Genomic DNA, 60,948 nt, shown 5'->3' on the forward strand with positions numbered 1-60,948 from the left:
AGAGCGGTGAACCGAGACCATGACCCAGGTCTAAACAGAACTAGAACCTCACATGGGACTTGACCTGTGCAGCAGACACAATGAAGTCCTCCAAAATGAAGGGATGAAGGGAATAGTTCAGAAATGAAGGAGACACGTCCGCAAGCTATCACACAGCTGACCCTTCACAGCCTCAGGGCCAGTGGAAGAAGCAGTCATAGAGGTTCCATATTTACGACCTCATTTCCTAGGAAGTGTCCAAACCAAGCAAATCTATAATGACAGAAATTGGTTGCTCCAGACCAAGGAAAGAATGAACAGTATCTGCTAATGTGCATGGAATTCTTTGGGGGTGATCAAAACACTTATGAAATTATAGGGGGCCTGAGGCAAGTATAGAGGATAATGCATTTTCCTAGCATGCTGTTGAACTGAGTTCAATTCCTGGTATCCCCTATGATTTCCCAAGCCCACCGGAACTGATCCCTGAGCACAGAGCCTGAAGAAAGCCCTGGACACGGCTGGGTGTGGCCTAAAAACATTTTTATTTTATTTTATTTTATTTTATTTTTTGTGGTTTTTGGGTCACACCCGGCAGTGCTCAGGGGTTACTCCTGGCTCCATGCTCAGAAATTGCTCCTGGCAGGCACAGGGGACCATATGGGACGCTGGGATTCGAACCGATGACCTCTTGCATGAAAGGCAAATGCTTTACCTCCATGCTATCTCTCCAGCCCCTAAAAACATTTTTAAAAAAATTTTTTGTGAAGCCAGAATGGTGGTGCAGCAGTAGGGCATTTGTCTTACATGCGGCTGACCTAGGATGAACCGCAGTTCAATCCCCCAGAGTCCCATATGGTCCTCCAAGCCAGGAGTGATTTCTGAGTACATAGCCAGGAGTGGCCTCAGAACATCACTGGTGTGGCCCCAAAACCAAAAAAGAAAAATTTTCTTTTTGGGTATTTTTTAAAATAAATAAATTGTTTATAGTCAGAGTGAATTAGGGCAATTCCCACCACCAGTGATGACCTCCCTCCACACTGATCGCAGCATGCATCCCATACCTACACCCTTAGCCTCCTGGACTGCTAATGAACAGGTCCCTTTTGTATATAGCTTGTTGTGGTTTGGGTCTCTTGATTTTATTGTCGTTGACTTTGGGCTAGGTATTTAAGTCTGATTTTTTATTTTTTTGCCCTTGGTACCATTCACTTTTTTTTTTCCAGTTTATAGGAATATATAGAAATATGAGGGAAAACAAAATAATTCATGCACTGTGGTTCTGATTAAAAAAAAAAAGAAGCCTACAAAATTAGATAATGGTGAAGTTTACACATCTTTTCAAAATGACTTATTTGTTCACTTACTTTAAGACAGTGCTTCTCAATTATTTTCTGTCATGTCCCCCTAGGAAGAAAACATTTTTCACCCCCTCGCCCCCCGCACTGCTGTAAATAGTATCTTTGTGTGTGTGTGTGTGTGTGTGTGTGTGTGTGTGTGTGTGTGTGTGTTTTGGGTCACACCCAGCAGTGCTCAGGGGTTATTCCTGGCTCCAGGCTCAGAAATTGCTCCTGGCAGGCACGGGGGACCATATGGGATGCTGGGATTTCAAACGATGACCTCCTGCATGAAAGGCAAACGTCTTACCTCCATGCTATCTCTCCAGCCCCTAAATAGTATCTTTATAAAAGAAAACTTTAACCTGCAAAACAAAAATATAAAATAATTTGAGCTGATTTTTTTTTTTACATTTTTTTGTTTTGTTTTTGGGTCACATCCAGCAGCACTCAGGGGTTACTCCTGGCTCTGTGCTCAGAAATCACCCCTGGCAGGCATGGGGGACCAATTGGGATGCCGGGATTCGAACCACTGTCCTTCTGGATATAAGGCAAACGCCCTTACCTCCATGCTATCTCTTCAGCCTCTTGAGCTGATTTTTTAATCAGAGGTGATGTCTGGATTAATGGCTACAATGAGCACGTTTAGCAATGCATAGCTTTTTGAAGCAGGGTTTGAAGCAGGACACAGCAACTCTCAGCTCCAGAGACATACAGAGACATAAACATGGGGCTTAGCTTGTTATGACAGTTTTTGCTGAGGTCAAACGCACCCCCCTTTATGGAGCCTCGTGCCCTCTTTGGGGGGTGCGCCCCACTATTTGAGAACCACTGTTTTAAGAGGTGAATGTTAGGGTCCAGAGTGGCGGTGCAGCGGTAGGGTACTCGCCTTGCACTCGGCTAACCTAGGACAGAGCACGGTTCGATCCCCAAGTGTCCCATATAGTTCCCCAAGCCAGGAGAGAGATTTTTGAGCACATAGCCAGGAGTAACCCCTGAGTGTCACCGGGTGTTGCCCCAAAACCAAAAAAGAAAAAAAAGGTGAATGTTATAGAATGAAAACGATGCCTTGGATAAAGAAATAGAACATCTATATCTTTTTTTTAATATATATTTTTTTTATTTAAACACCTTGATTACATACATGATTGTGTTTAGGTTTCAATCATGTAAAGAACACCACCCATCACCAGTGCAACATTCCCATCACCAATGTCCCAAATCTCCCTCCTCCCCACCCAACCCCCACCTTTTCTCTAGACAGGCTTTCTTTTCCCTCATACATTCTCATTATTAGGATAGTTCCAAATGTAGTTATTTCTCTAACTAAACTCATCCCTATTTGTGGTGAGCTTTATGAGGTGAGCTGTAACTTCCAGCCCTCCTCTCTTTAGAACATCTATATCTTGTGAACACTTATTTATAGCTAAAACTTCCTAGTAAGCAAACAAAAAATCCCAGGCCCCTATGGTTTCATTCACTGATGTGACAATTAGAGATGCTATATAATATCCATTTTATACAATCTTGTAGAAGATATTGAAGAGATGCTTTCAACTTTTGGAACCAGCATTGCTCTATTACCCAAAGCAGACAGACATAACTAGGGAAAATAAAAGAAATACAGACCAGGAATCAGCAAACCACGGCCTGCGACCAAAGCCAGACTACAATATGTTTCCATAAGCGCTGTTTTGTGAGAACAGAATCACACCCATCAATTTACATATTTCCTTGAGCTACTTATTTCTAGAACAGTGGAGCCACGTATGATGGCATAGATTCTAAGGCCAGCAAAGCCTCAAATATTTACCATCATCTTCTACCCTCCAAAAAGCTTGTTAACCCCAGTTACAGTCCAATAGTTCTCAAGAAGAAAAAGGTAATCTTTTTTTTTTAACAAAGATTATCATGTAGACCCAGAAATACAAAAACGGACCAAACATCACGATCAAGTAGAATTTATCCCAGAGATGTAATGTTGGCTTGAAAAAAAAAATTCATGTAACAGAGTTAACAATAAAAGGGATCATTGAATAGGCTGAAATCTGGGAGGCCTTGGTTTAATCCCTACTACTATGTGGTGTCGCAAATACCGTTAAGAGTGTCCCCTCAAAAAAAAAAGTGTCCCCTCCAATAGCAGAGGCAGGAGCATCACCAGATGTCACCCAATCCCTCCCCCAAACAAATAAAATGGCAAAAACCATCTAGATAACTGAAGTGAAAAGGGATAAGACTCAACAACATCTCAATACCTGGAACAGGGGTGCCGCTAGGGGTAGACTGTGAGCCCTGAGGATGTGATATTCTGAGCTGGATCTGCAGCACCAGGGAGGAGAATAACAACAACAAAACTGACCCTGCATGGACCTTGGGAAGACCTTTGTGCAAATTAACAGAGGAAGGAAAAGCCTGACAGGTAAAAGGGTTGGAGGTCACCACACTGTCCTAACAACAAAAATACCTCACCCATCCAGCATGAGGGCCCGGGGAAGATAGCAGTCAGGTCAGTCCCTTCGGGTCAATGTGCAGAGACCCACAGACCCTACCAGCAAGAACCCAGGAGCAGAAACTTCGTGGAACCAGTGTCAACTTAGTAAAACAGCTGTAAGAGAATTGTTGGGAGTGTCGAAAAGCTTGAGACATGAAAATATGGAGGGGACCCAGTCATAGGAAAACTCAATGCACACACACACACACACACACACACACACACACACACACACACACACACACACACACACACACACACGATTGTGAACTTTACCTCCTGGAGCTCAACCAATATTCTCACAACAAATTTTAGAAAGACACATTCCCTAGTCCTGGCAAGGGAGGATGTAACAGCCATTATAAATGTTCTGTTCTTAACAAATCCTGCCCTCAGGAGAAATTCTCTACTTTGGCCCGTGAAGCCCCTTCTCAGGAAAAGAAAGTCATGAGTGCTCCCTCTCTTTACCTTCTTTAAGCAAAGTACCCCCCAATTGTACCAGGCCCTCTTATAGTAGCCCCCCACCATTCCAGCGCCCCCTAGTGGGAAGCACCCTCCCCACTTTGGGAAATGCTGATGAACCCAAGTAGAATTTCTGAGGCTTTATTGGAGTCCAACTGACCTGGGGAAAAAGAAATCCCCAATTTCAACCCACTCTAGCCTCCAGTCCCACCGGAAAGGAGGGTGACCAACTGGCAGGCATTTGTGAAGTTCACAGGCCAAATCAATAAAAGGCAGACACATCCACGATGGGTCTCCTCTCCCAGGATTAGTACCATCTCAGTAAGGTCGTATTTGGTCCTCAAGGAAAAAAGTTCTAAGACAAACTGGAAGGCCAGAAAAAATCTGAAGAAACAGAGCCAGGCTCAGCCATGGCAGAAATGTTGAAATTATCAGAACTTGGAATGTAATAACATCTGTGATCAATATGCTTAAGAACACTTAAGGGGTAAAGTAGATAGCAAACAAGAATCGAAGGGCAATGCCAGCAGAGACGGGAGTTCTAAGAAAGAACCAGAAAAATCATGCGAGAGATCAAAGCACTCTAACAGAAATGAAGAAAGCCTTGGATGGGCCGATTAGTAGGCTGGACACAGTGGAGGAAAGAATTCTTGAGCTTGAGGGTATCTCAATAGAAATCTCCCAAACTGGAAAGCAAAGGCAGGGGTGAGAAGGGCTCCCTGGTCGAATGAGCTGCCTTGCAGGAATAAGGCCAACAGTTCCATCTCCTGCACTTGCTCATGCCAAGCAAGGTCCGTGCAACACAGCCCATTGTGATCACAGACACTGCCACGAAGTGTGTGAACCCCCAAAAGTAGCAGCATACAGGTGTGTGACTCCTGACCATCCATAGGAAGGAAGGAGAACAGGAAGGAAGGAAGGAAGGAGGGATGGAAGATAGGAATGAAGGAGAGAAGGAGGGAAGAAAGGAGAAAAAAGTAACAAAAATAAAGAGGAAAATGTCTACTGGAAAAAAACAGAACAGGCTTTTCAAGGAGAGTGGGACAGCTCCGAAAGGTATAACATATGCATGATGAGAATTCCAGATGGAGAAGACAGAAAGAGCATAAGAAGAAATGTTCGAACCAATAATGACTGAGAATTTCCCCCCAAATTAATGTCAGACACCAAACCACAGATCCAGGAAACTCCGAAAATACTGGGCCAGATAAATACCGAAAAAGTACATATCGTATTCCAACGACAAAAAATCAAAGATAAAGAAAAACAAAATCCTGCAGAAGTCAGAAGGAAAAAAAAAAAGACCTTATGTATAGAAAAATTACATCTGACTTCTCAGAATCTAGGTAAGCAGGAAGTGACGTAATGACAGCATACTAAGAAAAAGGCACCAATTTAGCTTTGTGAGGCCTATGAAATTGTCCGTTAAAGTGAAAGAAAAGTACTTAAAAAAAATGGACAGGATTTATTTCCTGGAAACCTGTTTTGTAGGAAGTGTTAAAAAAAATAGTTCCACAGAGAGAAACAAAATAATGGAGGTTACAGAGTTAGATTGCCTTAGGGAAATGAAGTGATTCTAAAAAATTATGTCAAGATAAATTTTATTTTATTTATTTATTTATTTTTAAATACTGGATCATACCCAGTGGTGCTCAGGGGTTACTCTTGGCTCTGTACTCAGAAATCGCTCCTGGCCTGGGGGACCATATGGGATGGCAGGATCGAATCCACATTAGTCAGCTGTGTGCAAGGCAAATGCCCTACCACTGTGCTACCACTCCGGGACCCGTCAAGGTAAATTTTAAAACTTTATTTTTTGTTTTGTTTTGTTTTGTTTTGTTTTAGGGCTATACGCCACAGTGCTCAGGGCTTACTCCTGGCTCTGCATGTAGGAATCACTCTTGGCAGTATGGCACACTGGGAATTGAACCTGTGTCAGCCATGCACAAGGCAAGCACTCTACCTACTGTCCTATCTCTCCAGCTCAAATTTTCATTCTTTTAGTCTTGATTGATCTAAAAAAAATAGCCTAACTACATGTATTTGATTCTGTATGTTTATGTACATATACATAAATGTACCTCTCATAAAGAACCACAGGAATATATAAGACAGGAGGGAGAAAATTGGAAGTATTCTTCTGTAAGGTACTTACACTACATGTGCAGGTTTAATGCCTTTTGCAAGGTAACTTGTATTCATTGTAAATATGTATTACAAACTCTAGAGCAACAAAAATTTTTCTGGTTTGTTTTTAGACACACTTGGTAATACTCAGGAGCTATTCCAGCTCTGTGCTTAGAAGACTCTAAGTGTTAGGGACTGAAATCAAGACTCCCACATGAAAAGAATGCACTAGAGCTATCCCTTTAGCCCCAAGATTTTTTTTTAAAAAAATTAAGAAAAAACGGAGTTGGAGTGATAGCACGTTTGTCTTGCATGCTGCTAATACAGGATGGACCCTGGTTCAAATCCTGGCATCCCATATGATCCCCCGAGCCTGCCAGGAGTGACTTCTGAGCGCTTAGCCAGGAGTAACCTCTGAGCGTCGCTGAGTGTGACCCAAAAACAAAAAACAAAAAACAAAAAACAAAAAAAAAAAAAGAAAGAAATTAAGAAAAGGGGACCAAAGTGATAGCAGAGTGGTTAGAACGTTTGCCTTGCAAATCTGGGTTTGATTTCAAGTTTCCCATGTGATCCCCTGTGCCCGCCAGGAGTGATTTCTGAGGGTAGAGCCAGGAGAAACCTCTGAGTGCCACCAGGTGTGGCCCTTCCCCAGAAAGAAGAAGCAAAAAAGAAAAGAAATTAAGAAAAAAATAGAATAACAAAGATGTGTTTCATTAAAACAAAAAGACCCAAAAAGTGAGTCTAAGACAAAAATAGGAACAGAGAAAAAGGGAACAAATAGAAAACAGAGGCTAACAAATAAGGTACATATTTTTCGATCTATTATCATTATGATCATTAATGTTCTAAGTAGAGGAATTAAAAAAGACAGATTGGACCCAACTATTATTGTCTTCAAGGAACTCACTTAGACATGAATACAGCTACTTCTCGCTTAACAATCTACTTGTTTTGTGACCGCTCGCACTTACAACCATCTCTTCACAGTTATTTTTTTTTTTTAGAATTTTTTTTTTTATTTTTGGGCCACACCCAGCGGTGCTCAGGTGTTACTCCTGGCTGTCTACTCAGGAATAGCTCCTGGCAGGCACGGGGGACCACATGGGACACCGGGATTCGAACCAACCACCTTAGGTCCTAGATCGACTGCTTGCAAGGCAAACACCACTGTGCTATCTCTCCGGGCCCAACACAGTTATTTTATTTTATTTTATTTTTAATTTTTATTTATTTATTTATTTATTTATTTATTTATTTATTTATTTATTTATTTTGGTTTTTGGGCCACACCTGGTAACGCTCAGGGGTTACTCCTGGCTATGCGCTCAGAAGTTGCTCCAGGCTTGGGGGACCATATGGGACACCGGGGGATCGAACCACGGTCCGTCCAAGGCTAGCGCAGGCAAGGCAGGCGCATCTTACCTTTAGCGCCACCGCCCGGCCCCTATTTTATTTTATTTTAAATATCCCTTTTCCGTCTTGTACACTCTACATACAGTACAGTCCTGTGGTTTTTGGTGCTTTCATGTACCTACTTTACTAACTTTATGTTCTGTACTACACTGCAGTACCGTGTGTAAATTACACAACCTATGCCAATTAAAACGAGTGGAAGTTTTCAATTTGATCTTTCTCGTTATTTTACTTATTCAGAATACTGTATTGTCAAGTACTATGCATATACTACACTACTGTATACAGTACATGCAGTTCCTCATTTAACAACCAATTCGCTTAACGACCAAGTGGTTGAAACGGAACTTGGTCGTTAAGCAAGGCGTATCTGTACTCATGGGGCAGAGTCCCCTCCCTATCAGAAGGCCCAGTGCTTCCCACCTGTACCCTACATTCTCCAGCATTTAAACAGCCCAGTTCCACAACTAATCTTGAAAAGACGCGATGCTACTGAACTGTCCCATGTAGACAAGTCTCTAGGCTTAGAACTCTGGGTCTTTCTCATCCTAATACCACAGCTCCTGGGGCCTGAAGCTGCATATGGGGGTTATGTGACACTTCCTAATTTCGCAGAACTAACAGCCTAGTAGTAAGACGGCAAATTTGATGAGAAAGTATGTAGAGTCCCACCAAGCTCAAAAAACACAAGTTCAATAGCACCAACTAGATCAGTAAATTCCCAATGACTGTAGTAACACCATTGTGAGATATAACAATGATCACAAATTGATTTTAATGACCTATTGTTTGGATAATTCCATTTTCCATGCTGTAACAAGCATTAAGAAGTGAATTTATTGTGTCTGCTAAGGGGGCAGGCTTGGGAGGGGTGGATGATGGGAAACTGGGGACATTGGTGGGTCATGTTGGTGGAGAGATTGCATGCCAGACACAACTGTATTAAAAACATTGTAAAGCACAATGTTTGAGAAAGAGAAGAAAAACAATAAACACATATGTAGACTAAAGTACTAGGTCAGGAAGATAGTAATTACAAAGCCTGTGTTTAATCCCAGTATTGATGCCCACCCTGTAATCCTTCTCCCCAGCACCCCCAAAACATCGCTGTGTATGACTTGGTGGGCGCTCAAGTACTGCTGGGCTAAGAACCAAACCATCTATGTAGGCTTCACCACTGGGCCAAACATTACTGGAAGAGGCCTCAGGGCTCCCTGTACCTCCAGAGAGTGACTTCTATAAAAAAGTATAAGAAGTGAAACAGGGAGAGTCTGGAGAGATAGTACAGTGCTTGCCTTGTATGCTGCAGACCAGAGTTCAATGTCCAGCATCATATATGGTCCCCAGTGCCCCACCAGGAATTACTCTTGAGCATAGAGCCAGCATTAAATCTTGAGTATTGCAGATGTGGACACTCCCTCAAGAAAAAAAAGAACACAGAAAAGTATAGCATGCTAACTTTGCTTAAAAGAAAGCAGGAGTAGCTATATTTGTTTCAGACCGAACACAATTCAGAGCAAGACCAGTTGACAGGATTTAGGAGAGGCAATACATAATGATAAAGGGCCCTAATAATCCTAAATTGTGTCAGTGCCCAATAAAAGAATGTCAAAGTTTAGGCATAGAAATTGATAGAAATGCATGGACCCATTATGATTTAGAGATTTTTACATCCATAGTGATATCAAAATAGGATAAACCCAGCACTTAGAAAACCAGTAAGGATGTGTTTTTCACAATCCCAATCAATAGGATATAATGAACTTTTATAGACTATTTCATGAAATAACCACAATTATACATCTCATATTCACAAGTGACTTCAATCAAGATAAAGTACATTCTCTGTGTATGTGTGTGTGTTATATTTTTTGGAGGGACACCACATCCAGCAATGCTCAGGGGTTATTCCTGGTTCTGCTCTCAGAAATCACTTCTGGCAGACTCGGGGGGACCATATGTGGGATGGTAGGGATCGAATTCAGATTTGTTCCAGGTCAGCAGTGTGCAAGGCAAACTCCCTACCACTGTGCTATCACTCTGGCCCTGTGTGTTTTGTTAAGGGGGTCCACACTTGGCTGTGCTCACAGGTTACTACTGGCTCTGCACTCAAAGATCACTCCTGGTGGGCTTGAAGAACCACATGGAATGTCAGTGATTGAACCCAGGTTGGCTGCATTCAAGGCAAGTGCCTTATCCACTGTACTATCTCTCCAATTTCAGATAAACTACATTCTGGACCATAAAACACACTTTCATAATTATAAAAGTCTCTAAGTTATGCATTGTTTACTCTCTGACCACAATAGAAACCACTAGAAATCAGTGATAGAAATAGAGTCAGCAAACCCCAAACACCTGCAGATGAAACAGCACACTTCTAAGTAGCACATTGACAAAAGGAGAAACCTTAGAAAAAAAATAAAGAAAATGTTTTAAATAAAATAACACAAAGTTCAACAACAAAAAATGAATAACCCCACCAAAAACATGAACAGAAAGAAACTTCCATGAAGAAGACATAGGAATAGCAAAAGGGCAGAACAATTTTTATCACTTAGTAATAGGGAAAATAAAAATGATGGTGAGAAACTGTCTTACACCAATGAAAATGGCATATATTATAAAAGACTTTTGCCTTGAACATGACCAACCCAGATTTGATTCACAGCACACTGAGCATCACCAGGGCTTATCCCTAAATGCAGAATCATGAGTAATCTCTGAGCATCACCAGATGTGGCCCCAAAACAAAACAAAACAAAAAACAAACAAAAAAAAGTGTTGACGGGAATGTGTTAAAAAAGGAACCCCTACTCACTCTTGGTGAAACTGTTGTCTTGTTCTGCCTCTATGAAGATTTCTCAAAACAACAACAATGCTTCCAAATAACACAACAATATTTTTGCATCTATCCTCAAATCAGAAAAATATTAATTAAAAATATAGGGCCCGGAGAGATAGCTCAGCGGTGTTTGCCTTGCAAGCAGCCGATCCAGGACCAAAGGTGGTTGGTTCGAATCCCGGTGTCCCATATAGTCCCCAGTGCCTGCCAGGAGCTATTTCTGAGCAGTCAGCCAGGAGTAACCCCTGAGCACCGCCCGGTGTGGCCCAAAAAACAAACAAACAAACAAAAAATATATATATAAACACCTATGTTCATTGCAGTGGTTACTACAATACCTGAGATATGAAAACATTGTAAATGTCCAACAACAAGCAAATTAAAAAGTTGTAATATACACACACACACACACACACACAAATATAATGTAGCCACAAGAAAAGGTTAAATCATTCTATTTGCGGCATCTTGGATGGAACTCAAAGGTCTCACGTTAAGCAGAATAAGTCAGAGAGATAAGCACAAATACCAAATGATCTCATTCATCTGGGTTACGTAAAGAAACAAAACAAGGGAATAGACAATATCAAATTGTAATAGACAACATCAAATGATAACAAACTCTTGACCCTGAATTATGAAAGTGAGAATACTATAAAGGGGAGAAAGGGTGGGAGGAAGGATGAGGTGGACTGGAAATAACAGGTCACTGATATTGAGCACTTCAGTGGTGGTGAGGTGGTGTCTGTGTCTAATAAAACCACAAATATTAACACCGTTATAAACATATGACCTGAACAGCATTATTTAAATATTTCCATTTACTGGGGCTAGAGTGATAGCACAGTAGTAGGACATTTGTCTTGCAAGTGACCGACCCGGGAAGGACCTGGGTTCGGTTCCCAGAACCTGTATGGTACCCCAAGCCTGCCAGGGATGATTTCTGAGCACAAAGCCAGGAGTAACCCCTGAGTACCACTGGGTATGGCAAAAAAAATCCAAAAAAAAATCCATTTACGTGATTATTTAAATTGCAACTAATCAAATAAAAATACAACTTATCAAAATATATGGAATGCAGCAAAAGCAATACTTGGGGAGGGGATGTATAGCTCAGAATATATATAATATATAATATAATATTATGTTATGTTATATATGTGTGTGTGTGTGTGTGTGTGTGTATGTATGTTTTTGGGCCACACCTGGTGATGTCCAGGGGTTACTCATGGCTATGGGATCAGAAATTGGTCCTGGCTTGGGGGACCATATGGGACTCCAGGGGATTGAACCGTGGTCCATCCTAGGCTAGTGCAGGCAAGGTAGACGCCTTACTGCTTGAGCCACTGCTCCAGCCCCTCAGAATATATTATTTATTTTGCTTCAGTTTTGTTTTTTGCGCCATACCTGGAGGTGCTCAGGAGTTACCACTGGCTCTGTGCTCAGGAATCACTCTTGGCAGTGCTCAGGGGACCATATGGGATGACAGGAATCAAACCTGGATCAGCTTCATGCAAGGCAAGCACCCCCTCCACTGTGCTATGGCTCCAGCCCCAAGCCTCTACCTTTAGAAACTAGAAAAACAAGAGTAAATTAAATGTGTAACAGGAAGAAAGAATAAAAATAAGAGCAGCCATCAATGAGCTTGAAAACAAGTCAGTAGAGAAAAAGTAATAAAACTAAAAGCCTGTTCTTTGAATAGATCGACAAAATTGATAAGCCTCTAACTGGGCTTATTAAGGAAAAGAGAGAGCTTGCTAGCCAACTGCAAAAAGGACCCTGACTTCCCAACTCATCACCTATTTATTCAGATCTGAACAGTGCTCCCTACCTGGAAGGTCGTAGGTGGGAAAGCAGGCAGGGAAACATATCGAAGAGAAATAGTATAAAAGCCTCTATGTACTTAACAGATCATCAGTGAGACATGAAGTCAAAGATGACCTTGGGGGTCCCCAGTACATTTAACCAGTAATAAAGGACCCACATCCCAAACAAAATGAGCCTGATCCTTGAAAGACACAATCTGGCAACGTTTACACATGAGAAATAAACCATCCAAACAGGCCTGTTTCTATCTATTCAATAAATTCAATCAGAAATTCATAGACGTCCAAGCCAGAAAACACCAGGTCCCAATGGGTTTTCTGGTCAATCTTGTTAATTCACTTTCTTTACTAGAGATGGAAACCTTTAGATTAGCTCTTGAATTCTTTTGGATGTCTGTGTTTTTTTTTTGAGAAATTGATCCCACGGGTCCCTTGGAGAGGCTCACAGCATGACCACAGAATGGCCTGGGCCTAGGGCCTGGGAGATTGAAGAGAACAGATTTCTATTCTCTTCTTTCTTGAATCCTCCTTTACTCTCAAGCCTGAGCAGGAAGTCACCTCCTGGCCTTTAGACCAGGGACTGAAATGGAGATTAGGTCACATGGAGTAGGATGTCCGTGTCCGTGCCAACTTTGGGTCTCGGGCTACATGGTGCTCTGGCATAGGGAGAGGGAGAGTCTCCCCCCAGCTCAGTGGAACTCAGAATTCTGGTCTGGCCTCTTTTACAGTGTTCCAGCTCACATGGGCTTTCAGAGTGCTTGGTTAGCTCTTCCAACTACTTGGTCCAGGCTCTGTGGCCATGTTCAGTGGGAGACATGGGGTGGAGAGCACTTTCTCCATTCTACCCAGAACCAGAGCCTAGAGATTTCTTTCGACATATAAAAGCTGAAAGAATTAATCACCCGCAGATCCTCAGTTCAGAAAATGTTCGAGGAAGTTCTTCAGACAGAAAAATGATCCCAGATGGAAATACAGAGGTACATAAAGGGATGGAGAACATCAGAAATGGTAAATATGTGGGTAAGTAGAATAGACCTTTTTTTCCTTATTTTTTAAACCTTTTCAAAAGATAATTGACCACTTCAAGCAAAAACAATGGCCATGTATTTTGGAGTTTATTACATGTAGAAGCAAACTATGACAACAAAAACACAAAAATCTGGAGTGGTGGGGGAGGGAGAGTGAAACAGAGTGTTGTGAAGTTTTTATATTATTTTAATGTGGTATAATTGTTAGTTGAAAGGAGACAAATAAGTTAAAGATGAGCTAATAAGGGCTGGAGCGATAGCATAGCAGGTTAAACATTTGCCTTGCGTGCAGCCAACCTGGGTTTGATCCCCGCACAGAGCCTGGAATAACCCCTGTACACCACTGGATGTAGCCCCCAATCCAAACAAAAGATGAACTAATAAACCACAGGTAGATACTATAAGCTTTATACTTTATTTTTACATCTATATACTTAATATGTTATGTTTTTCAGAGTAACAAAACAATTACTAAGCAATAAAAAAGTAATGCAAAACAAGTTATATTTAATATTCTAAAAGGAGGAAATAATACAGTATCAGAGCTGAAAGCTAGTACCAGGGGCCCGGAGAGATAGCACAGCAGTGTTTGCCTTGCAAGCAGCTGATCCAGGACCCAAGGTGGTTGGTTCGAATCCCGGTGTCCCATATGGTCCCCCGTGCCTGCCAGGAGCTATTTCTGAGCAGACAGCCAGGAGGAACCCCTGAGCATCGCCGGGTGTGTGGCCCAAAAACCAAAAAAAAAAACCAAAAAAAAAAAAAGAAAAAAAAAAAGAAAGCTAGTACCAGGGAATAAGGCACTTGCCTTGCACAATACTGCATATTACTAGTTCAGTCCTCAGCCTCACATCTGGCCTCCGGAGTATCACCAGGAGTGATACCTGAGCAGAGCTATGAGTAAACCCTGAGAAATTTCAGGTGTGGCCCCAAAAAAAACAAGACAAAGCAAATAGTCAATCTTGGTCCAAAGAGATAGTACAGATATTAAGGTGTTTGCCTTGTATGTGGTTGTCTTGGGTTTAATCTCCAGCACCTGAGAACCACCAGGAGTGATCCCTGAGCACAGAGCCAGGAGAAAGCACTGAGCAAAACTAGGTGTGGCCCAAAAACTAAAAAGAAGGGGGATGGGAGATAATCAATTAATTCACAGATATAAAGAAAGCAGGAAAAGGGAACAAACAGCAGACAGATTAAAGAGAAAATAAAACTCAAGATGGCAGGTTTAAGGGTGGAGTGAAAATCCAGCAGGAGGGGACTTACCTTGCATGTGGCCAACTTGCATGTGATCTCCGGCTTCCAATATGGTCCTCCAAGCTCACCAGAAGTGATTCCTGAGCTCAGAGCCACAAGTGCCCCCTGAGCACTGGAATGTGTGGCCCCAAAACAAAATTAAAATTAAACTAAAAGAAGACAGGTTCCAATCCCAACCATATCAATATCATACAAAATGCACATTTAGAGAAAGGAGGACATTGTGGTCTGGAGACCAAAGTCTGCCCACAACATGAGTCCACATTTCCACTGTGGTGTTAAACAGAAAGAGAAACAAAATACAGAGCAAAGACCATGTGGACCTCACAAGTCTTGTGCACAAATAGTTCTAGCTGTTCAAGAAGATTAGAATAAAATAATAGTATTAGGGATGAAATAATAAAAAATTTATATGTTGGCCTCTCTCTCTAGTCCCTGGAACAGTGCTCAAAGTACATGTCAAGTGCTCCAAGATAAGGGCAATGGGAGCATCTTTTGTTTCCATATTTAATCTCTGACATCAGCTACCCACGCAAGAGGATTTTCAAGGGAAAAAATCGCTTGGAATTTCCTGGGTGAAAGCAGGGCCTTCTGTTCTGACCAGCTGAATCTGGACTGCTCTTAGAGTTCTGAGCTCCACAGGGTCCAGGCTTTATTGGAAGTGGGAACTTGCCTTCTCCATCGCTCTTTCTCCAGAGAAAGAAGAAGGGCAGAGAAGAGAAGCTCCTCACTGAACAAGTCCACATGAGTGAGATGCTCAAAACATGCAAACAATGAGAGGTTTTGAGAGGACCCAGCTTGGTGAACACATGGGGATGCTGGAAGAAAAACATGGCAGCCATACAGCCCTTCCATTGATGGAGATGCATACCTTTGGCACATTCCTACAGAAGCTGCTTAAAGAAAGTAGCAGTCAGGGTCAGAGTGGTAGCAAGTGAAAGGGCATTTGCCTTGCACGCAGATGACCCAGGATGGACATGGTTTCGATCCCCAGCATCCCATATGGTCCCCTGAGCCTGCCAGGAGTGATTTCTGAGTGCAGAGCCAGCAGTAACCCCAGAGAACTGCTGGGTGTGTACCAAAAGCCAAGAGAGAGAGAAAGAGAGAGAGAGAGAGAGAGAGAGAGAGAGAGAGAGAGTAGCAGTCAGCATAAACCCTTGAGCATCACTGTGTATGAACTAAAAACAAAAAAGAGAAGATTTTTGCCTCCTCAGTGGGCCCAGCAGATGGTCCCTTTGGGTTCACAGTTAAAGGGACCCTTCCCCAACATATAGCCTATGTAACTTAGGTTTTAAGATGAGTGACCACCATAATTGAAGCTGACCTCTAAGTGATCATCATGATTGGGGCTGACCATTGTGGTTCATTGTGGATGCAAAATGTCATAACTGAGATAAGGGAGTAAGTGACTATTAAATCCATCATCTCCAAGCCTAAGAGGAAATGAACTGGATGCTTCTCCCAAATACTCATAAGCTTCTAAATCATCTTTGAGTCAACGAAGAAACAAAATGGGAAATTTGAATGCATTTGAAGTAAATGAACACGAAATGAAAGCATAGGAATTTGTAGGAAACAGGTTAAATAATGACTAGAGGGAAATAGATGGCATCAGATGCTTACATTACACAGGATGAAAGATCACAATCAGCTATTTTAACTTTATCCACTGAGAAACAAGATTTTAAAATGGCAGGCTTTAATTAATGAAGAAATATTACCAAATTCTCATAAACTTACAGAAAGTTGAAGAGGAAAGAGTACTTCCAAATTTATTCCATGAAGCCAGCTTTATTCTGATACCAAAGCCAAAGACATTATAAGAGAAGAAAATTATGTAAATAAATATCTAACAATATGTCAAAATAATAGCCCATCATGGACCAAATGAGGTTTATCCCAGGAATACAAGGATAGCTTAACATTTGAAAAGCATCCAGTGTAATTCATTATGAAATAACAGACTAAACACAAAAGAATAAAACCCAGTTGCAAAAGCAATTAGACAGACACCACAGAACACTGTGCAAAGAAATCTCTGAGATACTGAGGTCCGAAAGTTCAGTTCCTGTTGCTTTTTATTTTTTCTCTGTCCCCTTACATTTTGGCACAGAGAGATAATGCAATTATGAGTCATTTTGAGCAGAGCAGGAAACTGAAGCTAATCACAGAACTAGGAAGAGTTCTTGGGGACTAGAATGTATTTATGAAGTTGCTGAAGTCAGAGCCTAAAAAAAACCATTTGAAGGGCCAGAGAAGCAGCTCTAAGAGCTAAGTGCAGGCTTTCCCCACAGGAATTCAAGTATGGCATCCCATGGGTGCCTCACCAAGGAGTGATCCCTGAGCACAGAGCCAGGAGTAAACCATGATCACTGTTTAGTGTGGCCCCCTAAAAGAAATGAGAGGGAGAGAGAGAGAGAGAGAGAGAGAGAGAGAGAGAGAGAGAGAGAGAGATGGGTTTTGTCAAGAAGAAGGTGTCTAGGGCATAAATATTTGAATAAGTAATGGTTTAAAATATTTTTTTCTGGGGCCCGGAGAGATAGCACAGCGGCGTTTGCCTTGCAAGCAGCCAATCCAGGACCAAAGGTGGTTGGTTCAAATCCCGGTGTCCCATATGGTCCCCCGTGCCTGCCAGGAGCTATTTCTGAGCAGACTGCCAGGAGTAACCCCTGAGCACCGCCGGGTGTGACCCAAAAACCAAAAAATAAATAAATAAATAAATAAAATAAAATATTTTTTTCTAATTTACAATTTATGCAGTCGAATTTCCCACATTTGGGGAAATCACAGGGGTCAGCACATCCGGAGAGAAATGGATAAGGCTCACCCTGGGAAAACCACCTTCGTCATCTGGTAAGTATGTTTTAAAATCTTTGATACCAGGAATATAGATTTATAGAATCAAGAGAGCCAGGCCAGGAAGATGAACCAAAGGATTGTGTTGCCTGTGGAGTTGAGTTTGAACCCCAGTACTGTGTGGTCCTCAACACCAGCAGGAGAGAAAGTCAAATACCACTCCAGGAGCACTCCCTAAACACTGCTTGCTCAAAATTAAGCAAAGTAAAAAAGTAACAAGAGTTTAGGAAAAAATGCAAATAAAGATAAACTCGAAGAAAGGACACTTTGGGCCAGAGAGACAGTGCAAGGGTTAAGGCATTTGCCAGGTTCCAATCACTGGCTCTACATATGGCCACATGAGTACTGCCAGGAGAGACCACAAACAGAGACAAGTATAGCCCTTGATCATTGCCAGTTTGGCCCAATATGCACCCCCCCCAAATAAAGAAGAAAAGAAATCCACATTCAGGTTTATCATAATCAATAGACACACCCAGTGACACTCAAGGTTACTCCTGGTTATGTAATCAGAAATTGTTCCTAGCTTGGGGATCATATGTGACCCTGGGGGATCAAACCATGGTTCGTCCTAGGTCAGCCGTGTGCAAGGCAAACGCCCTACCACTGTGCCATTATTCCAGCCCCAAGAAAACATCTTTTAAAGTAATCATAGCAAAATGACCTACTTCATTTACTAGATATGAGCAATTTCAATGGCTGAGGGAGTTGTCACCTGTGATCATGAAGGTCAGAAGAAAATGACATAAATTCTGAATAATGCAACAGGGGATTGGCAGGATTGTTTGTCTACTAAAAGCATTCCTCTGGGGTGGGGAGGGAACTAAATTGAAGGCTGGTGATAAAGAAAAAGTCAAGAGAAATTATTGATAACATAACTGCACTCAAAGAAATGATTTTAGAGAAAATTCGATGTTTGCGGCAATGGTGTTCACAGTCGCTAAGATTTGGCAACAGCCTGTGAGCCTGATGACGAGTGAGAGGCTAGAGTGGCCCTGGCATCTATAAACACAATGGAGTACGACTCAGCTCCAAGCAAAGATGGAACCCTGCAGGACTGGAGGGGATCACGCTGAGCAAAATGAGTCAAAGGAGAACAAATAACAAATGATCTCACGCACATGTAGAGTCTAAAGAAACACGGTAATGGAAGAAATGATGGCCAACAAAAATAGACCCTCAGACTTCACCTATGGACTGAATCTGCTAGTGGGGGGTCATAGCAGAGGGGATTTAGAAGGAGAAAAAGAGAGAGAGAGAGAAAGAAAGAGTGTTGGAGGGACACAGATGCCCTGGTGCTGGGTATAGTAGAGCAGGGTATGGTGGGTATAGTGGTATTTCTCCAACAGGAATGCTAAAAGTCTTGTAAACCAGGCTACGTACAAGAAAAAGGAAACTAAGAACAGCAAAAGTCACACTAGAATGGCTTTCTTTTCCTGAAAAAAAAAAAAAATATATATATATATATACATTGGGGCTGGAGTGAGGAGGGTGAGCACAATGAGGAGAGTGTTTGTTTTGCATGCAGCTGAGCTCAGTTTAATCCCTGACCACCCATATGGTCCCCTAAACATCCCCAGGAGTGATCCCTGAGTTCAGAATCAGGATCATCACTGATGTGACCCCCAAACAACAATATATAGATATGTATATATCTATCAGAATTTTTTTCAGACAAGAGGGAAATAAAACTAGAAGAAATATTAGGCCCTTGGAAATGAAAGGAAAGGATAAATATTTGGGCAACTAATAGAACCAGAGAGACAGTATAAAGTTATAGCTCTTGCCTTCCTTTTTTTTTTTGTTTTTTTTTTTGTTTTTGTTTTTTTTGGGGGGGCCACACCCGTTTGATGCTCAGGAAATTGTCTCTGGCTTGGGGGGGACCATATGGGACGCCGGGGGATCGAACCGTGGTCCTTCCTTGGCTAGCGCTTGCAAGGCAGACACCTTACCCCTAGCACCACTTCACCGGCTCCAGGCTCTTGGCTTTCATGTGACCAACCCTGGTTCTATCCCCAGCACCACAAATTCCCCCCAAGCACCACCAGGGGTCACTTCTGAACACAGAGCCAGGAATTTGCCCTGAGCACCACCCACAGATGTGAGCCCCTAGCCTCAAAACTAAATGAATAAGTAAGATACCTTGTTGAATCCATCTGTTTGTAAAGCGATAATATGCTACACCAGACAAGTTTTATCCCAGTTATACAACAGTGGTTCAACATTTGAAAATAAATTAATGCAACACATGTTACTAACAGTTTAATGAAGAAAAATATAATCATATCAATATGGGTAGAAGAAGTGTTGGACAAGATTCAGCAGCTGCTCTGGATAAGAACTTTCTTCAAAGTAGGAATCGAGAATGTCCTCAATCTGATAAATGGCTTTCATGAGTGACCCAGAGCTAAAATCACACTTACTGCTAAAGACTACATGGTTTCCTTCTCTTTATGATTAACAAAAAAAAAAAAAAGAAAGAAAGAAAGAGAGAGAAATGTTCATTCTCACCATTTTATTTAATAATAAATTGAAAGATGAAATAAAGCAATGAAACAAGAAATGCAAAGGCATACAAATTGGCTTATTACAATTTTGTTTTATTCCAAGAACATATCTCTACAGAAAATTCCAAGAAATCTACCACAAAAGCTCCCCAAACACTAAATTTATCAAGTTTAAAGTATACAGACTATGCACTAGCACCAAACAATGGGAAAATAAGACTTAAAAATAGTACCATTTATAATAGCACCAAAATAAAAATTCATGGACATAAAACTATCTGAGGGGCTGGAGAGATAGCATGGAGGTAAGGCGTTTACCTTTCATGCAGGAGGTCATCGGTTCGAATCCCGGCATCCCATATGGTCCCCTGTGCCTGCCAGGAGCAATTTCTGAGCCTGGAGCCAGGAATAACCCCTGAGCACTGCCGGGTGTGACCCAAAAACCACAAAAAAAAATACTGTTAATCAATAAAACTATCTGAAATGGGGCTGAGTGATAGTATTGAGGAAACAGTGCTTGTCTTGCACATTGCTGATCTGGGTCCCATTCCTGGCACACCATATGGTCCCCAGAGCCCTCCAGGAGTGATTTTTGACCTAGAGCCAGGAGTAACCCCTGAGCATCATGGGATGTGGGCCAGCTCACCCCCCAAAACAAAACCCTCATAGAAATATATACAAGGTATCTATGTTAGAAATGGCAAAAAGGGGGGCCGGCGAGGTGGCGCTAGAGGTAAGGTGTCAGCCTTGCAAGCGCTAGCCAAGGAAGGACCGTGGTTCGATCCCTCAGTGTCCCATATGGTCCCCCCAAGCCAGGGGCAATTTCTGAGCACTAGCCAGGAGTAACCCCTGAGCATCAAATGGGTATGGCCTGAAAAAAAAAAAAAGAAATGGCAAAAAGGACCATTTAGAAAGAAAAGTCATAAATAAAGGCAGAATCATACTATACTTAAGGTGAGAAAATTTTGTGTTATTACAATGATACTAGTCCCCCAACCTATCCAGACTTAACAAAACCAATCAAAATACTAGCAGGGTTTATGTAAGTTATATAGACTGATTCTAAAAATTTTTGTATTAGCACAATTCTCATACAATAAATGCTAAAAGAAAGTTATCAATGTAAAATGAACAAACACCATCCAGTAGTTATAATCCACATTTAGATACATAGGATTATAATGGAAGATTATAGATTATAATTAAAATTACTGTAATTGCAGATAGGATACACAAGAAAGGAGCCATAGCAATAGCATAGCAGGTAGGACACTTGCCTTTCATGTGGCTGCCCCAGATTTAATTTCTGGCATCACACAGGGACTTCCCAGCCAACCAGGACCCACAAAGGGACTCCTCAGCCCACCTGAGCACAGAGCTGGGAGTAATCTCTGAGCACCATTGGGTGTAGCCCAAATAAACAAAACCAACAAACAAAAAATACACAAGAAATATTGACTTGGTATATAAAAACAGGTGACAATAGACATGTATTTGTTTGGAGACTTGGCAGCTAAAAATCACACCCACAAGTGCAATGGCCATGTCTGTATCTGACCAGCTGCATCGACTCACTGTGTTCTCAAAAGAGATGTCAAACGAGCAGTGAAAAATCACAGGTATACCAGCCACACATCTGAAAACTGGTAGTCTCGAGAGGAAAGGATGAACTAACTCTCCATTCTGCCAAAACCATGCCTGCTACAACCAACACTCACTATTGCCTTTCACCAATGGCTCTACTTCACCACTCCTCTATGGTTCTCTGCAGAGATACCAAACTGAGCAAAACTTTAGGTATTCCGGTATTTGGGCCGACATCACCAGGACTATTTCTTTAAGTGAGTACAGAACCCTCCTCCCCCAACCTTTTCTTGTTATTCCAGAAGACCTGGTAGCTAAAAACACATCCTAAAAAAGCTGCAGTATCAGCAATAGTGCTTGGAATTCCTAGGGCCTTGTGACAACCCCATTTTTGTTTAATACTGTCATCCTATAGGAACACTCTAATTTAGAAGCCAGTGTGTGTCGTAAGCCACCTAATGTTTGAAAACAAATGGAGGAACAGAATGGTCAACAACCATAGTAAGCAAAATAAGCAATAAGAGCTTACTTAATCTTCTGACAATGACTTAATGATCTTATTGGAGATATAATAATTTTCACAAATTTGCTTGTCATTGAATTTTTATTTTCTCTTCTTCTTCTTCTTCTTCTTTCTTTTTCTTTCTTTCTTTCTTTCTTTCTTTCTTTCTTCTTTTCTTTTCTTCTCTTTTTCTTCTTTCTTCTCTCTTCTTTCTCTCTCTCTTTCTTTCTCTCTCTTCTTTTCTCTTTCTTTCTTCTTTCTTTCTTTCTTTCTTTCTTTCTTTCTTTCTTCTTTCTTTCTTTCTTTCTCTTCTTTCTTTCTTTCTTTCTTTCTCTTTCTTTTTCTTTCTTTTTCTTTCTTCTTTTTTCTTTCTTCTTCTTTCTTTTCTTTTTCTTCTTTCTTTTCTTTCTTTCTTCTCTTTTCTTTCTTTCTTCTTTCTTTCTTTCTTTTCTTCTTTCTTTTCTTCTTTCTTTCTTTCTTTCTTCTTTCTTTTCTTCTTTCTTTCTTTCTTTCTTTCTTTCTTCTTTCTTTCTTTCTTTCTTTCTTCTTTCCTTTCTTCCTTTCTTCCTTTTCTTTCTTTCTTCCCTTCTTTTCTTTTCTTTATTTCTTTATTTGGTTTTTGGGTCACACTCGGCAATACTCAGGGGTTACTCCTGGCTCTGCACTCAGAAATTGGTTGTGGCAGGCTCCTGGGGACCATATGGGATGCCAGGAATCAAACCTAGGTTCAACCTAGGTCAGCCATATGCAAGGAAAATGCCCTACTGCTGTACTATTGCTCTGGCTCTTTTATTTCTTTCTTTAATAATTTCATCACCACTTGGGGCTGGAGAGATAGCATGGAAGTAAGGTGTTTGCCTTCCATGCAGAAGGTCGGTGGTTTGAATCCTGGCATCCCATATGGTCCCCTGTGCTTGCCAGGGGTGATTACTGAGCATAGAGCCAGGAGTAACCCCTGAGCTCTGCCAGGTGTGACCCCCCCAAAAAAAAAAAAACAAAAAAATTTTTATTGCCACTTATCTGGAAACACATGTATAATGATCAACTATGTCAACAACATGCTCTTTAAATAAAGTAAATTAAAAATAAATGTATTTGTTTGTAATATTTTTATTCTATTTAAGAGGTAGTTGTACAAATCAATAATTGTAAATTTATTTAGATTGTAGCCTATTGGAGAAAGAAAAATGTGAGTTGAACTAATACAGCATGGGTGACAGTAATAAAGTAATATAAAAGTAATAAATAATAAAGTAGTAATAATAAATAATACAAAAGTAATAGAGTAATAAATTAAAAAGGTAACATATTTATCTTATGTGATTATTAAGTTATCATTAAATTCAGGCCGGAGAGATAGCATGAAGGTAAAGAGTTTGCCTTGCATGCAGAAGGTTAATGGTTCGAATCCTGGCATCACATATGGTCCCCCAAGCCTGCTAGGAGCGATTTCTGAGTGTAGAGCCAGGAGTAACCCCTGAGCGCTGCTGGGTGTGACCCAAAAAACCAAAAAAATTAAAAAGTTATCATTAAATTAAAACTAGATTACTTTAAATTAATATGTTAATTAAAATATCTAGGACTACCCCAAATTACTACTTATGACTATTGCTATCCATATTAATTTTTATATCTAGCAATGATAAATGATCATAATAAAATAATTTATGTAAAAATACTAAAGATAGAAAATAGTGGAATGGAAAAACACAACATATAGAAAATAAATTGAAAAGTGTCAGAATCAAATCCTTTGTGGCTGTGCCACATCCACTTATATTCTGAGCCGACTCCTGGCTCAATCTTTTTCTAATCAGTAATTTGTCCAACAAGAAGAACAAGTGTATACTCTAAAGCAGACTCCCAAAGAACAGTAAGCAACAACAAAAGGTTTTGCAGGAGGACATAAACAGTCAAGTAATAATATTGAAACACTTCCATATCCCATTGTTGGTAATGAAGAGAACAACTGAAAAAAAGAAAACTGAACCTACATACCCAATAGACTAACAAACATGGGTAGAAATTCAATCTAACAGAAGAATATGCATTTTTCTTAAGTGTACATGAAACATCCTTCAGAATAAATGATATGTTAGGCAATAAAAAGAATTCTCAATAAATTTAAAAGATTGAAATCATGTGAAGTGTTTTCTCACTACAATGGAATGTAATCAGAAATTAATAGCAGAAGAAATTTTGGAAAATTCGCAAATATATGAAAATAAAATAGCACACTCTTAAATAATAGGCAGATCAAAGAAGAAATTACAAGAGGGATAGAAAATATTTTGAGATTAATGAAAAACAAAAACACAACATTCCAAAACTTATGGAATGGTGTAATATCAGTGCCAGGAGGGAAAATTTATAGTGCCAATGTCGAAGTAAAAGAAGAAAAAGAGTCTCCGTTGATCAATATCCTAATATTCTAGAACCTACTCAGGCACATGTCTAAATCCAAAGCAAGGAACAGGCAGAGATGATAAGGGAGGCATACAAATTAATGAAACAAAGAATAGAAAATCAGCAGAGAAAATCAACAAAACCAAAGTAAATTCTTTGAAAAGGATCAACAAGTGAAAAACTTTTAGCCAGAGTGATGAAGAATCAAAGAGAAACTACTCAAACTACTAAATCAAGAGTGAAAGAGGAACATTAATACAGACCTTAAAGAAATAACAATTATGTGGAAGACTGAGAACTGTATGCCAACAAATTAAATGACCTAGATGAAATGGAAAAATTCCTAGAAATACATAAGCTTCCAAAAATGATGAAAAAATATGAAAAAGCTTTTAGCAAGAAATTGGGTTAGTAATAAAAAAATTCAATAAAGAGAATCTTAGGACAAGATGAATACAATATTGAATTCAACCAAATATTTCAAAAAGATTTATCACCAATCTTTTTCCAACTTTTCCCGAGAGAGAGAGGTAAGGAAAACACTTCCCAATTCATTCTATGAGGATAGTATTATCCAGATATCAAAACCAGACAAAAATAGCAAAAGGATAGAAAATCACAAACTAATATTCCTTTTAAAAAAAATAGTCTTGATAAATTATGAAAATTTAAATCTAACTGCATTGAAAAGCTATTATGCACCATGACCAAGTAGGATTTATCCCAGGAATCTAGCCTTGGCTCAATATATGAAAATCAATCAATAAAATATACCATATTAACAAAATTAAAGAAAAACACATGATAAACCCAATAAGTGGGAAAAAGCATGTAGCAAAATCCAACATTCTTTCCTGATAAAAATACTCAACAAACTAGGAACCAAATGGAACTTATTCAATCAAATAAAGGCCATCTGTGAAAACCTAAGCGTTAACAACATACTTAATTGTGAAATATTTAATAACTGAAAATGTGTTCGCTAAGATCAGAAACAAGACAAGAATATCTGTTTCGATCACTTGAATTCAACATTGTAGTAAAGACTCAAAACAGGAATATAAGTAAGAAGGGCCAGAGTGATATAGCACAGTGGGAGAGTGTTTGCCTTGCAGGGGGCTGACCCAGGTTCGATCCCTGACATTTTTTTCTGGTCCCCAAGCATTACTAGGAGTAATTCCAGAGTGCAGAACCAGGAATCAACTCAGAGCATCACTGGGTGTGGTTCCAAAACAAGCAAACAAACAAAAAACAATAGGCAAGAAAAAGATACAGACACTGAGGATGGGGGCAAAAATTAAACCCTATCTGCAGATCCAGAGAAAGCCTAGTTTATCAAGTGTAGGAAAAATAATATGCACAATTATACAAACAGCGTTTGTTTTTCTGTGTGAACAAACTTAAAATGAAAATTTAAAAAATCCCATTTACATAGCATCAAAGGGAATAAAAATATTCAGGAAGAAATTTAACAACTTTACTATGACTCTTGGTCCAGAGCTAATAGCTCAGTCCTAGAGCACTTGTCTTGCATATGTGAGGCTCTTGGTCCAGTCCCCAGCACTGGGTATGAGGGGGTGGTAGAACTAACTCAAAGAAATATGAAACTTGTACTGAAACTACAAAACATTATTGAAAGAATTAAAGAAGATTCAATGGAATAAGAAAACATCCCTTATTCATAAAGAACAAGACTAAATATTGTTAAGATGGCAATACTTCTCAAATTGCCCTACACTGTCGAAACAACCCTTCTCAAATTTTCAACTCTTTTTTTTTCTTTTTTTTGCAGTTGGACAATTTGATTCAAATTCAAATGGAAATGTAATGAACCTCAAACAGCCAAAACCATCTCGAAAAGAAGAACAACAAAGTTGAAGGACTCAGCTTCACATTTTAGCCTCCTAATGCTCAAATGTGTTACAGAACTAAATCATCAAGGTTTGTGGGGGCTGAAAAAAATAGTAAAACAGCAGGCAGCTGACCCCATGTTGATCCCTGGCACCACCCTCAAGTAACCCCCAAGCTTCGAATTGGGAGTAGCCCCACCAAGTCTGAGCCAAAAATCAAATGTAAAAAATATTTAATTGAAACTGGATTAATTGCTCTTTTATTATGTTTACAAAAGTTAAAACTATAAAATTTCCTCAAAGAAAACAATGAGGGGAAATCTTCATGATCTTAAATTTGACAATGTTTCCCAGACAGCACAACAAAGATGCAGGCAACAAAACATAGTTGATTGGGCTGGAAAGATAGAGAGGGTAACTTGTCTTGCACCTATCTTACCAGGATGCAATCCTCGGCTTCCCATATGGTCCCCTGAGCACAGACCCCTGAGTGCAGAGCCAGAAGTATGCCCTAAATGCAGCCAGGTATGACCCAAAAACAGGAAAGGAAGAAAGAAAAGGAGAGGAGAAAAAAGGAGAAGAGAGGGGAGGGGAGGGGAAGAAATTGTAGATAAAAGAAGTTTTATCCAAAAGTAAAATGTTTTAAAAAATGTTTGGGACTGTAACGATAATCCCTGAGCGTTGTCAGGTGTGGACCAAAAGTCACAAACCAAAAGAAAAAAAAACACAGATAAAATGTCTGTACACACACACACACACACACACACACACACACACACACACGTAGATTGGGATATTGAATTGACTCTTTTCTAATAAACAAGCAAATGACTGAAACTCACATAAAAACATGCTAATGTCATTAGTCATTAGGAAGACACAAATCAAAATAACAATGAGGTGACTCCCTGTACCCCAAGCTTACTTCAGGCTCTAGTGGATTCAGAGACTCACACCAGCTGCTGGGGATAGAGCTCAATTGAACCATATGGCAAGTGCCCTGTCTGCAGTACTATCTCTCCAGCCCCGTAGGAAAAAAATATCTGGGTTCCCTAAGGCAATAAAATAGAGGTTTGTTTGGTTATTGCTTCTTGTTTTGAGGACAACACCCAGAAATTCTCAGAGTTACTCCTGGCTCTGTACTCAAGGATCACTCCTGATGGTGTTTCGGGGACCCTGTAAGATGTTGGGAATCTAATCCAGGGTGGCTGCATGCAAGGCAACCCACTGCACTATCTCTTTGGCCCTGGTTGTTGTTAATGGAAAATAGATTTTAGTGAAGATGTAGAGAAATAAGGTTTGGACATGGGGGTTTTCTGGGAGCAGGGATCTGGCCAGGCAGTGCTCAGAGGCTTACTCTTGGCTCTGCACTCAGGGATCACTCCTGGTGGTGCTCGGGGAACCATGTGGGGTGCTGAAGATGAAATCTGCTGGGCTATTTTCCCAACCCCAGTGTGGACAAATCTGAACCCTCTTACTTTTGTTAGTGGGAATAACAAAGGGTAGAGGATTGAGTAACAAAGGGCCGAGCACATGTTTTAATGCAAGTAGACCTGAGTTTAAGACCTAACCCCATACGTTCCTCTGCGTACCTCTGGAATTGGCCTCCAAGTAGAAAGCTGGAATTAGCCCCATACACTGTTTAGTCTGATCCAAACACTAAAACAATTTTTGATTTTTATTAAAATGACATATCAGGGGCTGGAGCAAGAATCCAGGGGGGAGAGTGTTTGCTTTCTATGCAGCCAACCTGGGTTCAATCCTTGGCATCTTCCCTGAACCCCACCAGGAGTAATTCAAGAGCACCAATAAGTATGATCCCCCAAAATAAATTTAAATGGCATAGCCATCATGGAAAAGAGCTCATTAAGTGTTTGCTCAATTAAATGGAGAATTTCTCTATGACCCTGCAACTCCATTTCTAGGGGTGCTTCAGAGAGAAGCACTGTGTGTTCAGACAGAAACTTGTCATTGAGTCCTCTCAGGACATCCCTTGCCATAGCCAGAGGCTGGCAAGATTGCATGCTGATCCCAGCTGATGAACCACTATGAAGACCGTGACACATTCACACAGCAAGGGACTGTTGGACATTCAAAGGGGTCAACTCTGAACAGAGTGGATGAGCCTTGGAAACATCTCACTGAGAGAAGGAAGCCAAACTGAAAACAGCACAGACTGGATGGTTCTGCTAACGTGAAAATTCCAGTAGGCAGATCCCTGTAGCCAGAACACAGACAGATGTTACTAGAGTCGGATGGTGGGTAGGATGGTGGGTAGGATGGTGGGTCATCCAGTGGGTCAGATGGTGGATCAGATGATGAGTTGCATGGTGGGTTGGACAGTGAGTCAAACAGTATCGGTTGGATAGTGGATCTGATGGTGGGTCAGATGATCATTGAATGGTAGGTAGGATAAGGGGTTGGATGGTCACTGGTGGGTTGGATGGTGGGTTAAACGGTGGGTCAAATAGTAGGTTGGATGGACCATATGGGATGCCAAGGATTGACTGTCAGCCATATGCAAGCCAAATGCCTTACCAGCTAAACTTTCTCTCCAGCCTTGTTTCTGGCAGTGAAGGATTAGAAACCTGTGGCTCCAGAGCCTCATGTGGCTCTTTTGAAGCTTTGCTGTGGTTCCAACAGCAGTGCCAATAGCAGAGGGGCAGAGCGGTATCCCTTACTTCTGCTGCCTCTCGATGTTTAACTAATTAATTTACAAAATGTTGGGGCCTGATGAATTTTTTTAAACAGTGATGTGTTAATTTAACATTTATTTCTATGAGGAGGAGTAATTCTGAGGAGGTCAAACAAAGAAATTAAAAAAAAACAAAACAAATATTGGGCCAGAGTGGTGGCACAAGCCATAGGGCATTTACCTTGAACGTGCTAACCTAGGACGGACCACGGTTCAATCCCCTGGCATCCCATAAGATCCCACAAGGCAAGAACGACTTCTGAGCGTATAGCCAGGAGAAACACCTGAGCGTCACTGGGTGTGGCCCAAAAAGCAAAAGCAAAAAACAAACAAACAAACAAGTAAACAAACATCGATCATGCCTCACATATGATAGTTTACCAGCCTGTGTGAAAATGAAGGTAACGTCTTACAGCCTTGATGTGCAGACACTGTGCACTGAGGTTCAGGAGCAAAAATCTCATTAAACAGGTAAATTAAATATTTTAATTTATTATTAATTTGCACAAATATATTTTACCTTGTTAAGTGAAAAAGTTCTTTTTTTCTTCAGCTAACTGCACAATCCTGTATATAGCATTAAGATAAAAACAATGCATGCAATGCTATATTTGTTTTAAACGTCTCAATGGTTTTGCAGCTCCCAGGTTCCCCCCTCCCCCTTTGGGAATGAGTTCAAGTGGCTCTTTATGTCTTATGGGTTGCAGACTCCTGAAGCAAATGAAGATCAGTCGTAGTTGGAGAAGAAAACATTCAGGTCAAGAAATCTAAAAACAGGTTCCCCTTTGCCCCAACCCCACTTTTGAAAGTTGAGGTGACTCTATTTTATGCTTATAATACTACCTTCGCACTGCCTTTTGGCACAAGAAAGAAATTCTAACAACATTTGCTCTGTTAGGAACAAAGTATAAAAGAACAGCTCTGAGAGGAACCTCAAGTTTTGAAGGAAGCCCCGAGTCTTTCAGAACTGCGAGCCAATTGTGGCTCTCATCTTTGCTGGTTATTTTAGGGATCACTGGTTTTGGGGTGTGATTTGGTGGGCACTTTTTGGGAGGAGTCTGGGAATACCATGGAATTTTTCAAAGTAAAATTGAAATTGGTTATGGCTTTATGGGGGCACAGCTGACAGTGTCTGTGGGTTCTCTGGGCCCTCTCTGCTGTGCTAGGGATCAAACCAGGATTGGACACATGCAAGGCCAATGTGTCACCCACAGTGCACTCTCGGGGCCAGCCCCAGCTTCTCTGGGCCATTATCACACTCTGGTCACACTTACCTCTCCCACCTTGAGTGAAGATTACATGTTCAGAGGTCAGGCCAGTCTTGGGGGTGCCTGAAATGTCCATTTCTCACATGTGTGTTTTCAGCGTGACTGCATGTGTGTTCTGTGTGTGTCTGTATGAGAAAGTCTCTGTGCATGTGTGTCTGTGATCATGCATGCTGGCATATTGCTTTATGTCTATATGGACTTGTGTTTATCGGCATGTATAGTAGGATAATATGTAATAAAGAAAATAGGGCAAGGAATAATCTATAATTAATCTAGTTTTTGTTTTGTTTCTGTTTTTGGGTCACACCCTGCAGTGCTCAGGGATTACTCCAGGCTCTATGCTCAGAAATTGCTCCTGGCAGGCTCGGGGGACCATATGGGATGCCGGGATTCGAACCACCAACCTGCATGGATGGCAAACACCTTACCTCCATGCTATCTCTCTGGCCCCTAATCTAGATTTTGTTTTTGTTTTTGTTTTTTTGGTTTTGGTTTTTGGGTCACACCTGGTGGTGCTCAGGGGTTACTCCTGGCTGTCTGCTCAGAAATAGCTCCTGGCAGGCACGGGGAACCATATGGGACACCGGGATTTGAACCAACTACCTTTGGTCCTGCATCGGCTGCTTGCAAGGCAAACGCTGCTATGCTATCTCTCCGGACCCTAATCTAGATTTTTTAATGCTCTTTTTGATTTTTTGTTTTGTTGTTTTGTTTATTTGTTTGTTTCTTGGCCACACCTGGCTACACTCAAGGGTTACTTGTACTTCTGACTCTATGTTCAGAAATTACTCCTGGCGGGCTCAGGAGACTATATGGGATGCCAGGGATCAAACCAGGGTCGACCACATGCAAGGTAAACACCCTACCAGCTGTACTATGAGTAAGGCCCCCTTTTTTGTTCATTGTTTTTATTTGTTTTGGGGCCATACCTGGTCAGCCTCAGGGGTTACTCCTGGCTCTTCACTCAGAAATTGCTCCTGGAAGGCTTGGGGGACCATATAGGATGCTGGGAACGAATCTGGTTTAGCTGCATGCAAGGCCAACACTCACTCTGTTGTGTGCTATGGCTCCAGCCACCTTTTTTTTTTTGAGGCCATACTCTGCAGTGTACTGACTCTGTGCTCAGGGATCACTCCTGGTAGAGTTTGGGGATTCTATGGAGTGCTGAGGATCAAATGCAGACTGACAATGTGCAAGGCAAGCACCTGACCTTCCTGTCCTGATCTAGACTGGTAGAAAGTAATATTAGGGGAGTTTCTTGTAATGTTTTTTTTTGGGGGGGGGCCCACACCTGGTGATGCTCAGGGGTTACTCCTGGCTATGTGCTCAGAAATCACTCCTGGTTTGGGGAACCATATGGAACATCGGGGGGTTGAACTGTGCTCGGTCCTGGGTCAGCCATGTGCAAGGCAAATGCCATCGCTCTGGCCCCTCTTGTAATGTTCGTAAAGTTTTCTTGCAAGTTAAAATTGTTGATAAGTATGAGATGTTTTTAAAACATGGGCCAGGAGCTGGAGTACGTGGAACAAAGCCACATGCACCCAGCCCGAGTTCTGCTTCCTGACCTAAAGGTCCCCCAGCATTGTTAAACACAGCAAGGAGGCCCCAGCTCAGTGACCCTGAGGACTGAGCAGTATCACATCCTCAAGCTCTTGCACCAAGAACCATTGTGGGGGTGGGGGCCAGGGGGGCGGGTCCCAGACCTCCTAAACACTGATCAGGAGGACTCTCCACAGTGTTTAACTGGGGGGTTTGGGCCACACCCAATGGTTCTCAGGGGTTATTCCTGGTTCTACCCTCAGAAATCACTCCTGGCAGGCTTGGGGAACCTGATGGGATGCCGGGGATCAAACCCGGATTGGCCAAGTGCAAGGCAAAATGCCTTACCCTGCTGTGCTATCACTCTGGCCCCAACCAACAGTGGTTTTAAACAATTCAGTATGACTAGTCTAAAGTGATTTGGTATTGCACAGGGACTAGAGTGGAGAGTCGTCATCTGTAGTCGCCCCCAGGCTTGGAAAGGGCACCCCCCTTTATTCCCGTTGCACTTCGAGCACCATCTGAGCCATTCCAAAACCTAAGACAATGCTGTGGGAATTTTCCATTTGGAAGAGCCTCCTGAGGCCTGGCAGAGAGAAGAGAGGCCAGGCCAGGAGACAGATACCTGGGCACATGGTTGGGGGGTGCAGTCTGGGCGCAAGACTCCATCCAAGGCTCACAGCTCCGACAGTGCTGCAAAGTGAGTGGACACACTATGGCCACTGGGACCTCACCACTTGGATGGCCCCATGACCAGGACCTAAGGACAAGCTCACAAGCAGCTCCAAGCCGTGATGTACCCCCTAAGGGTCCCCTTCCCAAAGCAAGCTTCTCCCTCCCCCTGTGTGGGTGCCTCCTTCCACTGCTTTCCCTGCTTGTCCGGGGGCCAGCCTCCAGTACACGAAGCAATTTTCCAAGCTGAAAAATCGCCCAAATCCCATAGCCTCCAACTCACCCCCAGGCAGAACTGGCCCTTCCCAACTCCCCACTGCACTTTGATCCCCCAGGCTGAGGGTCACAGAGACAGGCCAGTGCCAGAGGCAATCCCTTGGGTACTAAGTGGTGGGGGTGAGGGTGACCTCCACTGCAGGGGAGTCTCCTCACACCCCACTTGTCTACACTACAGCTAAGCCTTCCCCTAGGCCAGGGAGAACATTCCTGTGTTCACTGAACACATTTTTATGGGGTGTTCTGACTCAGGGCGTGGGCGCACAGACCCGGAGCTTACATTCCAATCCACGAGGGAAATGTCAGGGTGCCCAGGAAGGGAGGCCGGTGCTCTGCAGGGGAGGAAGAGGGGGTGGTACCGTTCCTGATGTGGAGGAGAAAGGAGTTTGGGTCACCAGGAGGGGATGTGCAAAGGCCCTGAGGTTAGGCCAGGTTCAAAGTCTTGAAGGCAGCGAGCAAGCCCAGAGCAGTACTGGAACAAAGCCTGGCTGAGGGATTGGGCCTGGCTTGGGGTGTGGGGGTCTGCAAGTCTGGGGCCTAGATGGCTGAATCCTGCCTGGTTCTGCCTGAAGCTGGTTCTCACCACCCATCATGAGGGCACCTCTAGGGCACCATCATAGACACAGCTGCTGCCATCAGAGGACCTTCCAAAGAACCCTGATTCGTTGGGGATTGGCTCTACCCCTCCCCATACCTGCCCTGGGCCAGCCCTAAGAACCTCTAAATCTGCCCTCCTAACATCTTTTTGCCTCCCAGAGTTCTGGGCTGGATCTGACTAAGGGACTAGACATGGCCCTAGCAGGGCTAGGGTTCCAGGGCCCTCACCCTGGAATGGGAGAGACTGTTCTTGTACCTACCACAAAAAAGCAGCTTTTAAAACTGCTCCCCAAGACCACTTATGGGCCCTCTGGGTCTCCACCGAAGTACCTGTCCCAGACCCAGGTGTTGGACTCTCACTGGAGTGGGGTGTGTACCCCACAACAAGAGGGCAGTCTTAAGGGTCTCTCTGCTTACCCTATTCACCTACTCTCTCATCTGCTATGATCTTAGAGATGGGAGACCCTCTCCCAGACCAGGGGACAGAGCAAGCATGGCGTATTGGTCAGTCCTTCTTCTCTTTTGGGGAGGGGGGCAGAACTTCCTAGCTCTTGACTTCCACCTAGAAACCCAATGCCCAAGATGATAGAGTGGCCTGGGTAACAGGCTGGGTAAGGGGTGGCAGTGTTTGAGGATAGATGCCCCACAGAGTGACTGGTTCAGGGAGAGAGACAGAGAGAGCAAGCGAGAGAGAGACAGACAGACAGACAGACAGACAGACAGACAGACACAGAGAGAGAGACAGAGAGAGACAGAGAGAGACAGAGACAGAGAGAGACAGAGAGAGATAGAGAGGCAGAGAGACAAAGAGCTATGCCCCACAGTGATTGGTTCAGGGAGAATGTGAGAGACAGAGAGAGAGGAAAGAGAGAGACAGAGACAGGGAGAGACAGAGACAGAGAGCTATGCCTCACAGTGATTGGTTCAGGTAGAATATATTCTGTAGTGATTGGTTTAGAGAGAAATAGATACCTGACAGTGATTGGTTCAAAGGTGGGCACATGATTTCAGGGTCTCAGGAGCAATAGATGGCAGCAGAAAGGAGAATCTTTTCCTTTTGTACCAGGTGTCTCCACCCAACCTTCTTTTGGTGGTGGTGGTTGGTGCTGCGATGGGCATGTATGTGTGTGCATATGTGCGTGCGTGTATGTATGTGTGTTACAAGTCAATACATTCCTCTTGGGCTTTCTAGGATCTTCTAAACTGAATTTCCATGAACTGTGCTTGAGGCATCCTAAAGTGTGAAGGACAGAGGGTTCAGGACAGTGAGAGATGGGCATCACCAGGCTGTCTGTGCCCCCCAAGAGCCCCTTCTCACTCCCCTATGACTGCCTCCAGTCTGGGATCTCCATGGGTCCCCATTTATCCACACTCCAGAGCACCCCACTAGGGTGCCAAGCCCACCTCTCCCATACCCTGGTACCTTCCATCTCCTAACCTTGAGCTCTGAATGGGTCCCCACATCACTTGTCCCTCCAACTCCCTCAGAACTGTCTCCTTGTCACCTCCTCATCTTCCTTCTCCCAACTTAGCACCCTGTGAACTCTGCACCCCATTTTCTCTCCCCTGCAGCTCATGTCCCCACATCGTGCTTCCTCTCTGGAGCTCTCTGGTTCCCTTGCCATTGTCCTTTCCCACTGTCATCAAGATAACAGCCTCTGATGCCAGCTCTGGGCCAAGGAGCCCAGGGAATGAAGGAGAGAATGAAAGTGACTCAGGCTCCCGGAGTGGGGTCATGGGGTACACAGGCCAGCCCTCCCCGATCCTGGGCCCTCTCTCCTACACCCCACCACACCCCTCTCTTCATGCCCTCGCTCCTTCTCAGCTGAGAATGGGCTTTCCAAATTCAATGACTTAGAATGAATGTTCTGGCCTCTTCCAGTTCGACTACGGTACTGTTTACCACGGTGCTGAATATTTAGATGGTCTCTAGCCACACTGAAGCAACCCCGTGTCCTAACTGTTTCCCGTTTGGGGACTCCGAATTGCCCTCTCGTTGGCCTCTGCGAGCGTCTCCTTGGCCCTCCCCTCTTGTCTGGCGACCGTGGTCCTGTGGGAACGTCTGCCGGAGGCATTCTGGATGTCTTTAGCTGGGGACAGGCCGGAAAACCCCATGGTGCAGAGGCTCTGCAGGCCCATGTGTGAGGCCAGGCTGTCCCCTAGGGAGACCCATGCTCCTGTCCCGGGAGGTGAGGGGACAGCACTGCATCCAGCATGGCCCTTCTGAGCACCCTGCCTGACCACCCAGTCTACCCAGCTCCTCAACTCTAGAAGAAGCAAACTGTCCCTATATAAACAGACACTGCTGGGCCCTGTGCCTTGATACTTCCCAGAGCTCTCGGAGCCTGCGACCCCATTTGGAGCCCAGAAGGAGCGGGGGAGGTGGGTGTGATGGGAACCTGTATATTCACAAAAAAGCAACTTGGGGGCTCGGGAAGAATGTGGGTGGGGCAGGGCGGGGTCCCTGACCTCGATTCTGGGCTCTCTCTGGGTTTTTTTTTTTTTTTTTTTTTTTTTTGGTTTTTGGGCCACACCCAGTAATGCTCAGGGGTTACTCCTGGCTATGTGCTAAGAAGTTGCTCCTGGCTTGGGGGACCATATGGGACACCGGGGGATCGAACCGCGGTCCGTCCAAGGCTAGCGCAGGCAAGGCAGGCACCTTACCTTTAGCGCCACCGCCCGGCCCCCCTGGGCTCTCTCTGAACTAAGCAAGCCCATAAACAATGCTGATGTGCAGGGAAGGGCCAGCAGCTGGGACCCACAAAGCAATCCACAGGCTTCTGGGGGGCCCAGAATAGGGAGTAGCCAAGTTGGGATCCTCTAAAGAAAGGCCTGGAGGAACAAGTGGGGCAGACCCCCTTACCCGGCAGCCCTCCCTGTCCTGAAAAGACCCTACCCCAGCCAGGAAACTGGGCTCATGAGAGGGCCGGGCCTCAGCTTAAGGTCACCACAATTTTGAGGGCATTCAGGCTGTGAGGCAGCTGGGGGGGGGGCAGGTGTGAGGGGAGGAGTGGGGTATGGGTGAAACCCGCCTGCAGGTGTTCAGAGGATAAAGAAGTGAGGGCTGGGTCGGGGCGTCGGGAGTGCCCAGGCTTCTGCTCTGCTTCCTTGAGCACCTCGCCCTTGGTGGAGAGGGATGGAGGGATGGACTAAACAGAGGAAAGATGGTCAGAGCAGGGTTTCCCCCACCCCCCCACCCCCCCACACTCTAAGTGGACACTTGTGGGTCACCACAGACAGCGGGGCGCCCAGCCCCAGGTTTATAACGTCTGGCCCCCCTCCTGCCTTGTTCTGCCTCTTTGGGGCCTCCCCAGATGTCGGGGCGGGGCAGGCGGGGAAGAAGGCTGGTTTCCAATTGGTTTCAGGAGGCCGGAGTTTTCCCAGAGCCAAGAGGAGCCGGTCCACATTAGGGCAGGGAGCGTGAAATCTGCTTGAAGAGGTTCCTCGTGTCGCCCCAAGATGGGGCCCGTCCCCCCCCCCCCGCCCCACCCCCACTGCTTGCATTCTGCTCTAGCCCAGGTTCACGAGTGAGAAGAGTTGGAGGGGTTCTCACACTCTGCCCAACTCCCCTGGCCCCAGCATAGCAGCAAGAAAGTACCAGGGATTAGACCCATGGGGCACCAGGTGCCCAACTCCAGAACTGACATCTTTAGGGTCACTGGAAACCAGTTCGAGCCCAGGCACCCGGCTCTCCTCCAAGGAGCTCTGCCATGATTGCTCTCACCCACCAGAGTTGTCAGGACTACAGTGTCTCTGATTTAGGACTCCATGTTTCTTCGCAACTGCCATGTGGTAGGACTTTGAAGACATGCTGAGGATGGGATTTTCCTTATGGGTCCAATAATTCTTCAACTATTCACCTATTCACTCCAGCAAACTATTCGTTGATCACCGGGGCCCTGGGAGCAAGAAAATGGTTTCCACAGAGCCACCAGCTGGTTGCCCGCCAGAGCCCATTTTGGACTCCCCTCACTGCAGATGACCCCCTCGTACAACCTCAGGATCCTGACCCCACAAACAACCCCATATTAAAAAATGATTAAAAGAGCTTAGGCTTGGGAAGGCTTTCTGAAGGGTGGTAATTTTGAACAGATCCCCACAACAGAGCCCAGACTGGAGTGAGAGCAAAGACCAGTGCCCACCTCAGCCCCTTCAAAGAGACAAAAACCCTGATTCTTGCAACATCTGAAATATCCAAGGATGGTAGGCAGGAGTGGTTCAATCCGTTCGATTCCTGAGGATTGAGAGGCTACAGATAGGTTAAGCATTGGGCCTAAGGTCACACAGCTACTCCGTAGCCAAGCTAGCTGTTGACCTCACAGTCTGATTCCAAGGTGATAAGATTCCCTCTGTCTCTTCTCTCACTCCCTTCTCTTTCTCTCTCTGGCCAACTGCTGAGCCACCTTCTAGAGGCCTGTGTACACATTCAGCACCAAACTTCCAATCTCCAGTGAGCAACACCATCGTGACCCTAAAGGCTCACCGGGTTCCTTGTGCATCGCCCAGACTGGAGCCGGGGACGCAGCTGGAAGGATCACCGTATGTGGGGGTACCCCAGTGAGTCCCTGCTGGTGAGAAAAGAAGGGGATGGCTTGACTGAGCCCCAACTTCGAGGTCACCCTGGAGCTGCCAAGCAGCCGGGCACGCCAGCCCCAGTGTGAAAATTTTTCCAGGCCGCGGCTGTCCGGGGAAGGATGAGCTCACACACTGCTGAGAGCTCGGGCCCATTCAACTGGGACCAGAGCCCGGGCCCATCCAAAATCCCTAACTCGAAAAACCTGTGTATGAGCCCGGGCCCGGCGGGCGGCCATGCACGGCGGGTGCGAAGGAATGAGGCCCCGGGGACCGGCCAGCTGCGGTCCAGGCCCGGAGAGAGGCCCCGGCCCAGAGTGGGCCTGGGGACCACGTCTGGAGGCCCCAGGCCAAGCTTCGGGCCAAGATGAGGCCGCCAGGCTGGGAGAACCGTGGAAGGAGGTGCAAAGAAAATGCTGAGGCCAGGCAAGGCAGGGGTCCGAGAGAGAGAGGGGGCCTTGGGGCGCATACAGGGTCCTGAGCACAGGTCTGGGAACCCCTGCACTGGGCCTCTGTGCTTGGACAAAGAAAAGGAAGAGACCACCCAGGGGTCCTAGTGGAATTTTTTGAGGGTGCAGCAAGGCATGGCTGAGCGGGCAGGTTGCAACCAATCCAGCAAACTTGTCCAAATCACTGGCCCACTCGGAAGGCTGGGATCACATGCACACAAATGTACATGCATGCCCATACATTCATACACATATGCCCCTACAGGCATTGTCCGAGTACAGTTACATGTATGAACGCATACACGAATCACTGCACCATGTGCATATGTTACAGCTGCACATACATGAACATGCATGCGTGCAAATAACATGATCAGAGACTTCAAATTGGGGGAGAGAAGACTAATAAGGCAACTGTGAGAGTTCTGGGAGGCGCCAGGTTGGTAAGCAGAATGCAGATCAGGGCTTTAGTCTCTCACATGTGAAGACTAGGGGAACAGGGGAACAGGAGCAACCTGAATATGGGGGTGCCGTGGATTCCCACTACTCATCATCTCCCCAAGAGGAGTGTTCTGCCATCACAGAGGCTAAAGAACCATGTGTGATGCCTACAGCAGCTCTGCCTAGCTCCTGTGCAGTCTATTTGCTCTGAGACAGACGGAGAGGCAGTGAGACCGTGCAGTGCCCAGCCATAAATGAATGAAATCAGTAGCCCCCAGGACAGGCCTAGCTGCAGGTAAAGAAGGATGCTTCCGCTGACTGTCAGAAGGTGGATGGGGCCCAATACGGGCAGAGCCAAAGTCAAAGTCAGTCACCCCAAAGAGTAGCCGCAGCATGTTGGACAGGATGGAGGGGTTGCCTTTGCAATGGGTGATTTTCACCCCCAAACTACATGTTCCCTACCCCAAGATAGGAACCATCAGACGACATAAAGGTTAATTGAGAAAGAGGGTCCTTTCAGAGTCAGTTTCCCCACAGACCAGGGGCTCGCCCCAGAGATGGAGCTGCAGGCTCCACAGGGCCCCCAAAGAATCCTGGGACAGCCTGGGACTCCCCTGCCTCTGCCCGGCACGAGCAACACTGCCTTCTAAGGCCCCAAATTTGCCCCAACCCACACTCATTAGCTCCAGGCCAGCCCAGATGGGCAATTCAGCTTGTGTTGAAGAGGGGGCCCAGCTCAGGAAGGCCTCACAGAGAGGAGAAAAATGCAAGTTTTGTTCTTTATCTTTGCTTCTAGGGTCTCTGCCTGATCCCAAGAGATAGGAAAACAGACTCCAGAGAAAACTAGACAAGACAAGAGGGGTCATATCCATAGTGATTTCCCCAGAGGCTGGGCCCCGCTGGCATTCCCACAGCAGTGAATGAGGGTCCCTTTCTCCCCACGCATCCTGCACCAGCACCTTTTGTTTTTGTTTTTGAGCCCACAACCAGTTGTGCTCAGAGGTTACTCCTGGCTCTGTGCTCAAAAATTACTCCTGGCAGGCTCATGGGGCTATGGGGTGTCAGGGTTCGAACCGGGTCAGCCACATACCCTCTCACTCTTAGCCCACTGCACCCTCTGAGCTGTGCTATTGCTCTGGCCCCATTCTTGTTTTTTGTGATGTGTGCCAGTCTCTGTGATGTGAGATGGTATCTCACTGTTGTTTTGATTTGCATCTTCCTGCTTATTACTGAGGTGGAGCATTTTTTTTTTTATGTGCCCTTTTGGCATCTGAATTTCTTCTTTGAGGAAGTTTCTGTTTATCTCTTCTTCCCGTTTTTAGATGAGGTGAGAGGTTTTTTTTTCTAGGACCCAGCAATTTCACTCCTAGGAACTATACCAAGGGGCCCCCAATACACATTGCAGAAAAGCCTCTATAAACTTCTATGTCTCATTGCAGACCATTCACAATAGGCAGAATCCGGAAAACAACCCAAGTGCCCGAGAAACAAATGAGTCTGAATAAAGAAATTGTGATGGGCCAAAGTATTAGCACAGCAGGTAAGGCCTTTGCCTTGCACATGGCCATCGCCAACATTTCATATGGTCCCCCGAGCCTGCCAGGAGTGATTTCTGGATCTAGAGTCAGGAGTAACCCCTGATTACTGCTGGGTGTGGCCCAACCCTCCCAAAAGAAACTGTGGTATATATACACAATGAAATACTATTCAGATGCTAGGAAGAATGAAATTTGCTTATACATTAATATATATGTATATATAAGTGTTACAGCTCTTTTAGAATTTGTCCAGCAGGCCTTCTGGTCTCCACCGGAAGGCCCATAAAAGAATAATATATATATATATATATATGTATATATATATGTGTGTATGTATATATATAGATGGAGAGTATTATGCTGAATAAAATGAGTCAGAAGAGGGATAGACATAGAATAATCACTTTCATTTATGAGATATGAAAATAAGTATGGTAATAATATCCAGAAATAAGGGCCAGGAGGACCAGTCTATGGAAGGAATCTTACTGTAAGATGACACCCAGCTAGAACCTAAAACAAAGGGATCCCTCCATCTTCCTCTTCTTTTAAATATCTTCTTTGATAAGGAAAAGCCTACCTGGATTATTCAACCTTTTCCCCTCCTGGTGAATGGGTATTGGTTTAATAAAGAAAGACAGTTCTAGCTTTTGGCTCAGTCAGAGAGACCACAAAAGCAGACTGGCCTTATGGCTCTTTCCTGACTGGCTTGGTTTATTATTTCTTCACCACTACCCTGCTTCTTCAGACCCCTCTGTGTGGGATTTAGAGACATAGTGTTTGGGATGATCACAAATACCACAAATAGCCGGTGAGTACAGTTAGGGCAGAGAAGGGACCAACATGGCAATGATAGTTGGAAATGATCAATTTGGACAAGAACTGGGTGCTGAAAGAAGATAAAGTGAGATGCATGATACACTTTCAGTAACAATATTGCAAACCACAAGGAAGGAAGGAAGGAAGGAAGGAAGGAAGGAAGGAAGGAAGGAAGGAAGGAAGGAAGGAAGGAAGGAAGGAAGGAGAAGGAAGGAAGGAAGGAAGGAAGGAAGAAGGAAGGAAGGAGGAAGGAAGGAAGGAAGGAAGGAAGGAAGGAAGGAAGGAAGGAAGGAAGGAAGGAAGGAAGGAAGGAAGGAAAGGAAGGAAGGAAGGAAGGAAGGAAAGGAAGGAAGGAAGGAAGGAAGGAAGAAGGAAGGAAGGAGGAAGGAAGGAAGGAAGGAAGGAAGGAAGGAAGGAAGAAGGAAGGAAGGAGGAAGAAAGGAAGGAAGAAGAAAGGAAGGAAGGAAGGAGGAAGGAAGGAAGAAGGAAGGAAGGAGGAGGAAGGGAGGGAGGAAAGGAAGAAATGAAGGAAGGAAGGGAGGGAGGAAAGGAGGGAGGAAGCAAAGGAAGGAAGAAGGGGGAAAGGAAGGAAGGAGGAAGGGAGGAAGAGAAGGAAGGAGGGAGGGAAGGAAGGAAGGAGGGAAGGAAGGAAGGAGGGAGGGAGAGAAGGAAGGAGGGAGTAAGGGAGGAAAGGAAGGAAAGTAGGAAGGAAGGAGGGAGGGAGAGAAGGAAGGAGGGAGTAAGGGAGGAAAGGAAGGAAAGTAGGAAGGAAGGAAGGAAGGAAGGAAGGAAGGAAGGAAGGAAGGAAGAAAGGAAGGAAGGAAGGAAGGAAGAGGAAGGAGGAAGGAAGGAGAAAGGAAGGAAGGAAGGAAGGAAGGAAAGGGAAGGAGGAAAGGAAGGAAGAAGGAAGGAAGAGAAGAAGGAAGAAAGGAGAGAAGGAAGGAGGGAAGGAAGGAAGGAAGGAAGAAGGAAGGAAGGAGGAAGAAAGGAAGGAAGAAGAAAGGAAGGAAGGAAGGAGGAAGGAAGGAAGAAGGAAGGAAGGAGGAGGAAGGGAGGGAGGAAAGGAAGAAATGAAGGAAGGAAGGGAGGGAGGAAAGGAGGGAGGAAGCAAAGGAAGGAAGAAGGGGGAAAGGAAGGAAGGAGGAAGGGAGGAAGAGAAGGAAGGAGGGAGGGAAGGAAGGAAGGAGGGAAGGAAGGAAGGAGGGAGGGAGAGAAGGAAGGAGGGAGTAAGGGAGGAAAGGAAGGAAAGTAGGAAGGAAGGAGGGAGGGAGAGAAGGAAGGAGGGAGTAAGGGAGGAAAGGAAGGAAAGTAGGAAGGAAGGAAGGAAGGAAGGAAGGAAGGAAGGAAGGAGGGAGGGAAGGAATGAAGGAAGGGAAGGAAGAAAGGAGGGAGGGAGAGAAGGAAGGAAGGAGGGAGGGAAGGAAGGAGGGGGAGGAAAGGAAGGAAGGAGGGAGAGAAGAAAGGAAGGAGGGAGGGAGGGAAGGAAGGAAGGAAGGAGGGGGAGGGAGGGAAGGAAGGAAGGAGGGAGGGAGGGAAGGAAGGAGGGAGGGAGGGAAGGAAGGATGGAGGGAGGGAAGGAAGGAGGGAGGGAGGGAAGGAGGGAGAGAAGGAAGGAGGGAGGGAAGGAAGGAAGGAGGGAGGGAGGAAGGGAAGGAAGGAAGAAAGGGAAGGAGGGAGGGAAGGAAGGAAGGAGGGAAGGAAGGAGGGAAAGAAGGAAGGAGGGAGTGAGGGAAGAAAGGAAAGAAAGTAGGAAGGAAGGAAAGTAGGAAGGAAGGAAGGGAGGGAGAAAGGAAGGAAGGAAGGAAGGGAGGGAGGGAGGGAGGGAGGGAGGAAGAGAAAGAAGAAAAATGTCTGCCACAGAGGCAGGTAGAGGAGAAGAGGGTAGGGGAAAGGAAGGGAGGGAAACCAAGAACATTGGTGGCAGAAAATGTGCACTGATGAAGGGTGTTGTACATTGTATGACTGAAACTCAATCATGAACAACTTTGACTCTCACAGTGATTCGAATTAAAGAATTTAGTTATAAAATAAAATAAGACATAAAAAGAAAAGACAAGAGGGGGCAATGTTGGCAAAAAGTTTGGAAGATTCACTCAGCAAAGTGAGGGAGGTGGCCCAGGAGAATGTGAGCTGGGAGACAGGTGCCTGGCATGGGAGGTTTTGGGTGATCCCTGCCTGGTACCAAAACTCAGGGAAGAAAAGTATTCAGGGGCCGGAGAGATAGCATGGAGGTAAGGTGTTTGCCTTTTATGCAGGAGGTCATAAGTTCGAATCCCGGTGTCCCATATGGTCCCCCGTGCCTGCCAGGAGCAATTTCTGAGCCTGGAGCCAGGAATAACCCCTGAGCACTGCCGGGTGTGACCCCCCCCCCAAAAAAAAAAGAAAAGTATTCAATCAATGAGAAACCGAAAGAACTGAAAATTCACAAAGGGAAACTGGAGAAGAGAGGGAATTTGATCTAGAAATAGTAATTTTATATACTCAAAATGACCAGTTTTTTTTTTTTTTTTTTTTTTTTTTTTTTTTGTTTTTTGGTCACTCCCGGCAGTGCTCAGGGGTTACTCCTGGCTCCATGCTCAGAAATTGCTCCTGGCAGGCACGGGGGACCATATGGGACGCTGGGATTCGAACCGATGACCTCTTGCATGAAAGGCAAACGCCTTACCTCCATGCTATCTCTCCAGCCCCCAAAATGACCAGTTTTTAATAAAATTATAAGAAAAAGAAAGTCAAGTGTAGCCCATCCACAGGAGGAAAAAGTTAATTCACTGAAACTGTCCCCAAAAAAGTCTAGGAATAGGATTTAACAAATACTTTATATCTATTGTTTTAATAATGCCCTATAGACTAAGGGAAACTATGAATAGGAAAATTTATAGATAAACAAATAAGAACAGGGCCCGGGAAGGTGGCGCTAGAGGTAAGGTGTCTGCCTTGCAAGCGCTACCATAGGATGAACCGCGGTTCGATCCCCCGGCATCCCATATGGTCCCCCCAAGCCAGGAGCGACTTCTGAGCGCATAGCCAGGAGTAACCCCTGAGCATCAAACGAGTGTGGCCCAAAAACCAAAAAAAAAAAAAAAGAACAAAAGAACCATAAAAAAATTTGTATTGTTTATTTATTTGTTTATGTGTTGTTGTTTTGCTACACCTGGCAGTGCTCATGGGTTACTCCTGACTCTGCACTCAGGAATCACTCGTGAGTGGACTCAGAAGTGGGTTCAGAAGACCATATAGAATGTTGGAGATCAAACCCTGGTCAGTTATGTGTAAGGCAAGTACTCTGAGTGTTGTGCCACCATCCCATCCCCTTGGAGTTTTTTTTTAAATAATTAATAGAATTTATGAAGCTGAAGATGACAATAATAGAAGATTTGGGGGTTTTTTATTTTCTTTTTTTTCTTTTTTTTTTTTTACATATTAATTGAAGCCATGTTTATTAAAGTGAAAAAAAGTGATATTTTTCAGGCTTGTTGTGTGATGCTGCACGTAGACAAGATGCTTTTTTAAGTTCGTATGAAATAATAAGTTTAAGTATATTAAGTGTATGTTGTAGATCAAATATAATATCAGATACAGAAAAAAACATTTAAATGCAAAACGCATAGCTTATTGAAGAGGAATTTGTATATTTTTATTAGAGGTTTTTCCTTTTCATTTTTTTTAAATTTATTGATTGATTGATTGATTGGTTTTTGGGCCACACCCAGCAGCGCTCAAGGGTTACTCCTAACTCTGCACTCAGAAATCTCCCCTGGAAGACTGGGGGCCCATATAGGATGCCAGGAATTGAACCAGGTCCCTTCCAGTGTCAGCTGAATGCGAGGCAAATGCCCTACCACTGTGCTCTCTCCAGCCTCAATAGATTTAAATAGACAGGAGGAAAGAAATAGCAAACTTCAATATAGGGAAATCAAAATGATCTGGTCTGAAAAATAGAAATACAAGTGGATTAAGAAAAGTGAGATGGGGCCTGGAGAGATAGCACAGCGGTGTTGGCCTTGCAAGCAGCCGATCCAGGACCAAAGGTGGTTGGTTCGAATCCCAGTGTCCCATATGGTCCCGCGTGCCTGCCAGGAGCTATTTCTGAGCAGACAGCCAGGAGTAATCCCTGAGCATTGCTGGGTGTGGCCCAAAAACCAAAAGAAAAAAGAAAAAAGAAAAGTGAGATGGATACTATCAAACAGATATGCATCATGGTACTTCCAGAAGGAGAAAGGAATTCTTGAAGATGGAAAGAAGGAGAAATAATCTTCCAACATTTCTTAAATTTGATGTTTATGTCTACCCATCCAGGAAGCGTAAGAAAAATTAACAAAATTCACATTGTGACAATAATAGGCATGAAAATAAAGAATCTTGAGGCCAGAGCACTAGTATAGTAGGTAGGACGCTACCTTGCACTTGGATGATCCAGGTTCAATCCTCTGCATCCCTGAGCACCAACAGAAGTGATTCCTGAGTGCAGAGCCAAGAGTAAACCATGAGCATCCTTGGGTGAGGCCAAAAACCAAAACAAGAAAACAAAAGAATCTTGAAAACAGCCAGAGAGCAGAGACCCACAGGAGAACACTGTGTCCTTTCCCACTGAACAACCCAGAGGCCAGAAAGAGGTGGACAATTTTCTTAAAGTCACGAAAGGAAAACGTAGTCAATTAAGGATTCTGTGCCCAGCAAAAAGACTCCACACATTATGTGAAACTTTCAAAATTTCATTATTTGCAGACCTACTTTGAGAGAAGAGCCAAAAAAATATTTTTGTTTGAAATACAAGGATATTAGATGGAAATTTGAAGCCATGTGGGAAATAAAGAATTCCATTAAAGTCAACTACATAGGTAAACAAAAAAATCAGTTTTGTTATAATTTTGAATTAGAGCTAGCCTTTTATTTCCTGTTATTTTAAACACAAAACATTTTTTTAAAAAAATTATCAATTCTTGGGGCTGGAGAGATAAGATAGCACAGTGAATAAGGCACTTGCCTTACTTATACATTACTTTACATTATTATTTATTACTTTACATGAAAACCCAAGGGCTATTAATGTAACTTAGTGATAGAACACTTATCTTAAATGTGTGGGGCCCCAAGTTTAATCCCCCCAAGACCACACACACATATGTACATCTTAGAAACATCCCAGTGAAAAGGTAGATATTAGCAAAAATAGATTTCAATAACAATAATAATTGTTTAACTATATATTGCTGATAAAAAATACAGCTTTGATTTAAAGTTACATATAGGGGCTGAGCAATAACACAGTGGTTGACTCAGGACAGACCTCGGTTTGATCTTCAGCATCCCATCTGGTCCCCCGAGTCAGGAGCAATTTCTGAGTATCACCAGGTGTGGCCCCAAAACCAAAATAAATAAATAATAAAAAATAAAGTTACTTGGAACTGCAAAAAAATTGGTTTACATTAGTGTTAACATATATGCTTTAGTTACACTAGCATTCCGGGGGATAAAGGAGGGAGATAAGGGATATATGGTTGGGAACAGGGATGAAGGGAGGACAACACTGGTGGTGGAAAGGCCCTCATTTGTTGTCACCTTATTGTGACAATATCACTGTGTAAAATTTGTAAAAAAAAAAAAAAAAAAAAAGTTAAAAAAAAATAAAGTTACTGGGGCGGTGGCGCTAAAGGTAAGGTGCCTGCCTTGCCTTCGCTAGCCTTGGACGGACCGCAGTTCGATCCCCCGGTGTCCCATATGGTCCCCCAAGCCAGGAGCAACTTCTGAGCGCATAGCCAGGAGTAACCCCTGAGCGTTACTGGGTGTGGCCCAAAAAACCAAAATAAATAAATAAATAAATAAATAAATAAATAAATAAATAAATAAAGTTACATATAAATTAGCTGCAAAAGGAAATAAGGTTTTCATGCAAACTCTAGCCTAAAGAGTTAAATTAATATGAAACGGTAAGCCAGACAGATAATACAATGAGCAGGAACACTTGCTTTGCATGCATCTGACCCAGTTCAATCCCAGTGCTCTGGTAGAGTTCCCTGAGCCCTGCCAGGAGAGTAAGCCCTGGGCATTGCCGGGTGTGAACCATTCCTCCCCCCACAAAAAAAAAAAAAAAAAAAAAGATTGAATAAGAAATGAAAAAAACAAAGTCAAAATTGTTCCAACAGGGGCTGGAGCAATGGCACAAGTGGTAGGGTATTTGCCTTGCATGTACTAACCTAGGACAGATTGCTGTTAGATCCCCGGCATCCCTTATGGTCCCCCAAGACAGGAGCAATTTCTGAGCACATAGCCAGGAGTAATCTCTGAGCATCACTGAGTGTGGCCCAAAAACAAAAAAAAACAAAAAAAAAATTGTTCCAACAGACAAATAAAAGCATTGTGTGTGTGTGTGTGTATATATATATATATATTTTGGGGGGGGGGGCCACACCCGGCGGTGCTCAGGGGTCACTCCTGGCTGTCTGCTCAGAAATAGCTCCTGGCAGGCACGGGGAACCATATGGGACACCGGGATTCAAACCAACTACTTTTGGTTCTGGATCAGCTGTTTGCAAGGCAAACGCTGCTGTGTTATCTCTCCGGGCCCAAAAGCATTGTATATTAATGAAAGAAATATTTTTTTGTTTGTTTTTTGGTTTTGGTTTTTGGGTCACACCCAGCAGCGCTCATGGGCTACTCCTGGCTCCATGCTCAGAAATCATTCCGGCAGGCTCAGGGGATCATATGGGATGCTGGGATTCGAACCCCTGACCTTCTGCATGAAAGGCAAACACTTTACCTCCATGCTATCTCTCTGGCCCCAAAGGAATATTTTCATTAACATATTTTGTTATCAAGAAGATAACAAAAGAGGTCGGGAGATAGACCTAGGTTTCATCACTGCCACCATGCCCCATCCTAAGCATCTCTGAATTTAGCCCTAGAGGCCCCCAAATCCCAAATGCTCAGGGTTCACTCTGGCTTTGTGCTCAGGGCTCACTCCTACTGTTGCTCCTATGTGGTCCTCCTGGTCCCTCACACCATGGAAGCATAACCGTACCACATCCGTGGGTGCTAACATAGAATCATTGATCTGGCTGACAAAGTATTGCCAAGAGTGACCCCCATGTTCCAGGAGCACCTCTTGGCAGGACCCACAAAAGAAGATACAATAACTGTAAAAAATTATTCACAAACTAAAGATATAATCAATTATTTATAGAATTAAAGGAAGAGCTCTTCTGGAACAAAATCAAAGACTCCAGAACTCCACTCTCAGGAATGAGTAGAAGGTCTTCTAAGAGCATCACTCAACAAAGAAAGGACACGGATATCGTGATTCAGGAATAAAACCTAAAAGATGTGCCTAGAATCGGCCCACAACACAACACATTCTTCTCGTGTGCACATAGAACATTCTCCAGTATGGATCAAATGTTGGGCCCCCCAAATAAGGCCTAATAAATTTTCAAAGATTGAAGTCATATCTTTTCTGACCACAGTGTAATGAAACGAGAAATCAATAACAGAAGGGAAGCTGAAAAGTTTACAAATATGTATAAATTGAACCACACAATCTTTAATAATGTGTGGGTCAGAAAAGAAATCATGAGGCAAATTACAAAATAGTTGGAGACAAATGAAATATAAGCACCGCATACCAAAACATAGCATATAGAGCCAAAGCATTCTTGGAAAAATATTCATGCTGCCAATATCTACATTAAATAGACAGATCTCAAATCAATCACCCAACTCAATGCCTTAAGGAAGTAAAAGAACTACCAAAAGAAAAGAAAAGAAAAAGCAACTAGGGCCCGGAGAGATAGCACAGCGGCGTTTGCCTTGCAAACAGCCAATCCTGGACCAAAGGTGGTTGGTTCGAATCCCGGTGTCCCATATGGTCCCCCGTGCCTGCCAGGAGCTATTTCTGAGCAGACAGCCAGGAGTAACCCCTGAGCACCGCCGGGTGTGGCCCAAAAACCAAAAAAAAAAAAAAAAAAAAAAAGCAACTAGAAGAATGGGAAATTATAATGAATAAAAATGAAACAGAGGGTAGGAAAACAAAAGAGAGAAATCAATAAAACTGAAAGTGATCCTTTTAAAAAAAATCAAAATTAACAACTATGTCATTAGATTGACTAAGAGAAAAAGAAGAGGGCCGGGCGGTGGCGCAAGAGGTAAGGTGCCTGCCTTGCCTGCACTAGCCTAGGATGGACCGCGGTTCGATCCCCCGGCGTCCCATATGGTCCCCCAAGCCAGGAGCGACTTCTGAGTGCATAGCCAGGAGTAACCCCTGAGCGTCACCGGGTGTGGCCCAAAAACAAAAAAAAAAAAAAAAAAAAAAAAAAAGAGAAAAAGAAGACAGATTCTATTTATTTACTGATTAGGAATTAAATTCAGGATCAGAAATTAAAGAGGACCCTAACTATTGACCCCACCAAAATAAGAATCATGAAAAAGTAAAGTAAAACTATATGCCAACAAATGAGCTGACCTAAATGAAGTGGGTAAATTCTTAGACACACTAATTAACACACAAATGAACAACTGACTAAAGAAGCAATAGAAATTCTGGATACAGGACTGAAGGGATAAATAGAATGGAGGAGATTGCTGACCCGGGTTTGATTTGATCCCTGATATCCCTATGGTCCCCTGAGTTTGTCAGGAGTGCTTCCTGAGTGCAGAGTGAGGAGTAAGTCCTGAGTACCGCTGGGTGTTGCCCCCAAAAGCAACACACACACACACACACACACACACACACACACACACACACACACACACACGGCAATTCTAAATACATCTAGCATAAATGAAAAGAATGAATCAGTCATCAGAAATTACCCAGGGAAGAACTTAGAATCAGATGACTTTGCTGATAAAAATTTATCATTTGAAAAAGGATTTGAGAGGACAGATATTAATACAATATTAAGGGGCAGGAACCCAACCCAAATTCCTCTAAGCACTGCAGCATTACGTATAGCTCTAGAGTTTCCAGACACTGCCAGGTGTGCCCTGGAACCCTAGGGAACACAGGGTTGAACAGCATGGTCCATGCATTAAACCATCTGCCCAGTTGACCAGGAATTACCAATAGAAGGCTCTGGATTACTGCTTGGGAGTCCCCCACCGTCCCCACAAAAAAAGGAGGGGCAGAGAGCAGGCTCCATGGATTAAGCACCTGCTTTGCTGGTGGAAGTTCAAGCTCAAAATTCATATAGGTTCTCCCCCATCACCAATAGATTGGTACTGCAGGGTATGCCCACTTACTTTAAAAAAAAAGAAAAAAGGAAGTAGAAGCAAACCTTTCTGAATCTTCCCCCAAACTGGAGACAAACACTCACTTAAACCCTGATACGAACTCCTGAAAAAGAAACAATAAGAACAGTACAGACTAAGATCCATCATGTACATCAAGGCAAAAATCCTCAACGAAATATTAGCTAACGAAATGCAGCAGCATGTTAAAAGAATTACACACCATGACCAAATGTAATTACTGCTCAGAACGCAAGAGTGGTTCAACATATGAAAATCACGCCGTGTAAAACACCACATCAATAGCATGGAAAAAGACATAATTATTTCAGTGGATGGAGAAAGAGCATTTGACAAAATCCAATTTCCTTTCATGATAAAAACAAAAAGAGCCAATAAGCCAGGAATAGAAAAAGAACTTCTTCAAGAGAACCAAGACCATCTCTGTAAAGCTCAGAGCAAACAGTATGTGTGGTAGTGAAAGAAATGTTTTTCCTCTGTAGGAGGAATGAGAGTTTCCTTTCGCCGTGGCCTTGTTCTAACCTTTCTATTCAGCAGACAGCTATAAGTTGAAGCCAAATTAATTCAGCTATAAAATAGAATAAAAGGAAGTCAAATTGGAAAGGAAGAGTCGGAGAGTGGGGAGAGCTAATAAATAGAGAAAACCCACAATGCAAGTCTGTGGTTCCATAGTGTAATAATTATCATGCCTGATTTACATAAGAAGGTCCTGGGTTTGATTCCCAGGAGAACAAGTTATGGTCATATTTTGGAAGCTGGAAAAATTATACAGGAAGTAGGGCATTGACCTTCTACGGAGCTGACCTAGTTTCAGTCACGGGCCCCCCAGAGGGTCCCCCAAGCCAGCTAACCAAGAGTCAGCCCTGAACATCACTGGGTGAGGCCCACAAACCAAAAAAAAAAAAAGATAATCTTCAATACATAATTTCAACACAAAAATTAATTTTCTGGGAGCTGGAGTGATAGTACAGTGATAGCACATGGCCAATCCAGGTTTGATCCCCTGCATCCCATATAATCCCCAGAGCCTACCAGGAGTGTTTTCTGAAAGCAGAGCCAGAAATAATGCCTGAGCACCACTGGGTATGGGCTCAAAATAAAATAATAATAATAATTTTCTGGATAGTACAAAAGTTACATGCAGTTAACCTGTATTTGAGCCCCAGCACTGTATCTGGTCCACTGAGCTCTGCCAGAAGTTAAGCCCTGAGCACCACCAAGTGTGGCCCCAAAACTAAAATAAGGAAAATTTTGTTTTGTTTTGATACACTAGCAATGACAATGCAAAAGAAGGGGAGACAGGTCAAATATATTTCCCTTTATGTCAGCATTAATACATCTTTAGAATAAATATAATCCATAGATTATTATAATGGTACACTAAGCACTATGAGAATTGCTGAAAGAAAGTAAAAATTCAAGTTCATGGAAAGTTCTCTATGCTGACATTTGGGAAGACTCGTTATCATAGAGAAGACCGAAGTATGCAAAGCTAATGGCCACACTACCCAAAACTAGATCTGATACCCTTTCTATCAAAATCTCAATGACTGGCTCCTCAGAAATGGAAAAATCTGTCCTGATGTTAATAAGGAATTTCAAAGGATCACAACTAGCCAGAAGTATCTTGAAATAGAACAACAAGGTTAAAGGCCTTACACATCCCAATTTTTAAACAGCAATTAAAAAAAGACCAAACATGGTTCTGGCATAAACACATAAACACCAGACATACCAAAGGAATAGAATAAAGAGTCCAGAAATAAAGCCTTACAACTATGGTGAATTGATTCACAAGCATGCCAAAAATCATGCAATGACTAAATAAGGGGCCCTTCAACAAATAAAATGAGAAAATGGATTGAGCACCTGCAAAGGAATAAAGTTGAACCCTGACCTACCATTCAAAACACTCTCTCCAAATTGACAGCTCTAAATTTAAAGAACTAAAATGACAAGACTTTGAGAACATAATACAAATGAAATCTTGATCTTGGTCTGGCAACAGACTTGTAAATGTAATCCTCAAAACACGGGCAACAAATGAAAAAGAAGGAAAAAGAATAGCTGGATTTGATCAAAATTGAAAACTTTTGTACTTCAAAGAGCTCAATGAAGGACATAAAATACAACTCACAGAATGAGAGTGACAATATTTGTAAATTATATTTCTGATCAGGGCTTGGTATAAAGAACTACAACTCATCACCAAAAGACAACTCAATAAGTGAACTGGAATCATTCACAAAGGGTATCTAAATGACCAATGGGCCCAGAAAAAGGTTCTTAAACTCTTTAGGAAAAGTCATTTAGCAAAATTCTAACCAAAACCCCTCACCAGATAGTATCTCATCTGCAAGGATGGCTTTACCTTTTGTAAATTAAAAAATATATATACCAAGGGTCAGAGAGAGGGAGCACAGCAGTAGGGTGTTTGCCTTGCACACAGCTGAACCAGGATGGTGGTTCGAAACCTGGCATCCCATATGGTCCCTCATGCCTGCCAGGAGCGATTTCTGAGTGCAAAAGCAGGAGTAACCCCTGAGCACTGCTGGGTGTGATCCCCTCCCACCAAAAAAATCCAAGAGTTGCAAGAATGTGGAAAAATTGGAACCCTAGGATATTGCTGGTAGGAAAGTGTAATGATGGAAAGGGACACAGATATTATGGCAATTATTTGAGCTTTGGTAAACTCTTGTCAAAACTGTAAGTACTTCACTCAAGGTGTAGTCATATCACTATAGGCAAATTACTCTCATAATATAAAATATATATTTTATTTGGGGTGTTTGGCTGTACCCCTTAGTGCTGAGGATTTACTTCTAAATCTGAACTCTGGGAACTATATGGGAGCTGGGGATAAAACCCAGGCTGGCTACATGCAGGCAAATGCCCTACCCTTTGTACTGTAGTTCTGACTCCCAGAAAACAAATACTTTTTTTTTCAAGACTTGGCAATACCAAGTGTCCATGAGTACTTAGAACCGTCATGCATGGCAGATGAGAACGTGAAATGGCACAGTCACTTTGGAAAGTGGTTTGGCAGATCCTTATAAACTTGAACAATCACCAGATGACCCGGTAATCCCACTTCTAAGTATATACCCAGAAGAAATGAAAACATATGTCTGAGCAAAGGCTTGTACACATATGTTCAGAAACATGTCATTCATAACCATGTTCAGTGTCCATCAGCAGGTGAGTGCATGAAACAAAGGTAAATTCAAAGGAATATTGCTCAGCTATTAGTAGCAGATATCCAGCAATCAAGAATCATACCCTCCACAACATGGATGAATCTCAAAAGCCCGTTGAGTAAACGAACTTACAGAAAAGGGGCATGTCTGATTCTCTTTATAGGAAGCTCAAAGGCAGCAAAGTGCTCCAGAGCACCAGAAATCAATACTCAGCTTTTTTTTTTTTGCTTTTTTTTGTTTTGGGGCCACACCTGGTGATACTCCTGGCTCTGAGCTCAGGAATCACTCCTGGAAAGCACAAGGGATCACATAGAAAGCCAAGGTCTGACTAAGAAGGACAACAGGGGAACTCTCAGTGCTAATGAAAACACTTTTCATCTTGATTGTGGTGTCATTCACATATCAAAAGCTATGGAAATGAAAATGGATGCAACTCATTATACATCCATTTTAACCTCAATGAAGTTGCTTTGAATAGAAACTCAATTAAGTTGTTTTGAATAGAAATGTATTTTAAAAGAGAGTTGAAACAGATAGTCCAGTGGGTAGAGCTGTACTTTTATATACTGCAAATGGGGATGTAAAAATGTTGCCATCTCTTTGCACTTTCCAAGCCTCTTGCATACATGCATAGATTCTGGTTTGATCCCTGGCATCATATATAATTCCTTATGTACAGCTAGGAGTTATCCCTGAGCACAGATTTAGGAGTAAGACTTGAATATTTTGGGGTGTTACTCCCCAATCCTCACTCAAAAGAAAGTGAGTTGGCTTGGGAAATAGTCCAAAGGACTGGAGTACATACTTTGAATGTGAGAGGCCTGGGTTCTACCTCTGGCACCACAAGGCCCCCTGAACACTTCCAGGAGTAGCCCCAAGTATTTAGCTAGGAGTAGCCTCTAAACACCACTTGATGTGGCTATAACTCATAAAGAGAGACAGTCAGCAAACCTGTGGGGATGCACACTGGAGTTCAAGGCTGGGACCACTGATAGCTGGAACCCTGTGCACCTAGCCCAGATGCCCACTAGACATGAGGGATCTTCAGATCCACTCCTCCTGGTAGTTGTCAGAGTACCCTATGTAGTGCTGGGTCAGTCAACTGTAAGGCAAGCACCCTGCCCCTCTACTATCTACCTGACCCAATACTCAGCTTTTTTGTTTTGTTTTATTTTGTTTATTTTGGGGGCCACACCTGGTGATACTCCTGGCTCAGCTCAAGAATCACTCCTGAAAAGCTCAAGGGATCCCATAGGAAGCCAAGGGCTGAATTCGAGTTGGCCACATGCAAGGCAAGTGCTCTACCCACTGCATTATCACTCTGGGCCACAGTTAATTTCCTTTATTGTTTTTGTTTGGGCACATTTCCAGTGATGCTCAAAAATTACTCCTAACTTTGCTAAGGAAACACTCCTAGTGGTGCTCAGAGGACCCTTATGCAGTGCTGGGGATAAAACTTGAGTCAGTCAAATATAAGGCCAGCATCCTGACCTTGCTCCAGCCCCAGAATTCATCTTTTTAATGTTAAAAAGCATTTGCTGGGGGCTGAAATACAATGGATATGGACTTGCCTTGCATGTGATCAACCTGGATTTGATTCCCAGCACCACATATGATCCCCTGAGTCTTACCAAAAGTGATCCTTGAGCTCAGAGCCAGAGATAAATTCTGAGCAATGCCAGGTATGACCCCCAAATAACCAATCAATCAACAAACAAACAAACCAAATGTACCATCTGCTTATCCCACCTGTGTCCAGTCAGAAACCAGGAGATGAGCTCCATAGGGAAAATCTGTGAGTGGAAGGTGCTGAGTGAGGAGAATGGATAGTTCAAAAGGGGCAGTTCCACAGAGTGGGGACACAGCAGTGGAGCACCTGGGCCCCCGCCTCATTGCAACACACCGCTCCCTCTGGGCCTATCCCATCCTGAGACAGTGTTCCCCCCAGGATGAGCCTCCATGAGCACTGGACAAAGATTTAGGAAACTAGGCAGCAGACTGAGCAAGCAGAAACCAGCAGGTCAAGTTAGGAGTGAGACCCGTGGCTACCAGCCTGGTGGCCCCCTCACAAAGTCTATCCCCCCAAAAGAGGAGCTGCTTTCTCCACCACATCCAGGGAACTGGAGTCAGGTGGGGAGGCACCATCTCCCCCACCTCTGGGAAGCCCCACCCAGAGCGCCAAGAGCCCAGCTCTTGAGGTGCACTTGTGTCAGGCTGGATTAAAGGCAGTTCAGAGGGGGTGCTGCAGAAAGAAGGGGGTGAGAAGCTCCAAAATGCTCCCAGGGGGGCATCATGGTGTCTTCAGGCACTGAGAAGGCAGGTGAACCCTGAGCCTGAGGGATGATCCAGAACACCCCAGACCTGCCAGAGACAAGCACAGAGCAGCCAAGGGACCTTCAACATTTGGACCACCCCCCAAACTAGAAAGGGGCCTAAGTCCTTCCAAACTAGAAAAGAGACCTCAGTCAGTAGGGTCCCTTCTCAAAGCTCCCTCTGCTAGGCCTTATTCCCCCTTCTACTCTTCTACTTGGAAACAATAGCTGCTTTGGTGAGTTTGTGAGCATCAGCCCAGCGACAGGACATCCTGGGACAAGGGTTTAGGCCTTGTCACCCTGGGCTACCACGTCCCTCCCTCCCTCCCTTCGTGGGGCTGGATGGGGTGGCACCGGGGAGCTCAGAGCATAAGCTGGGTCCCCGGGGCTCTGTCGGGATTAAATTAACATTTTTTCCATTTCCCTTTTATTGCAAACATATGAAAACCGCAGTGTAGACCTCCCTGGACGCTCGGCCCCTCCACCTCATGCCTCAGCCTGGCCCTGGGGACAGGCATCAGGGCCCCTCAGAGAGCCCCTCCCCAGCACACTCCCGTCTCCCCTTTCCTGGAGGGGGACAAACCTTAGAGGACAGGCTTCACCCATCCACCATCAGCTCAGAGCAAATGCCCAGGACTTTCCCGGACAGGTGGGAGTGGGGGTGAGGGGAAACAGGTGGCCTGTCACCAGGCATGTCACAGCATGGGTCTCCTTGTCTATTATTAATTTGTTCTTTTGTTCGGCCCCCAAGCCCATTCCCTGAGAGACCCCAGGTCAGCCCAGCTCATCTCTCAGGGAATGGGCCTTGAGGGAAAGATTTCTGGACCCATATGCAGGGTCAAGACTGTGCAGTAACCACCTTGCAATGGGGGAAGGACAGCAGAGTGGACATAAGAATCTAAATGGCATTATTGGGGGAGGACAACATCTAGTGTGGGTGGATCGAGGTAGGGGTCAGGACTTGGTCAGGCAGGAGGAGACCACAGGACGCTTGGACTGACGGGGTGGGGCTGGGGGAGACCACTGAGCTGGTGGCCAATATGGCCCAATGAGCTTGGGAAATGCACTTGGGCTCCCACTTCTGGAAGGGCAGAGATCTGCAGTGTGGCAGATGCAAGGACAGGACAGGTGGAATGGTCGTGATGTGAAGAAGGAAGTTCTGGGCTGGGAGAGACCAGCTTGTTGACCAATGGAATTGGGGAAGGGGGATCTACAGATGACACCCCCTTTTCTAGACTGGAAACAGAGGTGGGGTCCTTTGCTGATGAGGAGGAAGGGGGCATGGAGACAGGGCACTCAGTTCTTGAACCCATGGCTCCCTGATGTATATCCACTGGGCCCCCAGCACTCTGGGACCATCCACTTGACCACACTTGGCGGCTGAGTCTGGAAGTGGCTTGCTGTCTCCGAAGGCTCTGGGGTCCATCACAGGCTCTCGGGGTCTAAAATGGGCCCCTGGAAGGGGGCAGACAGATACTCTTGGCCAAGAATTCAGCGTTCACCAGGGAAGATCGGGCAGGGGAGGTTGGCAGAATAGCCAATGGTCAGGATATGAGGCCAGGTAGACTCAGGACTCTGGGCTGACCTGGGAGCAGGAGTGACTGCAGGGGGTGTTGGTGGTGGGGGGGGGGCAGCAGGGACAGAGGGAAAGACAGTTCTGGGCACTGGGCATTCTCCTTCAAGTGGGGCCAGGTGGGAAGGACGTTTGCAAAGAAGGAAGTAGAGTCAGCCAGGAGCACCCGGGTATTCTTCACCTGCACGCCACAGGCGCACCATATCTATCGGGCACTGGCCAATGTTTCATGGCTGGGAGGAGTAAAAGTCCTGAGGGCCAGCAATGGGAACCATACTCTGGGCCCTTGTTCCTCCACTGAGCCCCCAGTGGATTCCTCGGCTCGGATACCCCAAACCCATCTAAAGAACAGGACCCCCTTGTCCATATCCTAGGGCTGCAGGGCTGGCAGGACACGCGTCTGGTCTTGCAGCCCCGTGGAATTCCGAGAAGTCAGAACCGCGTGACTTCAGCCTCTCAAAGTCTCAAACGTGATTTCTGGGCCATGGCCAGGGATGGGCCGAGCAGACGTCACTCCCCTCCAAATTGTTCTGTCTGCTCCTGCTGCCTGCCAGCGCTCCCCGACTCGGCAGGGCCGGCCTCGGCCGAACACGGCCCCAGTGGGCGCTCACTCGCGCGGGCGGGCGTGATTCATGCGCCTCCAGCAGGCCCGTGCTGGCTGGCCCCCCAGAAATGCAAGACATTCCTGGCCAGGCCCCCAGCTGGATTAGCGGCGGCCGGCGGGGAACAGGCTGTGTGCTCCTTGGTCCTCACACGGAGGGGGGGCGGTCAGGCGCGAGCGTGTCTGAAGGGGCTGCCAAGCTGGCCGGGAGGACCGTGGCCCCATAAAGCCAGGCCACGTCTGGGACCCAGACAGCCATGGCGGGGACAGCCAAGGACTGCGGCCCCCTGCTGTGGGTCTGGGGTGCAGGAAGGCCAAGATGTTTGAATATCCCCCACACCCCATTTCCCTCCCTGAGCCCCTTTTCCTCCCTCACCCTGACAAGAGGGCTCAGAGGAAAGCATGGCCTGAGATGGTCCATAGAGATAGATACACACACACACACACACACACACACACACACACACAAGTACAGACACGCTCAGACATATAAACAAATATAGACACACATAGACACAAATATAGAAACACACAAGTACAGAAACACACAGACACACGGGTATAGACACACAGACAAATACAGACACGTAGGCAACAGGCAGCTACACAAAGACACATACAAACACAGAAACATAGATAAGCAGACACATGAACACACACAGATACCTTCAGAGACACACTTGTGCAGACACAATGACATAAACCAACACACTGATATACATACAGACACCCACACCAACACATACAGACACAGTTGTCCTTAGAGACAGACACAACACAGGGATACCTGCATCGCTACCTGCACACACACGTACTCACATGAGAACTGGCATGCATGCTGCAATGTGAGTCTACACAAGCCATATTTACCCACATGCCATATTTTCTATATACCTGGCCTCCTGTTTTGCAGCACCACCTTGAAGCATCACAGAAACTTTGCACTCCACAGTTCTGCCAATTTGTCCAGAATCTGGGTGATTGTGGTGAAATAGGACCCACAGCTGCATTGACATCCGGGTCCCAGACGGCTCTACCTTCTTCCTTCAGACCGTCAACTGGACCAGGCTCTGCCTTCCCCATCAGACCAAACTCCGGGACAAGATTTCTTTGTATTTCCTTCCCAAGAGCCAGAGCAGGTGGGAGCAGACTGGAGAGCCAGAGAGGGAGGGTCTGGGTGCCTGCTGCACCCCCAGAGGGGCTTTCCTGTCCCCCAGGAGCCAATACTTCTTAAGAGGCCAGGAGTATCTTCCCAGGAGGCCTTGCAGCTGCTGCCTCCTTGACAAAAGCCCTCATCCCGCAAATGAAGAGAGGCCCGGGTAAGTGCACTGTCCACCTCTCCTGGACCCTAAGGACTCTAATTCTGACCCTCAAACATTTCTAGGTCAGCCCTTGCTGTATGGGAGATGGTGCCAGTCAAGACCCCGGCCCCCAGCCCCACTGCCCAATCCCCTAAAGTTACAGGTGGCCCAAGTGTCAGAGCTGACAGCTATGTAGATCTCCAACGTGGCTGGGATGGCAGTAGGGGGTATGGCCATGGGGTGGGCAGGACCCCACAGAGCGGCCTCATGTCTATTCTCTCCCGACACTATGGACACTCCAGGGAACGGTGACCCAGCAGTGCCTACACCTGTGGTGCCAGACAGCCCTCCCCAGGGTGGTAAGAACTCGGCAGGGGGGGCCCAAGTCTCAAAGTCACTGGAAATGTGGAAGAGATCCAGTGCCAGGCATATGGGGTTATAAGGAACCCCGAAGTCTGGACATTTTGTTCCAAGGCCTCTAGTCTAGGGGACACAGCACAGAGGACAAGGGGTACCAGACCCTGGGAAGGGGGGTCACCTAGAACTGGGAAGCCAGAAAGGGCTTTATGAGGCCAAGGTTAGGGCACAATCCTGGCACCTACATGACCCCAGAATCACCCAATACCTTCTCAGCTTTCTGAGCTCCAGCAGGGGTGCCCCAAGCCTAGCTGAGGTGTCCCTGGGGGTCCCTGGCACACAGACCAATTGGGACCACCCACCCTGTGATTGGCTGAGAGGCTGGTTGCAGCACCTGGGCTCCTGAGGTCAATTGTAAACATCCCAAGAAGGGGTCATGGAGAGAGGCTGACTGTCTCATCTCCTGCACCCCCAAATCCACACCTTATGTAATCCGCCAGCCAGTTGGCTCTGACCTCCATTTTCTTATTTCTGAAATGGGGATGGGAGTAAGTTTAGGGGTGCCTGGTCACATCCGTCACTTCAGGCCTCCTAAAGTTCGGGACCCTGCTAGCTGGAGATACCCCCAAACCAGAGGCCCCCAAATTGGGGAAAAACCATAGGTACTAGGGCCCCACCCTGGAAGGAGGAAGAGAAGGCAAAGATCTGGGGCCCAGGACTCATCAGGGCTGAGTCCTCTCCCACCACAGTCCCCACCCAGCCCCAAACCCAGCCAGGACACAATAGCTGTTGATAGCACAACAGCACAGGATGGACAGACAGACAGATGGAGGATGGATAGAAGCTGCTGTCCTGCCCAGGTCAGTCCTTAAACATCCATTGAGCTACAACCCCTCTCTATGGCAGAGAGAGACAGGTACGTGGGGGTCACTGGAGGTCCCCCAGAAAGGGGTGGGCCAGAGACATTTTCTGCCACTGCCCTGTCTCTTCAGGGGCCTAAGGGGAGCTTCGGGACAGGGGATATTGAGGACATC

At 44.5% G+C, this 60,948-nt stretch overlaps 1 non-coding gene across 1 annotated transcript; it reads left to right on the top strand.

Moving 5' to 3' along the window:
- The first annotated feature begins 40,733 nt into the window (after positions 1 to 40,733).
- LOC126031861 (U7 small nuclear RNA) lies at positions 40,734 to 40,795 on the top strand. The gene has a single exon (XR_007503673.1). It is a non-coding gene; the product is annotated as a U7 small nuclear RNA (small nuclear RNA).
- The last annotated feature ends 20,153 nt before the right edge of the window (positions 40,796 to 60,948 follow it).

This window comes from Suncus etruscus, chromosome 15 (assembly GCF_024139225.1).
Source record: "Suncus etruscus isolate mSunEtr1 chromosome 15, mSunEtr1.pri.cur, whole genome shotgun sequence".
In the NCBI taxonomy this organism is placed as follows: Eukaryota; Metazoa; Chordata; class Mammalia; order Eulipotyphla; family Soricidae; genus Suncus; species Suncus etruscus.